Raw genomic sequence first — 70,842 nt, forward strand, 5'->3', positions numbered from 1 at the left:
CACGTGGCCTGCTAACTCGGACCAAAACGCGTTTCGGTGGAAAGAAATCGTATTTAATGCCTTATTTAACTTTAGTCCCTGGTTTTTGTATTTAAGATGGCTCTCCTCCTTCACTTCTATCTTCGTCCCTAGCCTCAGTGGCGGATTTAGCTCAGGACTGGGGGGTCTATAGACCCCCCCTCAACTTTTATAAATAAACACATACTATTTAATTTTTCTAAAAAAAGAAAAATTAATTGTACAAAATAGTATAAGTAATCTTGCGTTCCCACATTATTGCTTGTTTTCATTGGCTCAATCGGTAAGGCGTATGGATTGTTATAATGAGGTCAGGGGATCGAAACTTGTGTTTTACGTCTAATTTTGTAATTGCCTTGACAACAACTATAGATAAGATGTCTCTCTACATACTTTTTTTTTTGACATTTTGACTTAATTTTCCTGATACATTTCTAACTTCACAAAAACTATTTGATAAACTCAATGAGCGGGTTATAATATGCTTGTATACATAGAAAGTGATATATCTAGGGAGACTGATAATGAGACAATTACGAAAAACTTCCGAGGAATGAAAGTGATGTAATCTATGAAGATTGATGATGAGATAATTATGAAAAACTTTCAACTGATGAAAACTCGTAAAGGTCAATTATGAATGTATAGATTATAAAAATGTAAAATTTATTTAAAACATTGAGTTTTTGAATGTCTTAGTATCAATTATCGGTGGCAATTAATTTTATCGATATCTTTTTTTATTACTTACTTAAGTTTGGTTGAAAATTTCCTGATATAATAATTTTTTAGACCCGCCTAAAAGTATTTTCTGGATATGTCACTGCTTAGCCTCTCTCTCTATCGATATGATAAAAGAAATTGTCAACCCAATTATCTTTTTGATCTTTTCTGTTCAGGATGATCAAGATCTGAACAATACAGACATGGGTTTTATGACCAAGCCCTTGATTGATATGGTACTGAACTAATTAATGAGAGAAATCATGATTAAATTGGGAAGAATTGACTAATAAAGACTGAACTTTATGGCTAGGGTGTTTTCTTAGAGAATATGAAGAACAGAGAGGCAAAGCTCATCTAGTAGACGACTTACTAATGTAATCTAGCCTAGTGTCACGGCCTTTTTGTCCCGTTAGGTCGACCCGGCATATTATGCTCAAAGACACGGGTCGATAGTGCGGAATATCAAATCCTAACGTACCGTGCGGCGCTATGTATTCCCTCCTAACACATAGCCAGCCTTCCCGAACATATTCGGAGCATCTCGACTAGCAAGTCATCTTGGTTCCCAACCAATAATGCGGCATGACACCAACGTGTCCCAACCTACGAGCATAGCTCGAGCCGTCCCGTATAACGCTTCCTTGAGTCATAGACTCTCGCCCACTATAAAGGATACCAACATATGTGCGGAGCACACCAAGCCGCATATGCAGATCTTGCCATCTAGTCTCAAGCATCCGGCACCTTATCATCTCGGCTTACCATCCGGCATTGGGCATAGGAGCATCCATCTCTAATAAGCTACCTCATGCCCAACATAGCACATCAAGGCTTGGCCCCTTGAATAGCTCAATCCTCCTTATGGAATATGCTAGCACGACGCACGCCTCGCCATGGCATGAGAACATGCAACACCTTTCCCAAAGGAACCCGCAGTAACCTATCTCCAGGTACTGTCCCGAGCCATTTCCTATGACAAGGGAACCCGTGCAATATGCTTCTCTCGCATACGCTAGGCCGGCCTCATGGGTTGCGCCACGAGGATGCTCACTTTCGTGCATACCATGCTAAGGATGGGCGAGCTCCCATCCACGAGGTCTTGGCATATGCTGGATGCATATGAGGAAGGGAGACCACCCCCTCCTAAGGTGCAAACTTCTTGTTTTGCCTATTTCCACAAGGAAACATCAATCCTTTTAACCAGGCATACTCTCGTCCAAATGACCCTTCGTATCCTTGACAAAGTCTTGAATGCCACGGGCGTCCCGTGCATGGCCTAAGGAAGCTTGCTTGGCACTCTTGCCCTATCTCGACCTCGTATTCGGCCCTACGGCCTATATGCTCGTACGTGCTCCTAGCACTCGTCACGTCATATGCGTGCTCAACAATATGCACGTGACATACTCCCCCACTTGTAATGTCGACGTCCTCGTCGACTAAGTTTGGAGTAACTCTTCAATCTTCTGCCTCAACTCCGATGCTACCACTGCACCTTCATGTCTTCGGCATACCGCACCTCCGTGCGAACTACACAGTCTCATCGTGTAGGCATCCCGCAGGATTACTTCAGTCTTCTGCTTTGCATCCACTGATGCGTTAGGATAATGGACTTCCCTACCATTCATCCATGCTCCATGTCGCTTCTCCGTTGCAGCCTCCGCCGCTCCTCGAACTCAGGTACCTCACCTCCTCGGCTTCACCTCGAGTTGGCATCTCGATTGTCACCTTCCATCTCTGCTTTTGTGACCAATCTTGCCATGCGTATCGCAGTAAACTGCGACACAACTCGTCACCCTGGTACCTCAGCAACCGTTGCCTTCACCCGAGTTAGCATCTCGACGCCACTGCGTCTTGCCATGTGCCTGCAATGTTGCCATCGCAAAGCAACTCGTCTTCAATGTCACTCACCTCTGGATCAGACCCTACGTACCCATGTACTCCACGTTCTGACTCCTTGGTTTGCTTGTTCATTGAGACCCTCGTTTTGACCTCTGTCCCCAACATCAAGTGCACTCTAGTACCTACGTATCCACTACTTGTACCCTTGAGTGTTTAGCACTTGAATCTCTTCGCAATGTCGCCCCTTCTCTTGACGACCCTTGCATCACTTGCGCCCTTGCGCCTGCACCTTTGTGCACATCTCAAACCCGCGCCTCCGCGCTTGCGCCCCATGCGCCCGGCATCATCCGTGCCATCCCTTCCTCGGGAAATTGTCGTGTTGCCTTCGATGTCCACTGAAACGAGCAAGGTAGCTTCCCTCCACGAGAACTACATGGTACCAAACCATCCACTACTGGCATGCTCTTGGGAACGTCCTCTCTGACTACATCTAGACACACACTTGCCATTTAATCATTGGCGATGCTCCTTAACCCGAGCATCTTGGTAGGCTCGTGTCCCTCTTGAACACATCCGAACGTACCACCGCATAAGTTCCAACACATCTTATGCAGCACCATACGGCTTACTATTCCACTGCAAACTCGACGTTATCATATGTATCTGACGATATGAACTTAGTTCCAACTATCACCAGAATTGGACGATGCTTAATGTCACCACGACACACCATCCTGAAATCCCAAACGTGAGCTGACTCTTCTCAGTCACCACGTACTCATTGCACACTGTAGGCTTGAACTCGGTTCCAACTTACCTCCAATGCATAACTCAAACATGGGCCGATCTACTTCAGATACAACGACCCTCGTATTACTCGACGGCTTGAACTCGGTTCCAACTACCATCAGTACTTCACTTGGTCTCGTGAATCTGTCATCTAGACTTCACACCAATATGTCCATAAGCTTCAATGTTGGTTTCGGCTTATAGCACTCATGCGACATACCTTACACAACTGTGTTAGCATATCCATGTCTCATCTCAAGTGAGTCCATTCTCTTTGGAACTCAAATGCACTTATACTACATAAGCACAACTTGATCTAGCACCAACTTGCCCAACGATGTACTCTGTCCATCTATCTTACTCTTTGACCACTGACTTCTGTAAGTAGCTTGAACTCACAACATCACAAGTCACTCGATGCTACCTTCGGCTTAAGCATAAGAGAGTATCCTTCAACACCTTGTTGCCATACCCTGCTCTAACGCTCAAGTATCACTCGGATCAACATAGCTCCACTCTCGGATGCCAATCCAACAAGCTTACTCAGACTAGCTTACCACAAGCTCTCAGCCTGACTCTACTTGCCATCTTGGTACACTTCATACCAAGCCTGTTGTCCACCCAAAGGACTCTAACATATGATGTACTCAATGTGCACCAAATCGTACTGAGCATTACTGCACTAAGCTCGCACACGACTCACCGTGCCATTCTCGGTTCATCCCATTTCTGCACTTGTCCTTACCTCTAAAGGACTCAAGTATATATGGTACCTTCTCGTACACCAAGTCACACTGAACTCTTACAGCTTGCACATGACTCCTTGTGTCAATACGGTTCCATCTCATATCTCGCATATGTCCTTCATCTCAAAGGAACATAGACCCAAGTATAGCTACCACCGTAGCATCCGTGCACACGGCCTATTCCTTCCATCGGAACTCTCGTCGCCTTATGCACCATGCATCCCTCGACAAAGGTCCCATCTTGCACTATAGCTTCAGAGACCATACCATCTTGAATGCATCTCACTCTGAAAGCCATCTCTTGGAATCATGCTCTCAACGCAGCTCTTCATACACACTCCAGTATACCATATACCATAGTGGGAGAATCACTAAGCCCTTCGTCACACTCTTCGAGCATAGATACCATCTCTCTGAACCTGCCATCCAGGCTCTCGAAGTATGCTCCCAAACATACCACATGTTCTTAGGCATAACTTCATGCTTGTCTCATCAAGCTCCCAAAACACATCCATTTGCCACTATAACTAGGCTCTTGGAACATATCTTGTAGCTATCAAGCTCATGATCCATCTATCACAAGGACCAGAGCAATATACTCGTTTGCCTATCCACTAGGCTACCATATCAACTGTCAAATGGGTATCAGGATGCAATACATCTTCACTCGTGCATCTTCATCCTGCTGCTCAAGCTCTGACATCCATTTCTCATCTAGGATCAGAGCGCAATACTCTAGCTTGTCATCCAAGCTCTGATCACAATTCTCGTATGGGATCAGAACACAATCCATTAGCTTGCTCTTTAAGCTCTGATACCAATTGTCAAATAGGTATCAGAGGGTAATATATCTTTAGCCTTTCGTCTAGGCTCTGATACCAATTGTCACGGCCTTTTTGTCCCGTTAGGTCGACCCGGCATATTATGCTCAAAGACACGGGTCGATAGTGCGGAATATCAAATCCTAACGTACCGTGCGGCGCTATGTATTCCCTCCTAACACATAGCCAGCCTTCCCGAACATATTCGGAGCATCTCGACTAGCAAGTCATCTTGGTTCCCAACCAATAATGCGGCATGACACCAACGTGTCCCAACCTACGAGCATAGCTCGAGCCGTCCCGTATAACGCTTCCTTGAGTCATAGACTCTCGCCCACTATAAAGGATACCAACATATGTGCGGAGCACACCAAGCCGCATATGCAGATCTTGCCATCTAGTCTCAAGCATCCGGCACCTTATCATCTCGGCTTACCATCCGGACATTGGGCATAGGAGCATCCATCTCTAATAAGCTACCTCATGCCCAACATAGCACATCAAGGCTTGGCCCCTTGAATAGCTCAATCCTCCTTATGGAATATGCTAGCACGACGCACGCCTCGCCATGGCATGAGAACATGCAACACCTTTCCCAAAGGAACCCGCAGTAACCTATCTCCAGGTACTGTCCCGAGCCATTTCCTATGACAAGGGAACCCGTGCAATATGCTTCTCTCGCATACGCTAGGCCGGCCTCATGGGTTGCGCCACGAGGATGCTCACTTTCGTGCATACCATGCTAAGGATGGGCGAGCTCCCATCCACGAGGTCTTGGCATATGCTGGATGCATATGAGGAAGGGAGACCACCCCCTCCTAAGGTGCAAACTTCTTGTTTTGCCTATTTCCACAAGGAAACATCAATCCTTTTAACCAGGCATACTCTCGTCCAAATGACCCTTCGTATCCTTGACAAAGTCTTGAATGCCACGGGCGTCCCGTGCATGGCCTAAGGAAGCTTGCTTGGCACTCTTGCCCTATCTCGACCTCGTATTCGGCCCTACGGCCTATATGCTCGTACGTGCTCCTAGCACTCGTCACGTCATATGCGTGCTCAACAATATGCACGTGACACTAGGCCCTAGGGGGTTACTTATATCTCTGCTTATTTCCCGCGTTTTTTTACTAATTGGAAAGAAAAAGGCCAAATCTGTAATGGCTTATGTGGCTTAATAAAAACCATTGGATCATCTGGTTAAGAAGTATCTCCAAGTCACCTATTTTATCATCTCAAATTTAATAAGTATAAATCAGCATATCTAACGGCTATAATAGCACTTGGGGACTTGGGGTTTTTTTTCATACTCATAGGCCAAAGCTAATGCACTCATGAGTAGTCCAAGAATGGTTGAAGGCAAATCAACCCAAACTTGGTCAAAAGGAGCTGACCAAGTATGGTTGAAGCCTTGAAGGCAAATAGGCAATCTATGACTTCAACTTTTTGGGTGTCGTCAACACTCGGTTGCCCAAGTGGTTTCAGTATTTGACATATACTCCAAAGGTCCCTCAAGGTCTCGGGTTTGATCCCCAGAAGAGGTGGAATCTCTGGATTGCCCTTGAATTTGGGGTTATTAAGGCATAAATAATGTAGATGGGCTTTAGGCCATAGTTAGTTGGGCTTTAAGCCATAGTTTAGTTGGACTATAGGCCTGTTCTTGTTTGATTAGGCAGTTACCGAGCTTATCACATTTTTGATGTATCAACGCAATTCTAATGACTATCGCTAATTTCTCCTGTTTATCTCGAAACCATTTCAAACCATAGATCTCCCAAACCCAAATCGCTAAACATTATCTTCGTCTCACTGGAATCATCAAGGTTTATTTGTAAACCACCATCGATGAAGAGAGACCTAAAACAGTTAGAGAAACTCATTTTTTTTTAACAACTAGAGTTGCATCAAATTCTTCTAACAAATCGTTATTTTGACATGATTCAGACTCCAACTAGTTATATTAACTTTTTTCCAACACATTGTTACATGTCTCATAGAATATACTATAGGGTATTTGAAGGAAAAAAAACCTTGCGCACAAACTTGAATTCGGTCTAGTTCCACCAACTTTGGTAGCAAATTTTGATCGCAGCGGACTGAATGTCTTGGAGAAAATCGGTTCTTGCCCATCGATTTCAGCTTCAGGAAGCTGAATAATTTGGGGAAGTTGAAACTAGTGAGTTCGAACCGAAAATAAGAGGAAAAAATGGGTTCTTGCCCATTGATTTCAACTATACTCATGGCACACCAAAATCATCAAGCCATGATTATCTCAAATCAAAATCATCCATATTAACCAGTTTTAACTTTTAAGCATCATTAACAAACTTTTATTTAACTAACACTTAATCTGATATCATCCGAACTTACATATAAAACAAATGATCCTCTCACAAACAAAATATATAATACAAATGTAGTATTAACTAATATTCATATATACAAATCTAAGTATCTAACTCATGACATTTTTTTTTTTCGTTTTTCAAATCTAACATATGACCTTATACAAGCTACAAAAACATATTATATATACACACATTGAGATAAACTAACACTCGGAGGAGATGGTTCTCATGAGGTTCAAACTTCGGATTCTATGCTTCTGCTCCGTATGTCCCAATATCTCATCACTACTTCTCTTGTAAACAATATTCCATCTCCCCTCGCAGAGAAAACTCACAAAATCACGCAAAAATGGTAAAATTATTGAACGAATGCAAACCATATATGGATTATGTGTGCAGAAGGAGCAAATGTTTGGTACGTTGGCTCATGTCGTTTTCTCTCATAGGTCAAAGTGAGAAGCAGAACTGCTCATAGCAAATGGTAACTGAAGCGACAGTAATATTGGGGGGAGGAGTAAGTTTGACATCACACTTGCACTTCTTCAAGAAATCAACAAGCTTGTATAGAAGGTCAAGTATTTTCTTCTGAAAAAAAAATATCCCCAAACAGAGTTATATATAGAGAAAGAAACTCAAAAGTCTGTAATCACAAAAGCTATGACTTAAAGAGACCAAAAGGCTAGAACAACTCACCTTTATAACATCTCCCATCGTACAACTTTTACTTCCAACAGCAACAATTGGCTCGAAATGAGGCTTTTTATGCTCATTGTAGACAGGGTTGGGAATCTCCTTAGCCTTCCACGTGCCGTTGTAGTTTGGGTTGTCGATCGGAGGCAAATGGCATTTTCCTCTGTGAACCGGATTCCATACGTTGCTTGGATTTTCCCGCTCGCACCAACCAAAAACTGACTTGCGTATGGGGCTCTTGCACTTTGGTGTCTCAGAATAGCCAGGTTTTACTACTTCTGGGTCTAAGACTTTTGCTCGTTCATCCCTATCCACGGGCTTCTCATTGTTAGGATATGAAATTGTCTTGGCAGGTATGAGAAGTGGTGGCTCAAAGTCATCTCCGTTCAGAAAATTAGCATGTTTCTTCTGCTTCCCATCAATAAGAATCACCAAGTCATTGTTAGGCTTCAAAATGGCAGTACAGACATGGCACATTTCGTCAGAGGGGATAGTCAGAGGCGACTTAAGGTGGTGCTCGATGTACTCCCCACTCGTTGGGTTCTTGTGCTTCAAAACAAAGTGAAATTTATTCTTCGATCCACATTTATCAAGTCCAAACATGAATGAGTACGAAGAGTTATCAAATTCTTTAGGTTTCAGTTCACCCATTTGAGGTGGAAGGTAGTCTAGGTATGCACCATTATATTCAAGTCCCTTTTCGAGACGAATCTCAAACAGTAACTCAACAAATCTTCCTTTAGCACCAAGCTCTTTCATATCCAAGTCACTTTTGGCATGCTTGGGTACACCTGAAATAAAATATCACCTATTCATTCACTTAACATTTGTAAAGTGGATTAGAGGATTCACGAAAAGTTGGGCCGGACGAGCCTTACATTACATTTTCATTATCAAACTCAAGCAAATCAAGAAAAGCAATAATGGAAGTAAACAATCACACAAACACAAAAGATGTATGTGGTTTGGTTGTTGAGACCTATTCCACGGCGAGCAATGCTCCGATGATTATCACTACAAATGAAGATTTTTCAAGGGTTTTTATATTTATAGCTCACTAAAAAACCTTAGCACTCAGACGCCTCTAACTCGCTCCTCGAAACAAAATTAGGATATACCCTTTACATTGATAACAACCCCTTATAGGATTAGGCCAAACTATAATCATAGAGCTCAAACTGATAACAATCCAATCATAAAATCTATCTTTTACTAATATCCAGATTAAGAAATTTAATAATCACATATTAAATCAAATTAATGAAAACAGAGAGTTAGAATTTGAATGATTATGAGTAAAGAATAACCAACAAATTATTACCTTCATATCCATCATACTCTAAAACAATCAATCTCCCCCCAAATGATTCTTTATTGGACTCATTAGACACCTGATTCAATCAATCCAAATTTTTAGTTTTTTTTCATGAACATTGATGAAATTATGGGGGGGGGGGAGGGGATTGAGTTCTTACCAGATTTGAATCGGATAATTGGAAAATAGTAGGAACCAAAGCAATCAAACAGAAAACAACTCGAAAAGGAAACAACTTGTATTTCTTCCCCATAACCTTGCAGAAATTCAACCTCAAAAATCCTGTAATTTTGAAAAACAATGGATACCCAGAATCAAAATCAGAAGTATTAATCAACAAAAGTTAAAAGAAAAGCGAAAACGTACCCAATTTCTCTCTTCTTCTTCTTCTTCTTCTTCTTCATGGACTGTCGTTGTGCTTCTTGTGAGGTGTGATAAAGAATATGGAGGCTGTGCTTCAAATAGCCGTCAAGGGTTCGAGGCACACGCTTAACAATTAAAAAAAAAAAGTAAGTGATTAGGGAGGTTAATTTGACGGCTATTTGTATTTTATTTAGCCAAACAGAGGTGATATGGTAGGTGGTGGGTAACTCAATTTTTAGATAGAGAGAGAGAGAGAGAAAATAAAATACCCATTAAATTTAACTGAATCCCCAAGTCAACTCAAGAACATTTCTACCATACCACCAATGGAAATACATCTTCTTCTTCTTCTTCCTCTTCATGGATGATCGATCTCTTTGAGGGTGGGTATATTTTCAATAGTACGTAAAAAACAGAGCAACCCCAAATTGATTAGGCCATTTGGCCCATGATTAAGGGATTGGATTAATCATAGGGACCATAGATATTGATTAAGGTATCATTCTCCATGATCCCATCATACCATGTATTAATCAAATATCATGATTAAATTTAAAGAAGATAGACTGAAGAAACTTAATGGGTGGGTTTTTTTTTTTTGTTCTTGAATATGAACAGAGATCATCTACTTGTACATACCCATGAATCTGAAATGAGTAATCTGAGAGAAATCAAACAAGAAATAAGAAGGAAAAATAAGAGAGTAGAAGGGAAGGAGGAAGGGGATGAAAGAATTGGTGATATTAGGTCTTTGTTGTGGTAGTAGGTAAGACAAACACGACCACCTACTCACATCTAGGCGGATAACTCACTTCCCGCGTTTTTTAATTGGTAAAAGACTTATGTGGATCAACAACAACAACCGTCCGATCATCATTTGATTGATCCTTTACTATCTCGAGGTTGCTTATTTATTATCTAAAAATATTTATTTATTTAATTACTTGTAAAAATCATCACACCTAATGATCTACATAGGGCAAACGAAACATATGATATGTCCAAATGACCATATTACTTTTTTTGACCATATTATCTCCTATTGTCTTATACTAGTAATTTAGACCGTCAAAATATGTCTAGTTTATTTATATATACACATATCAGCATAGACATGATATCATCAAAGTCGGTTCCCTTTGCGAAAGGACGCCAAAGGGAAATGCAGAAAAACGATGAGGAGGAAGAACGAGAATTAAAAAAAATCAAACCACAATAGAAAATAATCACAAAAGCAAATTTGAATGACAGGACCATCTTCCAAAGGATTAGAATAAGGAAAGCCTACTTTCATTACGTTTGAACCACATGTATTAAGAAGTTTAAGTGCTTCTGGCGCAATTGTTGATAAATCAGGGAGTGTTATGGAAAAGTGATTCCTGAAAATCGCATTTCATTTCCGTACGTCAAACATGTCCTAACAATTCTATATCACACTCTATTTTTTTCGAGTTTGAGTGTCTCATTGTAAGTCCTAGTTGCGCATATGTTAGCAACGTTCTCTAATCTAAACTTGAATCAAACTTTGGAGATCTATAAGACTCCTAGTTGCATTGTAAGTTCATTGGCGACAGATTTAAGCAACATTCATTATTGCTCTAGTAGCTAATGAAGCAGGCAATGGCCTATTTTCGTCAAAAAAAAAAAGTCTCATTGGAGATGTTTTTGAATAGAAAGTATCCTTGTCAAATAGAATTTGGATAGATTGGTAAATACTTAATTATTTCGATCCAAGTATGCTCACAATGAAACTTCTGAACTCTGAGCAGAGTTATATTTCAAGGGTGATGAACATGAACTCTACTCATGGTACACCAAAATCATCAAACAATGAATATCTCAACTCAAAATCATTCACATCAACCACTTTAAATATCATTAACAAACTTTGATTAATAAAAACTTACTCCGACATATCGTCTAAATTTACATAAATGATACCCTCAAAACCAAAAAAAACATATGATACAAAGGTAATACCAAATATTCACACTTCCGATCTAACTTATGACATTATTTTTTCTTTTTTCCAAATCTGACCTGTGATGTTATACAAGCTACAAAACGCATATTATATATAGCACACTGAGATAAACTAATACTCCGAAAGAGATAGTCCTCCAAGAGTGTTGACCTCAAATCTGCAAATGATGTGAAGTAGCCTCTCGTGTATGTAGAATTCACACATTCTTGCGCTTTTCTTTTACTTGATGCTTCCTTGGCCTTTTCGATTTCATTCTCGTGAGCTTCAAACGTCTGATTCCATGCCTCTGCTCGGTAGGTTTCAGGATCTCCTCACTAGCTTCTGTCACGATGTTGCAAACAAGGTTCCATCTCCCTGGCCTCAAAGAGAAAACTCACAAAAATCACCTCACAAACAGGTAGATGAACGAACAAAAGCAAACCATATATGGATTATGTATGCAGAATGAGCATATTTTTGGTACTTAGGCTCACCTCATGATCTAGATCTCATAGGTCCAACTGAAAAAGCAGAAGTGACTGGAAAATGGTAACTGAAATTATAGTAGTCTGGGGGCGGACAAGTTAGTTTGACTTTCATAGTTGCACATCTTCAAGAAATAGACAAGGTTGGGTAGAAGGTCAAGTATCTTCTTCACAAAAAGCATTTTTCCCCAGATTCATTCTTAGAGTATATATAGGAGTCTATAATCACAAAAAACAATGAGTTAAAAGAAACGAAAAGGTTAGAGCAACTCACCTTGATATCATCTCTGGTCATACAACTTGTAGTTCCAATGGCAGCATTGCCTCGAAATCAGGGCTTTAAGCTCATCGTAGTCAGGATTGGGAATATCCTTAGCCTTCCGAGCACTGTTGTAGTTTGCGACTTTGCGTTATCGGAGGTGAATGTCATTTTCCTCTGTGAACCGAATTCCTTACCTAACTTGGATTTATCCGCTCGCACCAGCCAAGTAATGACTCACGGATAGTGCTCTTGATCTTTGGTGTCTTAGAATCACCATTCCCACAATTATCATGCTCTACCGCTTCTGGGTCTGGGATTTTTTTCTCATTCATCCCAATCCTCGGGCTTCTTCTCATTAGGATCCGAGACAGTCTTGGAAGATATCAGAGGTGGCTCAAAGTGATCTCGGTTCACAAAATTAGCATGTTTCTTCTGCTTCCCATCAATCAGAATAGCCAAGTCATTGTTAGGCTCCAAAATAGCAGTATAGACATGGGAGAGTTTGTCAGAGGAGACAGTCGGAGGAAACTTAAGATGGTGCTCGATGTAGTCCCCACTCGTTGCGTCCTTGTGCTGCAAAACAAGGTGAACCTTATTCTTCGATCTACATTTATCAAGTCAACACTTGATTGAGTACGAAAAGTATCCAATTCCTTAGGTTTCCACTCACCCTCTTGAGGTGTTAAGGTATTTTAGGTATGCACCACCACATTCAAGTGCCTTCTCGAGACGAATATCAAACTGCAGCACAACAATTCTGCCATTAGGACTGAGCTCTCTTGCTATGGCATATTTTGGCTCCAGCACTCACAAGAAGTCCATAATCATCATTTCCCTCACTTTTGGCATGTCTGAGAACACCTGAAATACGACATCACCTACGCACTTAACATTTGTAGAGTAGATAAGCGGATTCAAGAAGAGTTGGGGTGAACGAGCCTTAAGTTACAATTTCATTACAAACTCAAACAATCTATCTAGAAACGGGAAGGAAAATGATTCAATGAGCTTGAGCTACTAGTAATATGAGCCCTACTTAACAATTGATGATCTTAACATGATACGGTGAACTAAGAAATACTCTACCATGTTATGATGAAGTACAAGCAAACCAAGAAAAACAACAATGGAAGTAAACAATCACACAAACACAAGAGAATTATGTGGTTCGGTTGGTGAGACATATTACACGGCGAGCAATGGCGTGATGATTTTCACTATGAATGAAGAACAAGATTACAAAGATTTTTCAAGGGCTTTAGTATATGTAGCTAACTAGAAAACCCTAGCACTCGGTCGCCTCGAACTCTCTCCTCAAAAGCAAACTTAGGATACACCCTTTACATTGATAACAACCCTCGTAAGATTGCAATCAGGTAGACAGCGATCCATATTCAAGGCACTTTCGACATACCATATGCTGTTTAAATCTAGGGTGTACTCGTAGATCTCCAACTGTATCATGTGAGCTCAACTCAATCGTGGCTCAGATAGAAGATTTAAATGAATCGCCTATTCCGAAAATCCCAATTTCTAACTCAAAACACATTTAGAAACTAAATACTACAAGCATTTAACACAAAAAAAGATCAACATCTCCATCAACTGATATCAATCCAATCATAAAATCTGTTTGATCAGACTCAATTTGTTCTCATTTATATAGAGAAGGCTTTTTTCATTCCATTGTGTGGAGAAGATAAGAATTACTTTTGGGTAAAATACCGTAAAAACATATTAGCATTGTCAACAATCCTTGGTTGGAGTGGTTACTAAGTTGGTTTCTACCTTCTATATATATATATATATATATATATATATATATATATAACAGCATTCCACTTTGAGGATTCAAGTTCAAGTCCAACAATTACGGAAACGATTACAACTTCTTGTGCATTTGTAACTACTCATGGCACACCAAAATCATCGAGCGAGGAATATCTCGTCTCAAAATCATCCACATTAACTAGTCTAACCATCATTAACAAACTTCAATTAAAATAGGAGTAACACTGATTCTGATATCATCCAAACTTACATATGAAACAAATGTAGTACCTAATACTCACACGTAAAAATCTAACTTATGCCATTCTTTTCTCTTTTTCTCTTTTTTTTTTCATTTTTTTCAAATCTAACATGTAATGTTATACAAGCTACAAACACATTATATATGGCACACTGAGATAAACTAATACTCCAGAAGAGATAGTCCCCAAAAAAACATCAGAATAAACGGTAAATGGGGTAATAATAGTACCGACTGCTGGCCTTAAGTTACATCCATCTTGTAGTTGCACCTGCAAATGACTCGTGTACGAAGAATGCGTGTAGTTCCTCATCAGCAGTTGATGCTTCCTTAGCCTTTTCTTTTCTTTCTCAGCTTCAAATTTCGACATCCATGTACGGTTATGCATTCTCCTTGGTAGTTGTTATCAAGATGTTATCAAACAAGATGTCCCGTCGAAGAGAAAACTCACAAAAATCACGCAAAAAATGGTAAAATGAACAAACCAAGGCAAACCATATATGGATTATGTGTGCAGAAGGAGCAAATCTTTGGCAGTTTGGCTCATGTCATTATCTTGCTCTCATGGCTCCAAGTGAAAAAGCAGAACTGACTATAGCAAATGGTAACTGAAACAATAGTAGTCTGGTAATAAATAAATGAACCCCTCTTCTTCTTCTTCATGGGATTTTTTACAGGAAAAAGGAAAAACAGAGTACCTTCAAATTGATGAGGGTATTTGCCAGAAGAAAAAAAAAAACCCAAGAAGGAAGATGGTATGATAAAAGAAATTGTCAACCCAAGAATTTTTTTGATCTTTTCGATTCAGGATGATCAAGATCTGAACAATACAGACATGGGTTAATTATATGATCAAGCCCTTGATTGATATGGTGAACTAATGAGAAAAATCATGACTGAAATTTAAGACTAGGGTTTTTTTTTCCTTTGGAATATGAGCAGAGCTCATCTAGTAGTACATACACATGAATCAAGATATGAAATGACATATACGACTTATTGTAATTTAGGCGGGTAGATCTCTCCGTATTTCCCGCGTTTTTTAATTGGAGAAAGAAAAAGTCTAGATCTGCTTATGTGGCTTAATAGAATCCGTTGGATCATTTGATCACCAATCCGCTGGCTTAACATTCCCAACACATTGTAACATGTTTAATGAAGTATATTGTGGATTATTTGAAGAGGAAAAAAGTTTTGGAACACTAAGTTTGAATTCGGTCTAGTTCCACCGATTTTTTGCAAGATTGATTCGGTCGCAACTAAAGGAATTTTTGGAGAATCGGTTTGAGCCCACTGATTTCTAACTCCAGGAAACTGAACAATACGAGGAAGTTGAAATCGGTGCGGTCGACCTCAATTTCTAACTACTTATTTGGAACCATGTATGCTCACAATCAAAGTTATGAAGTACTACTCTAAGCAGAATGTTATATTTCAAGGGTAATGAAATTTAATTAAAATTTCATCAAAAAAAAAAACTCAACTCAAAATCATCCACATTATCAAATTTTAATTAAATTAACGCTTATTCTGATATATCATCTAAATTTACGTATGAAACAAATAATCACCTCACAAACGAAATATATGAAACAAATCTAGTACCTAACATTCACACACAAATCTAACTAAAGACATTCACTTCTTTTTTCTCGAAACCAACTCGTGATGATATACAAGCAACAAACACACATTATATATAACACATTGAGATAAACTAATACTCGGAGCCGGAGGAGATAGTCACCAAAACAAAGGATAGACGGTAAATGAGGTAGTAGTAGTAGTACCAACCGTTGGCCTCAAACCTGCAAATGACGTCAAGTAGCCTCTCGTCTATGTACTATGTAGAATTCACACAGATACATTCGCATTTTCTTTTAGTTGATGCCTCCTTATCCTTCTCATTTTCGTCCTCATGAGCTTTAAATTTCAGATTCCATGCTTCAGGATCTCCTCACTACTTGCAGTCACGGTGTGGTAAACAATTTTCCATCTCCTCTTGAAGAGAAAATTCACAAAAATCACCCCAAAAATGGTAAAAATGAACGAACGAAGGCAAATCATATAAGAATTATGTATGTAGAAGTAGTATATGTTTGGTGTTCGGCAGTTTGGGTTATGTCATCATCTAGATCTCATAGCTCCAGGTGAAAAAGCAGACTTGACCATAGCAAATGCTAACTGAAATAATAGTAGTTTGGGAGTGACGATTTAGTTTGACGTCATACTTGAACATCTTCAAGAAATCGACAAGCTTGGGTAGAAAGTCAAATATCTTCTTCTGAAAAAAGAAATTTATCCCCAAACTCAGATTTATAACTAGAGAAAGAAACTCGTAAGTCTATAATCACAAAAACAATCATTGAAGAAACGAAAAGGCTAGAGCAACTCACCTTGATAACATTTGCGGTGGTACAACTTTTAGTTTCAATGGAAGCAATTGGCTCGAAATCAGGTCTTTCAAGCTCATAGTAGTCAGGGTTAGCCTTCAGCGTGCCGTTGTAGTTTGGGTTGTCGATTGGAGACGAATGGCATTTTGCTATGTGAACCAGAATCCTTACCTTCCTTGAATTTTTCGGCTTGCACCAGCCATATACTGACTCGCTGATGGGGCTGTTGCTCTTTGGTGTCTCACAGTCATCGGGTTTTACTGCTTCTAGGTCTGGGATTTTTGCTTGTTCGTCCCAAACCTCAGCCTTCTTATCATCAGGATCCATAATTGTCTTGGCAGGTAAGAGAGATGGTGGCTCAAAGCCATCAAACAGAATCATCGAAGCATCATAAGGCTTCAAAATCGTAGTATAGACATGGGAGAGTTTGTCCATGGGGACAGTAGGGGGTGATGACTTAAGGTGGTGCTCGACATATTCCCCGCTCCTTGGGTTCTTGTGCTTCAAAAGAAAGTGAACCTTATTCTTTGGTCCGCATTTATCTAGTCCAAACATGATTGAGTAAGAAGAATTATGAAATTCTTTAGGCTTCCATTTAGGTGTAAAGTATTTTAGGTATGCACCAGTACATTCAAATCCCTTTTCGAGGCAAATCTCTAACTGAAGCACAAAAAATCTGCTTTTAGCACCAAGCTCTCTCACATCCAAGTCACTTTTAGCATGCTTGGGTACACCTGAAATAAGCATAGATTCAAATCCATTAATCGAGGAAATGAAAACAGAGAATTAGAATGATATGTGAACCAGAATAACCAACAACTTACCTTCACATCCATCATTCCATCTCTTCCCAAATGGTTCTTGTAAGAAGGACTCATTAAACACCACCTGTATTTTAAATCAAAAGAACCCATCGTTAATTAGTCCAATTTGTTTGTTTTCTATGATGAAATTAGGGGGGGGGGGGGGGGGGGGGGGATTGAGTTCTTACCACATCCGGATCGCATAACCGAAAAATAGTAGATAAAGCAATCAAACCCAGAAAAGCTCGTAAAGGAAATCGGTATTTCACCATGATTGCAGTGTAACATTCATGAAACTTATCTTCATTACATTCATTTCCCTCATATATTTCAGCATTATTGCATTCTAGTAATGGTTCTTCATCATAAAGATAAGTTTCATCATTTGGATCCTCAACTGTTTGATCTTGGTGTTCCTTTGGACTTTGGGATTCAGTGTGATATCCAGCAGGGTTCATGGGTCTGTTTGGTTTGTACCTAAAGAAGCAAACTCCTGCTGAGTGTCCCCATCTCTTGCATATACCACAAGGTACTGTGGTAAAGTCAAAATCTTCTGCCTTCTGGTTCTTGGTTTGTGAATTGTTTGCTGGCACATTGGTGTATGACCCTTCTCTTTTTTGGGGAGGTTGAGTTCTATAGTAAGTGGGTGATGGTCTACCATTTCCTCTCTGGTATGACTTTTGGATTGTTCTTTTAGTATAATATGCTTCTGCATCTTGTTCTTTGGTATGCAGCCACTGCTCATGTTGAATTAGCCTAGACTTGAGTTGTGCTAATGTTAGTTGTTCATTGTTGGCTCGAATTGCTATTATGAACTGATCATAGTCTGAATCAAGGCCTTGTAAGGCCATCCTGACCAGTTCTGAGTCACTGACTCTATCATTCACTGACATCAATGAGTCTGATGTCTGTTTCAACTCTCTTAGATAATCTGCAACAGAATTGTTTCCTTTCTTGATATTTTGCAGTTTCTTTCTTAATTGGTCTTTTCTTGATTCAAAACCCTCATTGTTGGTAATCTCAAGGTAATCCCAAATTTCTTTTGCAGTCTTTAATCCATATGTATCATAGTAAATGGATTTAGATAGTGTACTTTTGAGATAAGACCTCACAAAACTCTCTTTTGATCTCCAAGCTTGAAATTCTGGATTTACTTGTTCTACTCCTTGTATGAATTTCAATTGTGATGGTTCCTCAATAGAACCAGTAACAAAACCTAGTAACTCATAGGTACTTAACATATTCTCTATTTGGTCTCTCCACATGAGATAATTGGTGTCATCCAATTTCTCAGTAATGAAATTTGTGACTGAAGAAATGGGTGGAAGAGTACCTGTGTTTGTATTTGCGGAAGCCATGAAATGATGATGATGATTGCTGGTGTCAAGTCTGAAAAAACAGTAAGTGATACTGTTCTTTTTCCTTTCTTTGAATCTTTCCTTTTAATCTTGATGATTCTTTTCCTTTTCTTGAATCTTTTTCTTTTTTTAATCTTGATAATTCTTTCTTTAACTTTTGATATAATCCTTCTTTGTGTTAATCTTGATCTTCTTTGTTTGTTGATTTTGATTTTATGAGATGTTGATGTTGATTTTGGGCGATTGCTTTTCAAGTTTCAAGAGGAGAAAACCCTAATGATCTAACACAGGCTCTGGTACCATGTAAGATTTTCTCACTTGTGAAACTTCAATTTTATTCAATCACTTGTAATCTTTCTTTAGTTACAATCTTATATATACTAAGTACAATTAGAGAGAGAGAGAAACAGAATTAGGTATTAGTGCAACTAACTAATTCTGAGTCTGTTATTGACACAGGTGGAGTGCCTATAGACATGGTGCAGTCTGCCTTGACTTCTGACTTCTGTTGACTTCTCAGTCTGCCTTGACCTACGACTTCTGTTGACCTCTTTGACTCTTAATAAACCGAAACCCTAAATGTATCCCTTATTCTTCTTTCCTCTTTGTACTTCTTCTCTGCCGAGAAACCCTAGCCACCGAGTGTGTTCCAACACGGGTAGGGCTGCAACAACCTGGACTCCCCATAAGGCGGTATGGCCTAGCTAGTGCCAGGCTTGATTTAGGAAGGTTGGCCGTAGCCGGCATATGACTTGAGATATGTAACTAGAGGTGCCAACCAAACGGAGCCACGCCAGTCTTGACGTGCCGAAATGGTGGCCTGGGCTAGGTATAACAAAAAAAACTTGTAATAGAATTCCGAAAAGTTTACATGTAAAGAGTCAAACTACACATCTTTCATCGTAACAACAACAGAAGAATGGAAAGATTGGAGTACCGAATCAATAGACTGACCCATAGAGATTAATAGATCGGCGGCCTATACAAGATTTGATTACTTGTGTTATTGTAAAAGGAATAATATACTTGTATAATACAAGTTTCTAAAGTCTGAGTGTTTCTACCGTCCAAAGGACGAGCCCATGACGATGATGCTATCAAGAAGATGTTGAATGATATTTCCCTGATTAAGAAATTTGAGTGAAGGCCTCTCAGCAGTGTCTTCAGATTTCCAAGTGTTCTTTTTATCTTATATTCGGTCCAGGCCAGATTAAATAATATACTTGTATCATTATATTATTAAGAAATATTTAAAAATTAAATTAAAATAATATAAAATTATTAATTTTTCATAAACACATAAAAAACAAGATTTGAGAAATTTGAACTTTATGTAACAGTGATGGTGGTAGTAATATATTAAAAAGTATGTTGCGTTGGTGATGAGGAGGCGGTTGTGGTGCTTAATGGTGGCGGACATGTGGTAGTGGTTGTGGTGGTGGAGTTGGCGCGAAACTGGAGTGCTAGTGATGGACTTGCATTGGAGGTAGAGTTGCGCTGGAGGTGGAATTGAACATGAGGTCGTGGAGTTGCAGGGGAAGTGGTGACGGCAAATGTGGTGGAATGGTTGTAAAATGTTTTTGATGGTTATAGAATAGTTGTGGTGGTGATGGAGTTGCGGCAAAAGTGGTGGAGTGATGGTGATGAAGTTGCGCTGGATGTAGTAGAGTTGCAGGGAAATGGTGAAGTGTTGGTGATGGTGGTGAAGTGTTGGTGATGGTGGTGGAGTGGTTGTGATAGAGGTGGTGGAGTGGGGTTCTTAGATAAAATGAGTATACATTTTTTGAATAGTCAAATTTATACCTTTCCTCATTTAAATTTGTTGTCTATCATCTACAATTGAAAGGGAATTGATAGCCGAAGACTATTTTTCAAGTTATTCGATTTACTATTCAAAAATAAATATTTCATTCAGAACAACCCTTTCCAGTCTCCTGAGGGGAGAAATACAAGTAATATACATAAACGAGTCTGGTACCAGTTGAGCGACTCGGTGCCAACCAAAACTGAGTCGATAGACTCCATAACACAAAGTATATGATCTTCTACAAACTATTACAGATTATCTGAGCTATTCACATAGACGATTACGCCCGAGTTTTTGTGATATATATATAGAGAGATATCTTTTGCTTCTATTATTTGAAGAAGATAACAGGTACCAACTTCTTAGTAGTCAATTGTTCTGAACAATGACTAGTAAAGAAAGCTGTCTGATTGAAGTTGCCCGGTGATGCCTGTAATTGAATCATCACTGAATTCCATCGATCCAGCAGAGACAATATCTTGTTCGTTGCATTTTAGATCATTGAACGTGAGATTCGCTACGATTCTGTCAATCGCATTTGTCTCCAGTTCCATAAGCTTCCTTTCTCCAAAGCTGAAAATGAATTCATATTTCGATCGTTATTTCTATGTCACCTTCAAAGACCCATTTTGAAAACTAAAATATTTTTCGAAGAACTTGTGATTTCGACAAATCTCGTCTGGTTTTTGAACTTTATATCGGACATGGGTTCTTTGTGATACAAAGTATGAACAATCGACCCAAGATAGGATCGAGTGATTGATCAAAATTACTCTAAAAAACAAAGGTGAGAGATCAAGGTTGAGAATTGATGCTTACATCGATGTTTCTTGGTGATGCTTCGATGAAGTCGAAACATTTAACGTCGATTCTTCACTTGGGCTTTGGCTTGGTAAATGTTGTTCTCTTGAGTTCTTGGCAAGACGGTAAAAGGAATCCCGAAAGAAAACCCGCATCTTTGGAGTCAACTACACAAGATAGAATAGACAAACCATAGTCAAATATAATGAAACAATGACTAAAATGGACTATTTTATACGTCAATATTTATACGTTATTCACCTGTGTCATCACCATTTCGAGATCCTGTAATACTGTTGTTCTAAGTGATGTTTCCTCGTCCGCGTGCTCGACTTCCATTGGATATGTGTTTACGTCATCTGGACTCGAGATCTTAAACATCGGTGCCTGAATATTTCGAACAATTCTATTGTTAGTTAATTTCATTTTTCATGAGTAACCCGTCCACTTAGGGCAAATTAAGCTCCATTCTCGTCCTAGATGTTAGATTACAAACGTCTAATGTTCTTGACAAACAATGAAACTCACCCTAGTTTCTGCAACTTGTTTTTGGTTCTTTCTGGGAACGATGAAATGGGATGAAGTATCATCATCCAGTTTGTTCCAGTCCATTGATTGAGGAGAATCATATTTCATATACTTTGAGCTTCCAAAATCACATTGATTGCTTGAAATTGTCTGAGTATCTGTAACATTGTCTGTCGAGATATAATTGACGGGCACAGTTCTGCTGTCCTCTGGGTACATGCCAATGGGTTGATATCGGCTTTTTGTGTCAGGTTGGTTATCCTCAAGCAACGAACTCCTGCATATACGAGAGTCATGAAAGTGAATATTAGCTTCTATAAGAACTTTCGATTAAAATTAACCATAAGATATTAGATTCAAGTAAGAAATGGTTTCATACATGAACATGTCATTTTCCCAGTCTCTCTCACTTTGCCCGTCAAATTGATATCCGGACCAATCACCGAAAACTTGATTTCCTTGTAAGAACATTTCTGAATTCCCTTTTGTGTTGTTAGCTAATGACGACATAGTCATACTATTAGAGGCTTCGTTCCATTGGTACCAATCGTTTTGTGAATTTGATCGATCCATTTGATTTGAATTTTGAATATCTACCTTGCGGTGTATCTATAAAATATAACCAAGACGATGTTAGCAAACATACAAATTTTTATACAAGTTTCTCAAAATGAAGGATTTCAACAACAGATATGGTCGATTTTCAATCATCTTCTCAACGTATAAAACATATAATGCTAACATGTCAAGTATGGGTCTAACTTTAAACGATTTCTTTTTTTTTTTGGCTAAATTAAGGCGAAAGTACCAAAGAGGGAAAAAAATCGAAGACACCATGCTCTTGCTAGGTGGGTTATAGAAATTCCATAGCCTCAATTGGTCATATTCAGCGTCATTAGCGCATTAAATTTAAAATTTAAAGCAAGAAACTAACTTAGAGGTGGAAATCAGGTTGGGCCAGACACCCATGGGCAACCAAAGACCAGCGCTGTCCGGGCTTTAGGTGCCCATCACCCGCAACAAACCCGGACAAATGGGCCGAGTCGGGCTGGGATTCGCCGAGTCAGATCCTACCCCAAACCCAACTACCCAAGTAGTTCTTCTAAGAACTTGTAGGGAGTAACCAAGTATATACACATACTTGACTTGCAAACTTATTAGGGAAAAAGATTCATCAATTCACCCATACCCAAACCCTAATTCATGATTAAACAAGACACTATTCAGGGAACACAATTGAAGTAATTATATCCACAAATTTGAAGTCTTTAACCAATCAAGCCCCTAAAAAGCAAGAAATAATGATTTTTGCAGGTAAACATACACAACAAAGTGAGCTACAACCAAGGAAACCCTAATTCTTTCAAAATCCCCTCTTTTAATACAACCTTTACTTAAAAATATGAGATTTTGTGATAACCCATCAATAAAACAAGCAGATCTAGACAACCCAAGTTGAGAAATCACTTCAATTTAACCTAGATACAAAGAAAACCTAGATATAAACATAAATTAAAAATACCCATTTCTCATTCATTTAAACCCAAAAACCCCTTATAAACAAAACCCATATCTCTAAATCTTAAACTAAGAACAAATTGATAAAGAAAACACACCTTTAAATCTGAAATCTTTGGTGGGTTCTTCAGAAAATTCAAGTGGGTAAAGAGAAAATTGAGAAATGAGTTAAAGAAGAAGAAGGTGATAGATAGAGTTTCTTTCTTTCTTTCTTTTTCTCTCTCTAAGAACAGAAACAAGGGAATAGACAGATAAAACTTTTTAGAGGTTTTGAGTGTTTGAGATTTGTTATTTAATATATTGTGATGAAAGGTATTTGTGGCTGAGAGAAGCTTGAAAGTAGTGGTTGTGGAAAAGGCTCACTATCTGAATCTTTTTTCTCATTGGTACATGTGGCTAGAGACTATCTCAACCATGAATTAGATTTCCTTGCTGTCACTATAACTTTATATGGATATTACTAAAATTCCACCCACCTTTCTTCTTTAACTAAAAATAATGATTTTCCCTTACTTCCTTCAAACAACTCCAAATTATTAGTATTTTTTCAAACTAGATAATGTAGATAGGGATGGTCTACAGGTGCTCTACTTACTCTTGGTCCCTCTTCATTCTTACAGTCTCTACCGACTGAACAATTTGAAGACACATGTACTGAGCCTAATTTATACTATATATTTGTATAAAATAGACTTACACCAATCCAAAACTCACATAGACGGGTAATCGAGAAGGAATTCAAGAGCAAAAGGAGAGAGTACCTAAAGAGTCACACATGTAGACAATATAATATTAATATTTAAGATAAAAAAAATCTAATATAATAGTCGGGTTTTTTTACGAGAAGTATTTATTAAGAAATGTGTTTAAGAATCATAAAAAAATTATGTTATAGTTTAATGTTGTTAACATTTCTCTAACATTTGTGGTTATATGATTTTGTAATGTAGAGTCCTTCTTTTTAAGTGAGCAAGGGCAAAATTTATGGTTGAAAACATGTGTAGGTGTTGGGGTTCGTTATTTTTATTTTTATACGGACTCGCAAGCCATTACGTTGCACGGGTACACCATGAACACAATACATCATAAATGAAATAAACTAAATAACTACCATCCCAAATACATATTGGGTCCTAAGTGTGATATAAAAACGCTTAAACTATCCAATAGAGCAAAGCGGGAGAGCACATTTATTTCTACTTCAATCTTATGCGTAATTTAATCCAATAAAATATGATTTTTTTTCCTTATATAGATCAAACTTGGGAGATCCATGTACAGAGTAGTTGTCTAACCACTAACCCAAATGGCGGTGAACGTCAAATTCATTAATTATATTTCCTCTCTCCCAAATTAAGAGTCATGTATCCTTTTTTCGTCCGTCCCAAATTAAGCGTCCAATTTCTTCTCTTATCGTATTAAATTTCTGATTTTTCTAATTATACCCTTGTATTGGTGTTGACAATATATAATATATTTATTACTTATAAAACCATTCTTATTTTGGTAATATTTTAGTGAGAGATAAGAATAATTTGTGTCTTCGGAAACTAGTCTTATATATAGTGTTACTAATTCTTTTGAATTCCAAACAAAAATGCTAAATATTGATATAGGTAAAAATAAAAAAGTAAAATTTATGATAAAAAATTATATTTTCAAAATGGTACTCTTATTTCGGGACGGAAAGAAAATTATAAAATATTCACTAATGAAATGCATTATCGCCCTATTTACAATTCAAATTGTAATATGTGTTCGAGGTTTTCTTTAAGTCAAATCATAACATCAACTCTTCTTTGTTGTCAGACATAATATCAACTCAACTTCAGAAATTTTGAAGGCCTTTCCTACTTTAGTTTCACAAGGCCCTCTTAGGTAAAGGTTTTTGGTACGGGAAGAGTAATTTTTAGTAAAGGTAATGCATTAGATAGAGGGAGCATTTCTTTTTGGATGGGGAGAGATAAACATTGTTTTCCAAAATATATCCAAATTAAACTTTGGTCTCTACCCTAAAACTTTTTTTGGTCAAAGAGAGAGAAACCCCTAAAACTCTTTCGATCAAAGGGAGAGAAGCACCTAAAATGATGTTCGATCAAAAAGAGAGATAGAGACGTTGTTCGATCAAAGAGAGAAATAGAGATGATGTTCGATAAAAAAAAGAGATAGAGTTGCTTGATTTCTCCATAGAAGGGTTCATACCACTTGTTATTGCTTGATATCTCCATAGATTTTTTATGGTTTTAACATTGATTACAGTAATTTTTTTTTGTTATAATTTCAGTTGGAACCTTTGTAAAATCTTTATAATTTCGTCCATTGCACCAAAAAATCTCTGCATTTTTTGTTCCAAGATCACAATTCCATTTTGTCTATTTCTTTTGTTTATCTTCTTATATAACTGATTGACTTTTTTTGTTAAAAATTTCCATTATAACTCATGTTGGAAGGAATTAAAATTTTTGTTCATTAGTATAACAGAATTGCAATTTTGTTTCTACTAACAAAATTTATGTTTATTTGTATAACATACCGATCTCTATTTTGTGCGACCTTGATCGTTTAATATATTTGCTAGGAAATGACCCAAAAACATTGGCCTAGAAAGACATAGTAATTAATTAATCATACATGATGTAACTCCCAAAGTATATAAACAAAATTAAAATAAAATAAGTTTCGCTTAACATAAATAAAAACTCATGAATGAAACTAGTGAAAAAATTTCATCCAGAACCACTAAAAAGTTAAACAAATTTCGTCTAGGGCGGATGAAAAAATGGACCAATTTCAGTCGAGGCGGGCAAAATTTATTGTCTTTTTCACCCAACCCATCGAAAATCCTTTACTGGAACAAAACTGACCTAAGAATGTCTTTTCAACCATAGAGGGAGACAAAAAAAAAGATTTTTCTTTTCCTGAGACATATTATCTTCATTATATATGTCTTAGGTTAAGTCGATATATTCGTTTAAGTCGATGCCTTTATTTAAGTCAATGTTTTTGTTTAAGTCGATGTCTTCGTTTAAGTCAAAGGACTCTTCTTTCTTGATGTAGGTTGCCTCCTTCTTCATTAATGGTGGTTCTTCGTCCTAAAGATCATGACGCATCATTAAAAGTTTGTAACTAAGACAAGAGTGATAGTAAACTTATGTATTTCGCAAGTTTTTTAATATTAATGGTGATGTTGATAATAGTGATCGATATTAGAGTTGGGTTGCTTATTTAAGACAAAACTATAAGTGAAGAGAATATTAAATTTATTGTTAATTTTTATTCAAGTCCTTGTATTTTAACATTTTTTATTAAATGATCCTTATAACGTTCTCCTTAAATTAATTTAGTAAAGGAAGAGCAAATAGGTAAATAGACCAACCTTTCTAACGCACTGCCTATACCAGTTATCCTTCTTCCTATACCAAAGACCTAGGTGAAATGTAGTTGAAAATCTTGAAGTCCTCATCATATCCATCATAGTTTACATGTCAATTTATGGTGTTTTTGTGATGGTATTACATATATCCTTGAAGAAAAGAAAAAAAAGATAACATTTTCTTTCCGTCACATAAAATCGAAATGGAGGAATAATTTTGAAGGCGTGTGTATCTCTTTAGTGTTAAAAGGCTCCTCTTTTCTTCACCGATTTATTTTCATATTTGTTTTGAGGGAGGTGCCATTAACACTTACACGAGACGTCTTTAAAATCATTTTCAATGGATATGCGAATATTTGTATGTGACATCACACTTTCAGCTGAGGTGGGGACTCAAGGGAGAGTGCTGTTATCAACCCTAAATTGGTTAGACACCACTTAAAACCAGTGCCCGCCTATAATATTTTTTTATGTCTGCTTATATAATTTTCTAATTTCCATATCAACCATCTTGAGGAGTTCTCTGGAAAAACTAGGGCTAGGTTTTATTTCCATCTGCAGGAAACACCATCCATCCCAAAATTTGAGCAAGCTAGGGTTCTTATATAGTGATCTCTTTGAAATATTCACAGACAGATTCAACGAGGTATCAAAACCACAAATTAAAGGGTAATTATTTGTTCCCTCAATTCTGGTTTTCTTGTTATAGTATACTTTTTATCTATTTGACCTAGAAAATATTAATTTTTCAGTGGTTTCATCAAGTTTTTAGGTTATCTGTCAGGGGAGATGTTTAAGAACACATTTCAATCTGGGTTTTTATCCATTTTGTACAGTCTTGGGTATGTAATCTTTTCTGGGTAATTCAAATTTTTCTGTTTTTGCGTAAATTTTGTTAATGTTAGAAGAATTATCATACAAAAATTGGAAATTTTGAACTATAATTATGTGTTTTTTGATTCTTAATAGGAGCAAGCCTTTACAGATTTGGGATAAAGAAGGTGTGTAAATTCTTCTGCTTCTTAATGTCTTTGATGATGAATAAAAAGCTATGTCAATTTCTTTATATAATTAGATGTCTTGATATAGTCATTGCTTACCTGATTAAATGGATGCATATTTTGGATTGTGTTCGAATAATGAAAACGTTCTTCTCCGAATGAGTAGAGTCGGGCAACAACTGCTTGGCCAGTTGATTGTTCATCTACTCCGGAATACCCGGAGGTCACATGTTCGATTCTGGGTGGAGGTAGAATCCATCATTTGTCTACTTGTGTTGTATATAAGGGTCCTTATGACTTTTAGGGCTCAAGTTGTTTTTGATGATGCTATTTATCAGGCTTGTCCAATTTCATGTATTTATTCACGATATATCCATACCACATAGAATGTAATGACTCTTGGAGTCAATGACTCAATGTCAAAAAAATGAGCAAAGCCGAAAAAGTATATCTTCGCAGATATTTGTTAGGCTTTTCGTTTAATGGGTTTAATATGTTTTGTTTGCAAGCTTGTATTTTTCTTTCTTATCCGGATTTAAATTATAGGTGGTGGTTCACCTTGGATTCGATATATCAGATCGTTGATAGGACGTTGTAATTGTGATTTTGTTTCTCGATCATCTAAACGTCATCGTACTGATTTATTTGCCTTGTCCATAATCCATATACACCATTTATACATAAATTTTAGACATTCCGGCCCTTCTCAAACCTTGTTCGTACTTATTGTCTGGGTGAATGAGTTCTAGTCGGTTCACCTATATCCTGTCAATCTCTTTCCATAGTTGCGTAAAGCTTCTTACGTGATTTAGGTTAAAGTTTGAAGTGTTTACCTGTCAAAATCTTACATGCTTAAGTAGTTCCGCTTCTTTTTTCCTTAAAATACATTATAGTTGTTTTGGCTTGCTATATGTGAAAAGTTGGTAGGAAGTATTAAGTCTCTGATAATCTTCAACTTTTTCAGTTGTCGACGGCCATATAAAAAGGACACAAGATGAAGATATTCAGTCGAATGTGCTTGAAATAGTTGGAGCAAACGTCCAATCGACATACATTACATGTCCAGCAGATCCTGCTGCAACACTTGGTATAAAGCTCCCATTTTTGGTGATTATCGTGAAGAATTTAAAGAAATATTTCACGTTTGAGATTCAAGTTTTGGATGATAAGAATGTCAGGCGACGATTCCGAGCTTCTAATTTTCAAGTCTGTAAGTCTTACCCATAGTTCAGTCTACATTGTTAATTTGAACATAAAATTATACAAAAACTTTCTTTTGAGTGCTGTTTCCGGATATCAATTATATTATCTAAAGCATTTATGTGAAGGTGTACAGTACAGCCGTACAGGTCATAATTGATAAATTTATTTTTGTGTTTTGGCAGGCGATGACTCGTGTTAAGCCATTTATATGCACCATGCCGTTGAGGTTGGACGAAGGGTGGAATCAGATCCAGTTTAATCTAGCTGACTTTACTAGGCGAGCTTATGGGACTAACTATGTTGAGACACTACGGGTCCAAGTTCACGCTAATTGCCGTTTGAGAAGGATATATTTTTCTGACCGCCTTTATTCAGAAGAGGAGCTCCCACCCGAATTCAAACTTTACCTCCCGATGCAGCAGGTATATTCTCCTTAATCTATCAACTTTCTGGTTCATTCTGGGTCTGCTCACATCGTTTTGTGCACTTGTCTGTGTGTCTGTGTTTGTGTGCGCCTCTCCCTCTCTCTCTCTCTCTCTCTATCTATCTATCTATATATATGTTATATTATTTGTCTGGGTATATAATCCTGTTGTGATTTTGAAACCGCTTTGGTTGCAGAAGGCGTAGAACTTCGGAGGAAAGACTAAGAAAACTAGCTTACGAAAGGTTTGAAATTGGAAAATCAGTGCTGAAGCAGCTGAATATGATGTCTATGAATTTTCTTTCGAGTAAACTAATACGAGTGTTGCCTCTGAACTTGTACGTAGTCTACTGCATTTTATCTAAGTACAGAGATGTGAGATCATATCACTGGGAGTTTGTTTACTCTTGTATAAGCTTTAGTTTCAACTTTTCAGTGAGCAACTGATACTTGTAGACTGTTTTGTTCTTTCTTATGCTTACAAAATCATGCAGAAAACTGGGTTGAATATTGATCTCTGTACTAACTTTGTTTAAGTGGCCAACAACCCTTGGCTGGGGTGGTAAGAGGTATAATCTTCCACCTTAGAGGTCAAGGGTTCGAGGCACGCGCTGAAAAATTCAAAAGAAAACTTGTTTTAAGTGAGTAAAATTATTGAGGCGCCTCATTCTACATGTGTTGTAACATGACTTCCTGTTTATGTTCATATCCTAAACTCATTCATTTCATCTCGAAGACGGAAACAACAAAAATTTTCAAGGGTACAAAATATTGAGCAAAAATGTTTCGATTCACCTTCTTGATGCAACCGTTATGCGTCTCTACTTACTTGGTTCATTCTTCTCCAGTAAGTATAATAACGTTCACGACCTTTAGGGTGTCTTTCGTAATCTTTAATTTGTAACCTTTACAGTATTTTTATTTTATTTTTGCAACATTGAACTCTTTTCTCTTCATGTTGTCTTTACTTTTGTAAGTTTCATGTTGTTATTTACTTTAGTAAATCCATGTTCTACTCAAAGGAGTCACACTCTCAAAACCATGTAACTTGTTGGATTGTATTCCTTCGTATGAATGAAATTCTGGTTTCAACTCAAAAAAAAAATTATTCTACTGCCAATGATCCTAAAAAAGTTCGGCTTTCCCTCTTCTTGGCTTAATCTCTCTCCAAAATTTTCGTTCTCTTGTTCCTGTCCTTACTCTGCCTTCGTCCCTCTCTCCTCACTCTGTCTGGTCCTCCTTCGTCTTACTTTGTCCTCATCCCTCTCCTTTCCTCACTGTCTGATGAAGGGGAGTGGAACACCTTCACCATCTTTCTGTCTGACCAGAGTGAAAAGAGAGAAAGTAAGAAATGGTGGTGGCAGTGGTTTCACAATTTCCATTTCCTCTCTCTCTCTCTCTCTCTCTCTGTTACCTTTTGGCTTTCCTTCCCAATAGCAATCATTTTGACAGAAAAAAGGACTAACATTTTGGTACCATTACACAAACATTGATTCAAAGAAGAGTTTTGTGTTCTAGAGCACCATTCCAAATTATGGGCCATGAAAAATCAATACACGCGAAATTACTAATCTGTCGGAAATCACCAACGACTTTGGTTCTAAAATAGTCTTTCAACTATTCTTCTTATTTCTCACATCACCCAAAAGATCAAAATAAAAACAAGATTTGTGCCGAAGCTGCTCAAGTACTTGAAATTCGAACAAACCCCACAGTATAATTGGAGTAGTAAAATTCAACTTGACAAACTATTGGAAACTTCTTTACCACTTCCCGCAGACTGCATTCTGGCAAAGAAACCTTCTAATCCTCATCTTCACCTGCAGGCCAAACAAGTACATCGAACGTTAAGACAGTACTGTATATATATACCCGCAAAAACCCCCAGTGCACTTTTCTTATCCTCTAATACATGAAAACTAAATAGTTGATATCGTATTCAGACGCACATCCCCACAGGGTGATACCCTAATATCGACAGTATAAAGAAATATGAGTTGCATAGGTTTATATTTGGTTCCGAGTTAGCATACATTAAAAATAAAACAGACGAACAAGATAGACATCTGGAACTTCCAGCCCCCTTATTGATATCTAGTGAAAAGATCGAGTAAAACAACAAGAAGAGTAACTAGTACTAAAATCAACGAAGGACAGATTAAGTATCCCCATTAAGGTCAGAGAATATAGGTCTAAAGAAGGAATACTAATGAATCGCCCAAGTCTTTCGCCTTTTGATCCTAAATCAGTGGCTCCCCCCATTAGTACAATCTACTAGGATTATAACATATGAGACAACAAAGGACATATTGGGGATCTAGCACCTGATTGCTCTTCGGGGACTTCGATAGTTGGATGTTCCTTCATCGTTTCGAACAGTTGGCGACCATGCTAGGGCGAACTAGGTGCTCGCTTAAGCGCTCATAACAGAAAATTCAACTAAACGAGTTGAACCCTTCTCAAACTACAGCCTTGGTGCTTAAGTGCGTGTTTCATATCACAGCTCCTACCCTACCAAGTTGCTAAATGTAGGACTAGTTAGTATCCCAGCAGTTCACATCTTTCTTTGCTGGATTGGCATGAAAGTCAACAGACAAACCAATCAACTATTTAAAGTTAGTAAGGATGTTTTCCTTTCTTCATAATAGAATGCTTCATCCTAATTCTAGGGGACCTACTGGTCTACTGAAAACCAGGGATACTGAGTTTGAGTTGTAGTATCTCTTCGCATGAAACCAAAGGTGGTTGCCTTAGGTAGCACTACCCGTATTTGAACAATTTCCACTTTTCTATAAACATCAAAAGCCGCAACACCAAAAACCTAGCTCCAGTCTTCGCTTTGAATAGATTCCACACATCCCAACAAATTGTACTTTAGTACCATTTGGCTTCTGGTCTTCGATTTACATCAAAAAGGTATTCACACCAACGAACTTTTGCAGGGGAGACCTTATACTTGTGGTTCGACGATTTAACTAGCCTTCAACCATGTCAACAATAAACCTTCTTCTACACGGAAGTCATCATCAACCTCTAACAGGTTGAATTTTGTATTGGTTCCTCAATATAGAGAGCATTATTTCAAACCCATCCTTCGATTTACAACAAGTATACTACCCTTAAAGAAAATCCTAGGTAAGTCCAGAAATTGTAGTACCCTAATATAGTAATATAATATAAACTTGACACTCAAACTACACCCCATGATCAAATAATCCCTAATAAGGACCCCAAGAATTCAGATAACTCCTTATATAGTCAGGACTAAATGCATTGGTTTTGGAGCATAAATGAGCAAACTTTAGGGTTTATCCAAGTAAAAAAACATCAATTTAACATGAAACCCTAGAAATGAAAATCAAATGAAATAAAGAAAAAGATGGTAAATTTATTGGTCTTCCCCCAAATCATTAGGGTTTTACTACTTACCCATGTAACGGCGTTCATTAGCAACCTTAGCTTTTTCAAGCATTTTATCAAGATCCACTTTTAGTTGTTCATCCCATTTCACCAATTGATTAGTGAAGATTGCTCCTAAACCCATCCCTAAGACGTGCTCCCATGGATCTGTTCAATCAGATTGTTCATAATAAAAATCACCCAATTAACAAATCTAGAGTGAGAAAGTAGTAATCAATTATGAGAGAAAGGAACGTACGCCTCATGTAAGGAAGTTTACGAAGGGCGTTGGAGTACATCTGGGTTCCTAACCCTAGTAGAGCTCCGAGCATCGTCGCAGTCGCCGGCATCTTTTCTCTCTCTAGATGTTCGTCTCCGTCTTCTCTTTCTCTCTCTAGAAATCTTGTGGTTTTCTGCTTTCAATGAAATATACCAGCTCTCTCGCCTCGTCTATCCGGCAGTCACGTTTGGGTATTTAACATTTGACCCCTTCAATTTTCCAAGTTTAAGTTCACACTTTAAGTTTGTATAACTTGCTAGTTTGGACCTATTTTTGCAGATGAGAAGCTACGTTTAGGAACGTAACAAGATATATACAATCACAACGGGGTGTCAACGGGTCGGTTCCGGTATTTAACTACCCAGAGTCGGAACCTGTAAGTTGTAGCGGTTTTGGTTTTGACGATTCTGGTACCTCAAAGAAGGATCCAAAACTGGAACGTTTAAATTTCTCCAGTATCCATTAGATATCGGGTACCCATTCGGTCTTTACAAAACTATATCAAACATTTCTTGAAATAGAAGAATTTGCGTGAATCTAATGGAAATAAATATCATACACGACATAAATTCTTAAATAACCAAATATTCTGGTACAATAGTTGACGAGTATAAGAGATAAAAGATTAGGGAAATCAAGAAAGAAGAATTAAACCTTTAACCCATTCAGTCACATTTGGGGTTTATAAATTCGCGTTCATCCAAGGAAAAGAGGATTTGAGACATTTCACAACTTTGAGTAACTTTTACGTTTTAACTTTTGGAGGCTTGGTGAGTTGGTAACTTGGTGGGCAAAACCCAGACTTAAAAGAACCCTATATAATACAGGGTAGCTTTTCGTATTATATCGGGTACCCATTACCTGTTGGGTACCCGACGGATATACCCAATTAGGACCCGCCTCTTGATCGGGTCCTATCGAGTATATCCATTTAACACTTGATTTCTTTAATGGATCTAAAACCTATATCCATAACTTACCCATTAAGACTCGGGTCGGTTCGGTAGTCAGGTCCTATCGAGTATATCCATTTAACACCCGATTTCTTTAATGGATCTGAAACTATACCCAGAACCAACCCATTAAGACTCGGGGCAGTTCGGTACTCGGGTAAAGGGTACCCATTGTCACCCCTACTCACAACTTTACATGAACAAATGGAAGCCCTACTTTCTCAATCATTGAGGGGAAAAAATTCAAGGTTTTTGGTATAGGAAGAGCATTTTTTAGCAAAGGGAGTGCATTAGATAGGGAGAGCACTCTTTTTAGAATAGGGAGGGATAAACATTTTTTTTCAAATATCTCAAATTTATACTTTGGTCCCTTCCATCAAACTATTTTGGACCAAAAGAGAGAGAAGATACTATCCTCCTGTTCGACTAAAAATCTTCGAGAGAGAAGAGAAAATCATATTCGACCTAAAACCTTCGATCAAATCAAAGAGAGAAGAGAGATGAACATCCTGAAAAGGAGAAAAGGCCTAAATCTGTTTGATTCTATCAAAAAGAGAGATATAGAAATAGAAACCTAAACCCTAGATGACTAATACAACACCCATCTCCATAGAGAGTTTGTAATTCTTGTTATTGCTTGATTTCTCCATAGATTTTTAGGGTTTTAATACTAATTAAAGTAACTTTTGAAGATTTCACGTATAAATATTGCAATGAAGAATACAAACAAGGATGTAACTCGAAAAATATATAATCAACATTTACATAAAAGAAATTTCGCTTCACATAAATAAAATTCATGAATACCAATTGAAAATTTTAAACATTCGGCCAGAGTGGTTGAAAAAACAGACTAATTTCAGCCATCTCAGCCGAAATTTATTACTATTTTCAGCGGGACCGGACGAAATTTGTTATCTTTTTCAATCGACCCAACCGAAATTTGTCATCTTTTTCAGCCGTTACGACCGAAATTTGTTGTATTTTTCAGCTGACCCTACCGAAATTTGTTGTTTTTTTCTGTCGATCCAACCTAAAATTCTTTACGAAAAAAAAACGACTTAAAACCCTAAAGCGTTTGTTCAACCATAGAGGAAGACAAGAAAAAGATATTTCTTTACATGAGACATATTATCTTCATTATAAATATTTTTGTTTAAGTCGATAACTTCGTTTAAGTCGATGGTTTCATTTAAGGTGATGTCTACATTTAAGTCAAAGGAATCTTCTTTCTTGATGTAGGTTGGCTCCTTCATTAACAGTGGTTCCTCATCCATGAGTTCTTGAGGCACCATTAAAAGCTCGAAACTAAGACTATAATGATGGTAAACTTTGCAAGTTTTTTTTAATACTAATGGTGATGTTGATAGTAGTGACGATATTAGGGTTTTGATTGTTTATGTCAGAGAAATACAAGTGAATAAAATATTAGATTTATTATTAATTTTTATCTAAGTCCTTCTATTTTGGCACTATTTATTAAATGATCCTTATAACGCCCTCCTTAAACTAATTTGATAAAGGAAGAGCAAATACATAAATTGACCTTTCTAACGCACTGCCTTTACTAAATAGTGCTCTTCCTATACCAAAAGCCAAATTCAACCCAAAAAACATCTTAATTATGTATTTAGATATACAATGTTTAAGTATGTGCATCTCCTATTCTTTTTTACGGTTTATTTTCTGTCCAAAAATATGATATTTACCCAAACCAATATTATACTTAGTATTTTTTTCAGGAGCAGGAATTGGGGTGCCTTTCGAACTTTTCTAAACAAATGGTGTAGATTTTGTGGCGCCTTTAAAGTATTTTGACCATTTTAGGCACCCCATAATAAATACCTCAACTCCAGTATTTAATGGGAATTAATACATCACTATCATTTTTCTCGATTTTTTTTTTGTTCTTTCTAATTTAACGTAAATAATAAGACATTCAAATAATTTTCAACATGTTTATTATTTCTTCATTCAAATCTTTTCTTAATTACAGTATATTTTTAGTAATGAGTAACTTCTTAATAGTTACTTGTTTCTAAGTTTACTTAAATAAAGGAATTATTATTTATTATTTTTAGAACTTGGTAATTTTGGTAATTAACTACATATGTTTGGGTAGTTTTTAATTAACTTAATTGTTTTTAGCTTTAAAATAGATAATATAATATTCTACCAATAGGAAACTCAAGTTCACAAAGAGAAATATTAAAAAAAAATCCCCAAAACCCTAAATTGATTTTTCCAAAAATTCTGTAGTAATAAATCTTTATTTATTTATTTATTTATTTTTTTCTATTTCACATTCTCACTCTTTATAAGAAAGTAAAGGAACATAGAAGCATTACCAAACTTCATCCACTGGTAAAGAAGAGAGTGCTCAAAAAGACATTCACAATGAGTGGTGAATTTTTTTCAAATTTGCTTCAAGATTATCTTAATGGTCATAAGCCACGTGTTTCGAAAGCTGATAAATCGCGAAAGATTAATTCTGACAAAGGCGGTGTTATTACAACTGGTTGTGGTACTGTTTCTACGAGTCGCAGTGTTCCAACTAGTCGTACTACTTCATTAAAGCCTTCGACTTCGATGCCTCCGACTACTCCATTAAAGCCGTTAACTTCTAAGCCTTCAACTACTCCCGTGAAGATTTTGTCTTCTCCTTTGAAGCCTAACACTTCTAAGTCTTTGACTACTTTATTGAAACCTTCAACTTCTAAGCGTCCGACTACGCCATCGATGCCTCCGACTTCTCCATGGGAGCCTACAACTTTTAGGGCTCCGACTACACCATCGATGTCTCCGACTTCTGCATTGGGGCCTACGACTTCTAGGTCTCCGACTACTCCATCGAAGTTTCGGGTTCATAAAGTCAGATTTCGCGAGTACTCGACTAGGCGTGTTATGAATAAATCGTTTGATTACGAGGTAATAGAATATTAGTGGTATTTCCATACGATATTGTTCTTTTGGTTGATAAAGTCTTTTTTTTGGTTAATAAACTTGGGTTAATAATAAAATTAAGTTATCGTTATTAGGTGTGTATTTTGTGGCGCCTTTAAAGTATTTTGACCAAACGATGTTCTTGGGCACCCCATAATAAGTTCATGTTGTTGATGGAATGTCAATTACAAGAAGATCGCGGATTAGACTATCTTCGTAAAGTAGTAAGCTAACAATTCAAGACTTATTGAAGCAACTAAGATAAACAAGCAGATAAAGCAGGAAATCAATGAAAATTTGGAACTTTCATGTGGAATTCTAGGTTACTTTTCTATAATCACAATACCAACATCACTTTTTTTTTTACATTTTACAACATCATCAAAGAACTGTTTCCATCTAAAGCGTGACAATATTTTGCCGATGATCATTCTCTGCTACACCATAAGCTTCGAAGAATAAGCCAAACCCATAAGACATGCAAAAAAAATCGACCCGTCGGGAAAACTTCTAAGGAAAAAAATAAGAACAAGAAAACCCGAAAAAGACTGCAAAGAGAGAAAAAAAAATGAAAAAGAGAAGAGAGAAAGGAGCTTGCTTCCTTATCTGTCTGCTGTATAGACGGGTATTTGCCAGATTTTGGTGTTCTTCTTTGGATCATCAGTTAGACTGAGATCTGTATCATCTTCTTTAAATGTTCTAATGAATGTCTTTGCTCCCATCATGATTATCCTCTCTACCATGAACAATTCGTAATTGTTACCGATCACAGGATCCAAGATCTCGCTAAAGTTTGACGAATACGCCAATTTGTACCTGCAGATATCAGTTTTCAAGACTTAAGCTATCAATCAAATAGAACCGATCAAACGGAAACAATGAAATCAACGAAAAATAGGAGAAAAGTACAAACAAGGGAGATATAGAACGATTTAACTTTTCATCGCCGGATTGTTACTATGAAAATTTGTGGATCTTCTTTACATGATTAGTCGACATGGAAAAGTTTCTGTCAAGAGACTATACCTAGAAGAGAGTGGTGCAAAGAAACCAGGTGTCCTTTCATTTGAAGCAATAAAAATGGTTCGACCAGGTTCAACCCACTTGGCTATTCTGGTGAGCATAAATTCTGGGCGAGTATCCCTATCCAAATGAGGATGAAGACTCCTTGCTACTCCAAACCTGTCATTTCGAGTCTTTATCTTGTCACCTCGCCGAACATGAATAGCATCATAATCACGCAGTACCCACTTAATCTGTACAGATAGAATGGTATGAGAGTTTAGAGGTTGAGACTTGAGACCATGCTTTAATTTACCGGAGTACTTAAAAACTTAAAGTCGAATCCTAGCATATGCAGAAAAACAAGCAAAGAGCATAAAAGAAAAATTGGGGTATTCCTTTTTTCGAACGCTTAGCATCCTTATCAGTCAACATCGACAGAGTCACGTTAAATATCTCAAGAATCACGTAACAGTAGCTTCATCTGTGGAAAGAATTTACTAAAAAGAACTTCGGACAGAAAACATCTAGCATTTGCAAACAAGCATGAACAAAATGCAGGACCAGGGAAAAGTCATCAATGTATAATACGATATGTTCATGTTACCGGACCCACCTCCCAGTATATGGCACCCATGCAAGTGGACAGTGCAGAAGTTCGAGGAGTCCTCGGAATTTGACGAGGAGTGGTAAAGAGGTCACCACAGATCCAACCTGTTCTTGGACGAGGCTACTCAAACCTAGCTTTAACACTAGTAACTGTGACTACTAACTGTTGATTAAGTACTTTCAAATTATTATACAACAAACCAACATATTTTTTATGTCGGGGTATGAGGCTGTGATGGAGGACGAAGTTAAGACTTGCTAGGTTTAGATCGATGGGTTTAGACAGTTCGTTCAACTTGTAAATCTGTTCAAGATAATGTACCTAGATTTTTATCTACTTAATAAAAAAATCGAAATATTAGATTTAAGGTTTTTGCTATTATTTCCAATGTAGTAATGTGTAACTAATAGTTGTTAGATGCTACCATTCAAGTGTAAGCATTATTTATCGTCTTGGCAACAGTAAAAATAAGAAGCTGAAAATTTTAGGAGTCATTTTTCTCCAGAAAGTATTGTTCGTGTCTAACCAAAATGCTTTTCGTTTTAAGTCAAGGATATCACTATAGTTGGAAAAGATACACCAACATAACACATTAAACTTGTTCTCCATTTACAAAATATACCCCCAAGGCCAAACACTACAATTTTACGCAAAAGGAATTTGGTTGTGTGGTTTCTATTCCCTACATGTTGCATCTGTGGGAACTGTTTTATGTGGGTGCTCTCTCCCTAACTTTTGATTTGCAAATAATGGAAGAAGCCCATAAATATGGATGATAATTGAAAATATTACGAGCAAGGTTATAACAAGACGATACTACCATAGTTAAGGAGAAGTAATCACAGTTACCACACCTGTTCTGCTGCTTTTCTGAGTTTCTTATTTGCCATTGAAGGGAGAAATGAATATGGAAGTGCTATAGCACTGCGATTGTTTCGATCCTTGCACTCCATAAACCTGGATGAAAACCATTGTCAAGATATCTCCAAGAACTGTCAAGGTTTATGATTTTACACTAGTACTGTGCATTCAAATAGGGACGAGTAAAACTATAGGCAATGAAGTTCTGCCACGAATCAGACTTCTCCATAAAAGTTGTGCAATTAACAAGTCTAACTTTATCCCGTCCAACTAAATCCCAGTTGAATGATTTATAACAACTTGGACACGCTGCCATTTCTTAACTAGGTTCATCTAAATAGCTAGACACTAACTTTAAATATAAAAAGGAAGAAGATAAAATTGATAAAAGTATGAAATTTGAGTTACCAATCGGGATATATATGAAGGGAAATTACCAAGAAAGCGGGCTTGCAGTACGATTTATCAGTAAGAGATTCGAGTAGCTTTTATCTTCTTTGAGATCATTCCGACTGATTCCTTCTACATGGGCAACACCTCTAGCTCCCAACTTCATACTAGTCGATAGCACCTTATACCAAAATTTTGAATTATCAAGGATTACAGGCACAGTTTCGGACATGAGTTCCAAATCATACAAAGAGTCCATAGTACACGAGCTCTCTGTCCATCTACCAGATAAAACGCACCGAATTCAATTTACAGAAAATAATCTAAACCTTCCAACTTTTTTCGAACTCAATCTATTTAAAACTCCCATTTAATCGAAAAAATAGTCAAATTTGAATGAAGGGTAAAAAAAGAAATCCAAACTAAAAGAAACAAAACCTACCTTTCCTCTGAACTTGAGTTGCTTGGTTGATGGAGAATTCCCTTCTTATTATGTATGGGATTAATGCACATCCTTGAAGGCATCACAAAAGTTCTGCGAAAAAGGATGAAATCCTAGAATTGATTAGGGTTTCAAAAGGAAGATACAACAACATCACAAAAGTTCTACAAAAAGATTGCAAAAGAATCAAAATTCCACTCAGATCAAGCTCATGAAGAAATAACCACTAACAAGAATTGGACAAACAAATTAGCACATTGGAGTTTCAAAGTTTAGAAATGGGAAACTAGGGTTCATCTACAAACCCATTACAAGCATCAAAAACAACTTCAAATATCAAATTTCAAATAAAGTTGAAAACCCTAATAATAACAGATCAAAATCAAGAGAGAAAACGAGTGATAGATTAGAAGAAAGTACCTCTTAAGAAAGATAGCTTCTTCAAGTGCACATCTAAGACTAGACTCTTGGTGACCTAAACCCTCACAAGAATCACAATGTTTACCAGGACAATCAATTCGATTTCCCCAATACAAATACTTATTATCCAAATTGTGATCAAATTTACGATTATTAGTCCTTGAAAACACTAAATTTTCTAGGGTTTTCACATTGGGGAAAGAGTAATTAGAGGTAGAATTCCAACATGAAATGATGAAGAGAATTGCCACAATTGATAACGAGATTGATAGTAATACAATTCCAGATCTGGGTTTTTTATTATTCTTTTGAGTAGCTCTGTGAAGAATCGCCATTAGAATTCTAGAGAGATAGAGAGTGAGAGTGATTGATTAGTATAATCTTAAATTCCAAATTTACTAGTACTAAACTAGTTAACTAGTAAACTTAACCCTCCCTAATTAGAATATAAGATGGTCCAATTGTCTTTGGTGCAACCGTTGGACATCCCTCTTAAATCTATGAGGTCGTGGAATCGAATCAGTCTCGGTGGAAGCAATTTGTCATCAAGATTTATCTCATGTAATTTAGTCTATAAATATAAATATAGTAGTAAATTTGTCGGACTTTAAGCATCTTTCATGTTGTTGAGCTTTATACCCCTTTCATTGACACAATTTGGGAAGTGCCTTAGAGTAACAGTAGATCTTTCAATTGACTAGTTATGGCCTTTTATAGAGAAGGCTGGCCCAATAGTTTGGGAGCATTTGATTCGAATTCCATTTGCCATGCAAAGCCATGGAACTACCTCGAAGGACCAAAGTCTTAGTAGTTATCGATATTGTTTCTGATTTTTTAAACTTTGGAGCAAGTCCAACGTGTAACAAGAGGTTTTATTCTTTGTGACGGCTCAATAAACTTACCCAAAAAGGTAAACAAAAAGAAAAGTAGAAATCACTGGATATTGTTTTGTTGGTTGTGAAAATTTTCTTCATTCACGTGGCACCGTCTAACATTAATGAGAATTTCATGTCTCAAAATTGTAAGCTAAGGTTGTGATCTTTAAGGTGTTAACATAAACTCCAAGATAAACATTCCTTTTGGGCAGACCTTTCCAATAGAGTCTGGTCCACCACCAACCTCCTATGTTGTATTGTAGACTTTAATACTATTAAATCACACTGTGACAAATGAGGAGGCTCTACCAACACTCCTTACGGGCCTTTTAGATTTGGGATTCCATGGACCTGGTTTTACTTGGACTAATAATAGATCCATCCATCACCTGACTAGAGAGCGCCTAGATCGGGTCATTTGCAATGCTGACTGGCTATTAAATTTTCCTAATGCATACCTATTTCACTTGCCTAGGTACAATAGTGACCAAGCCCCGATCCTACTTAAACTTTACTCTCAGACTAGAATCCAGGACCAGATACGAGATCTTTTGGTCCTCTCATCCTGCTTTCAAAGACTCTTTCAAGTCTTCTTGGGAAACCCGCACTAGAACCTTTTATAATAGAGTTACCCAAGTCAAAACCTCTTTAAAAGGGTGGATTCATCACACCTTTGGGGTCATAAGAAACAGACTTAAAATTTTACAGAATAGACTCCTTCATATCCAAACTAGATTACCTAAACAAATCCTTTATCTTGAAGAACTCCAGAGAACCAAAGTTGAACAAAGATATAAATTGGGCCAGGAACGGAGATCGGATCACAAAGGCTTTCCATATCTCGATGTCTCAACGACGTAACAAAAACTGGATCACTCATATACACAACTCTACTGGGGAACTCTTATCTTCAGAAAGTGAAATTGCAACGGAAATGGTAGCTCATTTTCAGAACTTATTTGAATCTGAACCGGTTGTTCAGATCCCTCAAGACCTATTACCTGCCCACAAAGTCATTTCGGCAGAAGACCTGGTCTCTATATCTAGCATACCAACTGAGGAGGAAATTAAGCAAGTGGTAATGAATATGAATGCCTCGAATAGCCCTGGTCCTGATGGACTACCATGCCACTTCTACCAACGTAATTGAGACATATTGGGAGCAGCATTGGTAAGCCACATTCAAGACATCTTTACGACAGGTACTTTTAATCCTTCTCTTAGTAACACCACTATAGTCCTCATTCCGAAGATATCCCCTTCTAGAGCAACAGACTTCCGTCCGATTGCTTTATGTAACATGATATATAAGTTCATCACAAAAATCATAACTAACCGCATTGGTCCATTCTTAGAGAATTACATTAGTTGGACTCAAAACGCTTTTATCCCTGATCGTCAAATTATTGATAACATCATAATTACTCAGGAACTTTTACATTCCATGCGTATTTCTCATGCAAAAAAAGGGCTTTGCTTTAAAAGTTGACATGACAAAGGCTTTGACAGAGTCAATTGGTCCTTTTTAGAAACCATTCTCTTTGCCACTGGCATCCAAGGCCCTATATTAGGCCTCGTCATGCACTGTGTGACCTCGGTCAACTTTAATATTCAAGAGGAATGCCTTCCCCATCTTTCTATCTGAAGGAGAATGAACACCTTTGTGAGAGAGAAGAAAAGAGGGAGAGAGTTCTCTTTGTGACTCTGTCTAACGAAGGAGAGGGAAACACCTTCACCATCTCATCACTAGAGTGGAAAGAGTGGGAGGAGAGAGAAAGTAAGAACTAAGAAATGATGGTTGTTGTCGGTCACAACTGATAGTGGTACTTGGATGTAAATCAAAATTTCACCAAGTAACCTCACCTGTTGTGTTTTCTGTGATTCATCGTTCACATGCAAGGTAGGTATTGATTTTGGCATCTACATGCATGTTTCTCTGTTTAGAATTAACTTGTTTGGAACTAGTTCGAATTATTAGCTCGTAACCCAGATCGGGTAGGATAATTATGAGCTCTTCAGCTTTTCTAACACTCCAAATCTCTCTCCCTCTCTCTTCAAAACTCTCTATAAATAAAACCCCTTCTATCTCTCTCTCTTAAACCTATCCCTCCCTCTCTCTCTCTCTCTTAAACCTATCCCTCCCTTAAACCTATGGACTACACTGGTTATTCAAGCTACCCACCACCACCACCACCTTTCTCACCACCACCACCAACACCTTTCAACCTCCCAATATCTAGTGGTGGCCAACGGGTCGTGTCGGCACGGAAACGGACCGGCACAACTCGTTTATAAGGCAACACAACACGGCACGGAACGTCGCGTGTCGTGTCGTGCTGACCCGTGGCGGGTCTGAGATTTTAAGCTCTCAGACCCGTCAACCACGGCACATTAGGAACGGAAACACGACACGCCACGGCCCTTGACGTTCCTAACCCGCCACGACACGCTAACCCGTTAAAAACGAGTACTTAATTTATAAAACATTATTGTTATTTTGTTAAAAGTAGTTGTTAATTGATAAAATTAATAGTTAATAAAATTATTAAGTAATAAAATAAATTAATATAGATTCTAAAGTTTAAACAAATAGCACAACATTTGACTTGAAAATTATTTAGTGCTTTCTTTTGTTACGTTTGGCAACAGCTGGCCCATTAGCCACGACTCGACACGGAAACGACTAGGGTCGCCAAGGAAACGGCACGGCAACGGCTGGGTCGTTGCTATGGGGCGTTTTTGTGCCAAGACCTTGTAGTTTAGGCACGACACGGCTCAAAGTCGTGCCTGGCGTGGTTGTGGCGTGTCTAACACGCCACGACTGTCAAACGTGTCGTGTTCGCCACGACACGACCCGTTGGCCACCACTACCAATATCCAAACCCCTTATGGCAGTGATGGTATTTGTGTTTGTTATAATCCTCATTGTCATCATCATCATGTCAAAAATCTACGGGAAAAATGATCAGAGGCAAGTAGGTTGTAAGATGAATATAGGAGATATATTGTAGGATGAATATGAGTCGTTAAAATGGGTTTTGTGGTGATGTTTTTTTTTTTAATGTGTGTTATGTGTTTTTATGTTTTTTTTTTTTTTGAAAATGTGTGTTATGTGTTTTTTTAGTTGTTTTTATGTTTAAATCAAAGAATGTGGGTGTTTAAACCTATCCCTCCTCTCTTTAACACTCCAAATCTCTAACACTCTAAATCTCTCTCTCTCTCTCTTCAAAACTCTCTATAAATACATCCCCTTCTATTTCTCTCTCTTAAACCTATCCCTCCATCTCTCTCTCTTGAACCTACCCCTTCTGTGATTCATCGTTCACATGCAAGGTAGGTATTGATTTTGGCATCTACATGCATGTTTCTCTGTTTACAATTAACTTGTTTGGGACTAGTTTGAATTATGAGCTCATAACCCAGATCGGGTAGGATAATTATGAGCTCTTTAGCTTTTCTAACACTCCAAATCTCTCTCTCTCTTCAAAACTCTCTATAAATACAACCCCTTCTATCTCTCTCTCTTAAACCTATCCCTCCCTCTCTCTCTCTCTTAAACCTATCCCTCCCTTAAACCTATGGACTACACTAGTTATTCAAGCTACCCACCACCACCACCACCACCTTTCTCACAACCACCACCAACACCTTTCAACCTCCCAATATCCAAACCCCTTATGGCAGTGATGGTATTTGTGTTTGTTATAATCCTCATTTTCATTATCATCATGTCAAAAATCTGCGGAAAAAATGATCAGAGGCAAGTAGGTTGTAAGATGAATATAGAAGATACATTGTAGGATGAATATGAGTCGTTAAAATGAGTTTTGTGGTGATGTTTTTTTTTTTGAAAATGTGTGTTATGTGTTTTTATGTTTTTTTTTTTTTGAAAATGTGTGTTATGTGTTTTTTTAGTTGTTTTTATGTTTAAATCGAAGAATGTGAGTGTTTAAATCAAAGAATGTGGGTGTTTAAATCAAGATTTTGTGTTTGTAATGAAACTTAATGTAAGGAATATCCTATTCTTCTTCTTTTTAGTCAAATTGATAAGGTACTCTGTTTAGTGAGCCATACTTATTTCAGAAAACTCACAAAAAAAATGATAAACAAAAATTAGGATATATAAGATTAGGCCAAACTACACTAGTAGAACTCAAACTGTATTATGACTTTACGAGAGCTCAACTTAATCATGGCTCAAAAAGAAGACCTAATTGAATTACCTATTCTGTAAATCCCAACCCTCTTTACGAGAGCTCAACTTAATCATGGCTCAAAAAGAAGACCTAACTGAATTACCTATTCTGTAAATCCCAACCCTCATGGAAATCTCGCCGTTGATGTCTCGAGCTCATACCCAGAGGTATGAGCTCGAGCTCATCCAATCGCCCCTCATACTGAAAGCAACTTATTTCAATCAAATCATACAACTTATCTTCTACTAATTCCCGATTAAGAAATACAATAATCATATATTAAATCCATTAATTGAGGAAATCGACAAGCTTGTATAGAAGGTCAAGTATTTTCTTCTAAAAAAAAAAATATATCCCCAAACACAGTTATATATAGAGAAAGAAACTCACAAGTCGCTATGACATAAAGAGCCAAAAGGCTAGAACAACTCACCTTGATAGCATCTCCCATCGTACAATTTTACTTCCAACAGCAACAATTGGCTCGAAACGAGGCTTTTTATGCTCATTGTAGTTAGGGTTGGGAAATTCCTTAGCCTTCCGCGTGCCGTTGTTTGGGTTGTCGATCGGAGGCGAATGGCATTTTCCTCTGCGAACCGGATTCCTTACCTTGCTTGGATTTTCCGCTCGCACCAGCCAAAAACTGATTTGCGTATGGGGCTTTTGCACTTTGGTGTCTCAGAATCACCAGGCTTTACCGCTTCTGGCCGCTCTGAGACTTTTGCTCGTTCATCCCCATCCACAGGCTTCTCGCTGTTAGGATCCGAAATTGTCTTGGCAGGTATGAGAAGTTGTGGCTCAACGTCATCTTCGTTCAGAAAATTAGCATGTTTCTTCTGCTTCCCATCAATAACAATCACCAAGTCATTGTTAGGTTTCAAAATGGCAGTACAGACATGGCAGAGTTCGTCCGAGGTGACAGTCGGAGGCGACTTAAGGTGGTGCTCGATGTACTCCCCACTCGTTGGGTTCTTGTGCTTCAAAACAAAGTGAACTTTATTCTTCGATCCACATTTATCAAGTCCAAACATGATTGAGTACGAAGAGTTATCAAATTTTTTCAGTTTCCGGTCACCCATTTTAGATGGAAGGTATTTTTTTTTTTTTGAATTGTTCAGCTTGTGCCTCGAACCCTTGACCTCTAGGTGGAAGATTATACCTCTTACCACTCCAACCAAGGGTTGTTGGCGGTGGAAGGTATTTTAGGTATGCACTACCACATTCAAGTGAAATTTCAGACATCACAAGTCAGTAAGAGACAAACATCCTGATATAACTCGAACCAATATTGACCTCAAATTAAATTTCCCATCTCACTTAGAAAACAACAAATAGAAATATATCCAATTAGGAACCAAATTAGCACTGAAAACTTTATTACAAAGAAGGAAAGCAAATAAAACAAGAGTGAGATGGGGCGCACAAGATGATGAACCCACAAAACTTAACCTAAACCTAAGATACCATTTCACTTCTCCTCATCTGTACATTCCTCTAACAACTAAAATACACATCAAATACCCCAAATAAAAAAAGAAAAAAAAAACGGCGTACAAATTTTACTCTTCTATAAGCTCTACTCTTCACTTTCGTGTTCTTGGTTGTGTGGCTTAAAAGTGAGATGTGTCGTATTAGAATTTTCTCACCTTCGCGAGCGAGATATAATGACGAATTACTTGTATTGGGTAGAGTTATGTCTCATGATTTCTGCAACGTTCGTGAAGATAAACCGTGCAAGAGTCTAACAAATCCCAAGAAACTGAGTTTCCCATCTGAGTGTCGTATCCAGTCTTGTAGAACTACATGAATAGGGACTGATGGGCTAAGCCCAAGTTCCTGATGAAAACAAATCATGGCCGAAAGATCAACATTAGAGTTTACGGGCCTCCTTTTGGAAAGTTTAAATGTAAATAGAATCGATAAGGTTCAAATAGTGAGGATGATTATGAGATCACTCTAACCGAAAGCCCACAGGCTTTATCTCATCTTAGTGGGTCCCTTAGGTTAGGGATGAACCCGCATACTTGTTTGATTCTCTGATACATTTGAAAAAAATATTATCTTGTGGTTGTTGAGATGTCGCAATTGTAGCTTGTGCTTGAGGTAAAATTGTTAAAGTTTCTTCGGACGAACTTTTCTATTTCCACATTCCATATTTTGGAAGAGACTGTCTTCTCTAAATTCGGGATTCATAATGTACGGCCAAATATAAGTATGATTTGAAGTTTCAAAAAACGAAGTTGTGCAAGAAAAACATACCGAAGCAAGTTCCTCTATCATGATAGCGCGATTTCCATCCTTTTCGAACAACTCATATGCACGAAGTGCATGTTGCTCCCAACAATCCATCCCTTCCATCTGATGAACACTTAAAGCAGCAGCACAAAATTCTTCAAAATCGAACTTTCTATATTGAAAAGAATTCACCTACAAACACACACATCACGATTAATTATCCACTCTTTGTAAGCAGTACTTCTATATAAACGAAAAGATAATGGAATTAAGTCCGATCGGGCTACTACCATATTGACGTAATCAAGAACCCTCGATTCTTTCATTGCATCAGTCGAGTTCTTCATCAATGCCTACCAATTCATGCCAGTATAAGCTCGAATTAGTAAAAAGAAGAGGAAAGGGAAAAACGAACAAATGAAAGGGCTAAAACAGAACATACCGTTTTAAAATTTTGTCCGGAAATAAATCCGCTTTTATTTGGGCTCAATAATGTGAACTGCTCGCGGAAATAATTAAGCTGAGGGACTGTTAATGTCTTTGCAACAGCCTGCCACGATAACCAAATTAGCAACTAATCATCCAAAAGCATGAAGGTGTGGGTGGAAAGAGCAAATGTTGCAAGAAAACATACCACCAAAGCTGCTTTTCGGAGCGAAGAAGAGCAAATATAAGCTTTTACGAGCTTGTATGCTAGGATATCAAGTTGAACCTTGCTACCTCGATGACCAAACAGCCATGGATGACCTAATACCAAAATGACGTTTAGACTGTTATTTTGCCCTACCAATTCTCACATCTATGTCCATGTTCGTTTAATAGGTGAAATTAATGAAAACTCGAACTAGAGATAGAGTAACATACTGAGAGCCTGGGCAGCAGTAAGTCTCTTTCGGTAATCTTTGTTCAACAATCTCTTCACGAAGTCCTTGGCATCAGAAGATAAAGAAGGCCAAGGGGCTTCCTCAAAGCTGGGATCGGCCTTTAGAACTGCTCGGAAGATGCCTGATTCGCTGCGGGCCCAAAAGGGGCGGCTTCCAGAGAGAAGAATATAAGCAATCACACCTATACTCCACATATCTGCCTCAGTGCCATATGATCGATGTAGAACCTCCGGAGCAACATAATATGCGCTTCCAACTATGTCATTCAACCTTTCATCTGCACAAATTTGTACGAGTCTAAGTGCAATTCACAAGATTAAAAGTAAGAAAGTTAAGAGGTTAAAATTGTCATTAACCTGGCTTGACAAAGTCGGATAATCCGAAATCAATAGCCTTTAGAGGAGATGCTTCGTCTTTTGTACTAAAAAGAAAATTCTAAAGCAGAAAGAAGAAAAACACATTCAGAATCAAAATAAGTTGGATAATCCGAAATCAATAGCCTTTAGAGGAGATGTTTCAGGACAAAGATTACTCAATTTCAATAAATAAAAAAACGTCGAAGAATATAAAGAGGTTGACACATTCAGATACATAATTAAGCTTTAGAGTTATTACCTCTGGCTTGAGGTCACGATGAACAACACCTTGGAGATGACAGAAGGCAACAACATTAAGAATCTGAACCATGACATCTTTTGCATCTTCTTCCGGGTACTTCCCACCTCTAAAAACTCGAGAAATATAAATCAACTTACTACTCATCTATGAAATATAAAACAGTAAGAAAGTTGAATTCGAGCATATAACAAGTGAAGTACCTTGAGAGTATTCTATCCAAAAGTTCACCTCCTTTGCACAACCTGAGAAAGCATAAAAAAACACATATGGTTATATTTCGACATTTAATTGACCAGGAAACGAAATGATTAACCTCCATCAAATACCACAAAAAAGAAAGGTTCTGTACTTCTATAAAAGTTCCATCAAGTATCATGAAAACTCGAAGCAACTCAAAGGCAGAAAATATTTCATGTGATTCATGCCGAGATGGGGACGACTATGCAACTCAGACTACTGAAATTTTTATTGCCAACAAAACCTATCTTGTAGACCAGTAGGAAAAGATTCAGTATATGGGTATGTTCAAATTTTTACACAGACGTACAATAACTGCACCAGGATTAAAGGACTAGCCAAATATACTTACTCCATCACTATATATACGCTCTCTTCATCTTCGTAAGCATCATAGAACTTCACCAAGTTCTTATGTCCAGCAAGAGCGCATAAAATTTTCACTTCTCTTCTCACATCCTCAATAGCAATAGCTGTTGTCATCTGCCAAAACAAAACCCAAGTATTCAATGAACATCGAAAACAGAAAATAAATGAAACTCCTACCCATATATAGCATAAAAAAATTGAAAAGTAGTGGATGAGGAAGCTAAGATTAAAAACATGGATAAACAAAAATGACCCAAATCATCAATTGTTTGGAAACCCAAGTCATCTGTCAAAACAAAACCCAAGTATTGAAAGCCAATGAACATCAAAATCGGAAAATAAGCGAAGCTCTTTTTCATATTTTGCACCAAAAAAAGTCGAAAAGGAGTCCATAATGAAGCTAAAATTAAGTACATGGATAATCAAAAATGACCTAAATCATGAATTGTATGGAAAACCTAAAGACCTTAGTAAGGGGTTAAAATTCATGTAAAATAAGAGTTCACCCATATCATCAATTATGAAAAATTCAGATTCTAATTGGGTATATATGATGAATTAAGGATCAAATTGAATTGAAAACAAACAAATAATATCAATTGAGTTGAGAGAAAAAAATTAAACCTTTGATTTTGAAATAACTTTGACAGCTACTTCTTGCCCTTTCAATTCACCTTTCTTCACAATTGCAGAACAAGTATACCCAAAATGACCTCGACCCACTTCATCTCCAAGTTCATACTTAAAGATCAACTGTTTAGAAAACCCAAAATTCTTATCTAAACTCAATTCAATTTCATTTCCTTCAGGAATTGAAACTTCATTAGGTTTAACAGACCCATGTCTTCTAGCAAGAAAAGCTTTGATGTGTTTAGCTGGTGAAGGAGGAGGAAAAGGGCGTTTGAAAAATCTTAATGGAGTTGAACTCACACTTGAATTAGCTGGTGAGTTCTTAAATCCACTTGGTAATGGACTTGGACTTGGAAAAGGGTAATTTGATGATGATTTTTCTGGTTCTGAATTTAGTGGGTTTTGAAGATCTTCAGGAATTGTTGTTTTTTCAAATTGGGTTTGTGGGTTATTGATGTTTTTTCCATGACAAAGTCCCATGATGATCAAAAGAAAGAACAAACAGGGGAAAGAGAGAGAGAGAGAGAGAGAGAAACAGGGGAATTGAAAACCTAAGAAGAATAATTGAAGTTACAGAGAGAAAATGAAGAAGAATTGATGAATTGAATGAAAACCCAGAATCAAGAAAGAGAAGAAGAAGAAGAAGAGAAACAAAGTTCCAATTTCAAGAAAGAACATATAGGGAGAGAGATGCAATATGCTAAGAAGAAACAACAAGGAAAGGAAAGTAAGAAAGAAGAAAAAGGAGGGGAAACTCCTTTTTCCCTTTCATTTCCTTTTCTCTTCTCTTTCTTTATGAATTTCTAGAGAGAGAAAGTATAAGCAAACTGAGAGAGAGAGAGAGAGAGAGAGAAAACATTAACAGCCTGTCTCTTCTCTTTCTTTAATTCCCAAACTTTTGCTTAATTAAACATGATTTTGAAACTGGGTTAATTCCATTTTGGCCCCCTAAAGATGACCAACTCACCAAAATGGCTCCTTTACAAACTTTAAATTAGTCAACTTTAACAGTCAACATAAATTTTACTTCTTTACCCTTCATTCTAAAAAACATTCCTTCATGTCCTTTTATTTACTTTCTTCATCGAAATGAGGTCGTAGGCGACGGTAGACTGACCCTCGCCAACGCTTTATCACCTAGAAAAAAAAAATCGTCTTCTTATTCCTCTTCCACCGCCATCATATCTCTTACGTCCCTCTTTTCCCTTCTTCCTCTCTCTCCCTTCTCTCATTCGCTTCACTATTCGTCTAAGAGCAGCATCCTTATTGAAAGACCTTTTGATTCATCCCTTTGTGATACAACATCTTAAAGAAAAAACCAGATCGAATTTCATCACCATCGTATTTCTAGTAATGATCTCGTTCACAATATAATCAGTCACTAGAGAGAAAACTAGACGAATTATGACCAATAAAATCTAGAGAGAGAGCATACTAGTTGCTCGAGAAATCTAGATTAAGAATACTCAGTATGATCTCCAACTTTTTATCCATATCGGTGTCGATTTGAGTTCTAATATGTCGCCCATGATCTTGATGTTTCCTTATCCATATCAGTGAAATCGATCTCTGTCATTTCTGGTATTCATCCCTTTGTGATACAACATCTTAGAGAGAAAACCAAATCGAATTTCATCACCATCGTATTTCTAGTAATGATCTCGTTCACAATATAATCAGTCACTAGAGAGAAAACTAGATCGAATTATGACCAATAAAATCTAGAGAGAGAGCTTACTAGTTGCTCGAGAAATCTTGATTAAGAATACTCAGTATGATCTCCAACTTTTTATCCATATCGGTGTCGATTTGAGTTCCAATATGTCGCCCATGATCTTGATGTTTCCTTATCCATATCGGTGAAATCGATCTCTGTCATTCTGCGAATTTCTGCCATTCCATATCAGTGAAACCGATATCGGCCATTCCATATCAATAAAACTGATTTCTGCCATTCCACAATTAGATCGAATTATGACCATTAAAATCAAGAGAAAGCTTTCTCATTGCTCGGGTTATCTAAAAAGAGACCATTCAGTATGACCTCCAACTTCTTATCCATATAGGTGTCGATTTGAGTTCTAATATGTTCCCCATGATCATGATGCTTCCTTATCCATATCGGTGAAATCGATCTCTGTCACTCCACGAATTTGTGTCATTCCATATCAGTGAAATCGATATCTGCCATTCCACAATTAATTAGAGATCCAATATGTTCTCCCATGATCTTGATGCTTCCCCCATGTAATGGATCTCTACCATTCCTTGAATTTCGTCTGGGAGAGGGACTTCCTCCCAATCCCGTATCTAGGATTTCGGCGAAAGGAGAACTCCCTTTCATCGGAAAGATAAAGGGAATGAGGGAAGAAAAACGAGAAAGATATGAGAGGGATAAAGACATGAAGAAAAAAAAAATGAAGAAGGGGTATGATGGAGGTGGCAGTTGTTTGGTTGTGGAAGGGGAATAAGAAGAAAAAAAACAAGTGATAAAGTCGTCGGCGATGACTGACTGACCGACCGTCGCCAACAACCTCATTTTCGATGAAGAATACAAATAAAAGGACAAGAATGAATGTTTTTTAAATTAAACTGTAAAGAAGTAAAAGGTAAGTTGATTGTTAAATTGACTAACAGAAAACTTGAAAAGATGACAAAATTTAAGTTTGTCACTTTTAAGGATTCATTTTGGTGAATTTATCATCTTAGGGGGTCAAAATGGAATTAAGCCTTTAAAAAAACAAAATTTTCTTTTTGTTTTAAAGTTAATTACATTATCATTCATGAATCATATAACTAACGGCAAACTCACATAAAAAGTGGTCAATATGTGATGGAATAAACATACTATAATGTTTGTGCTTAGGTAATAGGATACCAATATCTTCATCACTTGCGTCACCGTATTTATTAGGTCATCAGCTTATAATAATTGATGTCGAAAAAGAATAACTGATCGGGTTTTCTTGCAGATTATTAACTGAATTTCAGTATCTAATATTGCATAAGAGATGAGGTAGTTTTCAGAAAAGAGAAAAAGAATTTTATGACAAGAAGATATCACATTCATAATATGTGAAAGATATACAAGAAAAAAAAAATTGTTGAAAAATGACAAAGATTGTCAAATAGGTGAATATAAAATAGCTTTTTTTGTTGTTGAAATATAAAACAGTTGCATAGCCGTAACAACAACTACAAAGAAAATTACAACTAACACAAACTTAATATACAAGCTTCAATTATTTTTTTATGACGTCTAATTTCTTAATGTTGTACTTGCACATTCATTTATTGGGTTTATCTTCAGACATATTTACGTAATGTCATCATACATTTTTGTTACCTAATGTTATCTTTTCATTCTTTCTAGTAGAACATGCATCAATTACATATGCATGTGTTTTGTGTACTGTTACGAAAAAGATTAAAAATAACAAAACATATTATTTCTCTTGAAAATATAGGTCGGCCAACGAAATTGGCTACAGCCTACATGAGTCTTCAACCTCTGGTCGTCCTAATTTCTTTGGGCCAAATAGGAGTTCTCTCGAATTAAACATGACATGTTAAACTTTAAACCTTAAACATAGAAAGATGGCACGGGTGAGAATTTATAAACCAAATAAAGCAATAAGACATAAGTATACACCAAAAAGGCCAAATCTCTTTCTAATAATCTTTGATGGATTTCAATTCTAGATTTATTGCAAGACAAATGAGCTGAAAAGAAAAAAAGAATCAGATTCAGTGGGCTTAAAAGGTTCTTTTCTGTCTAAAATACATGGTACAGGAAGCTATGATTTACATTTTACAAAATTACCCATCCCTAGTTTCGACTTAGAAATTTTGCGTTTACTTTAATCCCCATTTCGAATAGAAAAATGCAATTAACATTTATGTCATTCAGACATGTACATCTATGCCAACAACCTTTGGTTGGAGCGTTAAGAGATTCAATCTTCTATTTTAGAGATCAAGAGTTCGAGACACAGACAATTAAAAAAAACAAAGGGAGATGTACGTCTACATTACAATATTTTATGATTACAAAAATGTTTCAATGAAAACGGAAATTCACACAACATATATTATATAGAAAAAGATAATGTGATTGTCAAAATGTCTCTGTTAAGTGGATTACTCGTTATTTGTGGGTCTTATAATTGAATGATGTTTTCGGTCTCATATGTTATCCTACGAAATTTCCAATTGAATTAGAAATACTATTTTCATCCCATAATTTTCAGAAATGTTTAATTATTCTTATAGTAATTATTGTTTGTGAAGTTCGTACAAATGTTTAATTGTCTTGTTGTGAAGTTCATACAAATGTTTAATAGTCCGGTTAAAAACGAATCAATATCGTCTCAAAACTGGAGAAAGAAGTGGCATTGAAATAGACTACTTATCGGCCAAGAGGAGAAGAGTAATTGTCATTATATACTTAAGCACAGAGTTAAGATATAAACTTATTTTATTGTCTAACTTTCTCCATCTTTAACCTTTAGCTTCTTTTATTATCTTACTGATTAGGTACTATCTGATATTCAATATTTTGTAAATGCCGATAACAAATTCAGTTTAATATTACATACTTATCAAATGTATCTAAATATTTTCGAATAAAATTAAGTGTCACGTCAACAAAACATTCATTTAAACCCCTAGCCCTCACCTCTTAACATTTTGTAATCTAGATGGGGTAGTTTAGCTACCTATACATAACTAACCAGACCTAATCTTGCTGGTTTATGTTCAAACAAGAAATATTGTAAATACATGGAAGTGATAGTGTAGTTGCTCCTATGGTTCTCTTTATATATATACGTGAACTAGAGACATGAACTAGATTATGATTTAATGAACATTATTAGTGTGGATCTTGAGGTGGGTTACCAACAAACCACCTCTGACCCAACCCTAATTAATGGTCTATAGTATTGATTTTGTAGTTGGTACATAAGCTGGCAAAGTAGTTGGTAAGTAAGGTGTATATAAAAAATCCACATTTTTTTTCTTCATTATTATTTCCTTCATGATTTTTTTAAAAAATTATTTTCATTACCTAAGACACTTGTTGTATTATTTGGATTCTTCTACTCTTGTTTCTTTTAGTTTTTCCTTGTGCCCTATATATTAAGCAATTTTCAAATTTGGTTTTACCATTTTCAATATTTTTCGAATGAGTCCATCTTTTGTACATATATGTTATTTTTCACTATTTATAAATTAAATTAGTGTCCTCGTTATTTTTTTGTATAAGAGCCATATTTGGTTGGTATTATATTAAATTTTCAACTCGTTCTCCTATTTTCCCCTATCGCATATAGAAAATTGATTGGGCTAAGGACCTATATTTCACCTCATCAAGTATTCAAGTGAATGAAACACCGTTCTCAGTTTACCAGTACAACATTGATTATTATTATTACGTTTTTTCCTTTAATAATTAAATTATAAATCAGTATCACGACTCCACTATCACCGTGAACAAACTATTAGGAACTTGAAGTACTTTTAGTACTTATTCCAATGCGAAATGAAGGCCAGAATAGCTATTGCATATAAAAATGAATCTATTCAATTATTACACATTGCTTGTACACATAAAATTGGATGTAGACAACTCTTTCTATGTAAACCAATTTCTAACAAAAGTGACCTCAATGGATCCAATTGTCTAATATGTCCATCTTTACCTCATTTGGTGTTATACTCAATGATCCCAATTGCAGCATATTTGTCTCTATAATTGTTCGACTATATAAGACCAACCGACATAAGATCGATATCGTTTTCATGTGTTCCTTTTAGCATATTTGTTTCGAATTCTTTAAGCTCAAACTTAACTATTATTTCATCTTTTCCTTTTATTTCTTTCTAAGAGATTAAAAATAAAAATCCAAAGAGAGTTTTAAGGGACTAGACATTCCTAAATGAAAAGTTAGTGGATGTATAGTTATGGACTTAAAAACTCCTTTTTAGGGAGGGAACCTTGTAAAAGACAAGAAATATAGATAGAAAGACCTTCAAGAATGTTGTGTGAATATGATTCCTTTGAGATAAGCATATCTTTCAAGTTAAGTCATTTTGGGGCCACCCCAAAAGAAATAGATGCTTCTAACTTATAAGTTGAGGGTTCTAAAATCACAATAGAAAGTAGATAAAACAAAGGGGCTAAAAATGATGCCTCTTTTAAGAGAACCATAGCTTTGTGTAAGACAGAATTCTTTTGATTCTCCCATCAATTCTGCACATATATAAAGGTTCCTCTGAATGATATGTATAACCCTAATTTGATAAAAGTAGAATAATATATATTCTTCACTACCAAGCAAAGAATTTTTTTTTTTTTTTTTTTTGTTGAAATAAGCAAAGAAGTTGTTACATTAAAATATTGGTCATCCAACATGTAAGTACATGGGAATAGTTGTGTTTATAATTGTTAGTTGTCATATACGGAGTGTAGAAAAATATCTCCCAAGGAATCACTCGAATTAAGATTGTTTTTTAATGGGTTATTTCCCTAATGGCCCCCTACTTTGTGACCAGCTTCCCGCCTGGCCCCCTACTTTACGAAAAATATCCATATGGCCCCCTAAAACCGTTAACTTTAACTTTCCGTCACTCTCTCTCCTCCATCTCTTTTTCTCTCTCTGCCATGTCACGCCAACTCATCTGTTAGGCCACCTCATCACCTTCTCTGGCAGAGGTCGCCGGCCGGCCAAATTTTCGGCCGGCGACCTTCAAACTAAAAAAAATTTTTTTTTTTTTTAGTTCGTCTCCTCTCAAATTTTTTTAGTTCGTCTATCTCTCTCCTTTCTCTCTCTCTAAGAACTCCGGCGAAGGGTTGTCTGTTCGTGAGAACAGATCCGTCTGTTCGTGAGAACAGATCCGTCTGTTCGTGAGAACAGCTCCGTCTGTTCGTGAGAACAGCTCCGTCTGTTCGTGAGAACAGCTCCGTCTGTTCTCACGAACAGACCTCTGTTCGTGAGAGCAGACGAACTCCGACGAAGGGTTCCTTCGCCGGAGTTCTTAGAGAGAAAGAGAGGAGAGAGATAAAAAAAATAAAAAATAAATTTTTTTTTTTTTTAGTTTGAAGGTCGCCGGCCGGAAATTTGGCCGGCCGGCGACCTCAGCCGGAGAAGGTGATGAGGTGGCCTAACAGATGAGTTGGCGTGACATGGAAGAGAGAGAAAAAGAGATGGAGGAGAGAGAGTGACGGAAAGTTAAAGTTAACGGTTTTAGGGGGCCATATAGGTATTTCTCGTAAAGTAGGGGGCCAGGCGGGAAGCTGGTCACAAAGTAGGGGGCCATTAGGGAAATAACCCTTTTTTTAATTTGTTTTCAGACTCTATAATGTTTATATTGACATTTTGATTATCATCTTCGTATATTCTTTTTCTTATTTGAATAACTACTAAGAAAAACGTCGTCTTTGTGAATATATATTCTGAATATATATTCTAAATATGTTGAACATACGATGAGTTTCTTTGACATGTTGCTTATCAATTTCGTGTATTCTTGTTCTTACTTGAATAGTTACTAAGAAAAACAAATGTTAGAGTTGATTATTTTGATACATGTTCTGAGCTTGTCGAACAAACTTTATTTCTCAACTGAGAATCAAATTCGAGATCTCGAGGATTTCAGAAGTACATGTACTACCAACTGAATTAACAGTTGTTGACCTGATAAATTTCAACTAAAACCATGTTATATTCACAAAGACGACTCTCAAATGGGTAGATATAATATTATATTGTACAAGTAAAATTTATTACTTTCATACACTAAAATGGTTATATGATTAATTTGCGAAAAATGCGTCAACATTATTAAGTTAATGTGTAGAATATATGATTGATTGTATAATTGTCGGCTATAATCAAATTGTTTTTCCTTATTTTAATGTATAGTTTGAAAAAAAGAATAAGATGCTAATTTGGTAAGGGTTTACAGAGCATGTACAGAAATCATTGACTCCAATTAAGGAGACTCTCTAACAATTCAATCATACAATTCGTATAAAATATTGGATGAATCTTGAGTGATCATATTTTATTTTTATTATTAATTAATATTAATATATAGTTGTATCTCTCTCTGTAAGTGAAAGTGCCCACATAACTTCCCTAATAAGGCCTTAGTTTCTTGGACATAGTTGGGCTTTGTACGCTCTGGCTTCTGGCCCTATTATCAAATCTCTGGACTGGGGCCTGGCTCCTCGGCTACCGCTATAGGTGTCCACCCTATAGCTACATTTAGAGAGAGAGAGGGAAGAAAAATTACTTCCATTTGGATGAAAAAAAACATTTGGATTACTAATTTGAAGAAATTTTGGTTTTTTATCAAATTTTACGGCTTTAGACAACTTTTTAGAGCATCTCCAATCCCAACCTGTCTTAGGCCGAAAAAAACACTTTTTCACCTAAAATTTTTGGCCTCAGCTCAGCCTCTAAAATGCAGCTCCAACGCCAGCCTCTCTTGAGGCTGAAAATTTGTTTATGTGTGAAATGAGTGTGTGGCGTTTTTGTTTATGTGCGAGAAACATGTGTGGTTTTGTGTATATACAAAACACGTGTTTGAACTATTTTTGAAATAATTTTTTTTTCCGAGATTGAAAAATTATTCGGGGACCGACACTTTCATGGGATGTATTTTAATTATTAATGTGTAAGTTTTTATTGTTAATGTTGGTTTTAATTTTTTAGTTATTTTTATTTCTTAAGGCATTTTTAATTTTTTAGTTTTTTTTATTATACAAAAAAAAATTTAAGGAAGATCTGGCCGTTGGATAATCCAACGGCCAAGATCAGCCGCCCCTAATGTTAGGGGCGACTGAAGCACCGACTCCAGCCTCCGCCCCAAGCGACTGGCCCTGGAGTTCCGGGCGGAGGCCATAAATTTGAATTTATGATCTCCGCCGGCTGGGGTTGGAGATGCTCTTATGTCTCCTACTCGCACATCTCGAATCACTACCAATATTTTCTCTCGTCGCACTCTCCTCTCCTCTCTTTCCCTTTCTTTTTATTTCTTTCCCTCACTTTCTCTTTGTCAAATCTTATTTGTCTAAAATTTTGGTTATCTTTATACTTATTGTTTCTGCGAAAAGAAGGGTTCCAGATAAAACGCTCGTAGACAGATAAGAGAACAAATTTTGAGAAAGAAAAAATAAGGATCGTCGACAATGATAATGTACCGAGAATCCTTACTAGCGTAGAAAATAAACAATATTAGAGAGTTTGGAAGAAACAAAATGAAGCTCCACTCGAATTCGAAAATTAGTACCAAAAAGTATATTTATTTATTTTTTTTGGAAAAGGACAAAATTTTATTCGCAAAATGTCTAAATGTTTGTCTAGTTGGACATTATAACCCAATCACGTTAAAGTTTTAGCACACAATCGCTGTTAAGATTCCGAATATATTAGAAAATACCCCCCGTTTCTCTTCATTCATACTTTTGCCCTAATAATTCCCCCAATTTCTACTCCTAATTTCTCACTCTATCTCAACGAAATCGACCAATTTCTTCCCTACCCTCATCCTGTTTCAATCTATAGAATTGGCACTCAAACAGGTAACCCTTAAATTTTCCCTATCGATTAACTTCTCATTTGTTTTTCTTGGAGAAATGATTAAAATCAAGATTAGGTTTTGCTCTATCAATTTGAATTTTTGACTTATTAATTTGAAATAACGTTTCGTATCTAAATTACTGTAGTTCTTGACCTCATCAAGTGAATTTGGTAGTAGTTCATGATTTACTGTTGTTATAATTTAAGAATGGAACTTTTTTCAGCTTGGTTTTTTCAATTTGATCAATTTGTGATCTTGGTCAATTTGAAATGTCTAACACACATTTAGTTCATCTTGAATTCAACAACAAAATGAAGTGGTAGGGCTAGTAGTGATTGTGTAGTTAGAAAGAGAAATATCAGCAGGTATATCATAATGTATTGGACTTGAATACACGGGTTCGTCGAGAGTTCTTCATGCTCTAGCGGATAGGACCAAACTACTTATCAGAGAGGATCTTCTCCTTTGTAGAGGAGATTTTCGTTTATTCAATCTAGGACCCTCTATAGCAATCATATCAATTTTACTAAGTTACGCAGTTTCCTTTTGGAGTTTGCCTTGTCCTAGCCTATCTAAGTACATGTGCTTGTTTTTCTTGCTTATGGATTCAAGTATTCCTTTTTAGGTGGTTTATGATTTGTTGCTCAATCCATTAGTTATGAAATAGCATTAACTGTGTTTGCTATCGATATCTCCACGTGTGATTTGTTGGGATATGCACTTTTACCTTTGTCTTTCTAAGAAAGAAGTTGATTTGTGGAAACTAAAACCTCCAAGAATTTTTGGAAAGAAACTACCCATTCTCGCCTTACTTTCTCGTGGTATTAGTTGGAGTTAATCCCACATTAATTGTGGGAGGGAGTGTTGATCACTTTAGAAGGCCTCACCTCTTGAGCTTGCTTTTGGGGTGAGAGAGGCCCAAGACCTATCAGAGCCCGTATTTGCCAAAATCTTAGGTCCTTTTTGGAGGGATAGAGAGTTTTCCAGGCGTAATGGGTGAAGAGAAAGTTTTATAGAGTTAGTCCCGCACTGGGTTTGGGAGAGAGTGGTGATCACTTTATATGTGTGAAGAAAACCTCACCTCTTGAGATAGCTTTTGGGTGAGAGAGGCCCCACTCCCGCAGTATATGAAAACTATGAGGTTACTCATACATCATTTAGTATCTCCTTGACTGAGTATTTTTAGTTGAACATGCATTGCGTCGAATTTTTTGTGTTATATACTGTTGATTGTCAAACTTGAACTGTTGTAATGAGTTTGTGCCTTCGTTTTGTTGGTGCAGTTTAGATATCAAGAAACTTCTCAAGTACTTGGCTCTTTCGTAATACGCAAGAGCCAAGTATATAATACTTGTATTTTATGCTGAATGGCCAAAAAGCAGCAGATTGCAATATTCACTACAGCAAGTCTTCCATGGATGACTGGAACAGCTGTTAACCCTTTATTTCGTGCTGCATATCTTGCAAAAGACGGCGAGAGGAAGGTCACTTTAGTGATTCCATGGTTATCCTTGAAAGATCAAGAACTAGTTTATCCTAACAAAATCACGTTTCAGTCACCTTTAGAACAAGAAGCTTATGTCCGTAAGTGGCTTGAGTCGAGGACTGGGTTCATATCTGGATTCAACATAAGTTTTTATCCTGGAAAGGTTAGTACTCGTACGATCCTTCCGTGTAGGATTTGAAATTACGGAATGTTTGTTTTAAGTTTAAGAGATCATTCTGTGATTTTCAGTTCTCTAGAGATAAAGGGAGCATTCTGGCTGTTGGTGATATTACAGAATTCATCCCTGACGAAGAAGCAGATATTGCTGTCCTTGAGGAGCCTGAACATCTAACATGGTTTCATCACGGGCGAAGATGGAAAACCAAATTTCGGCTAGTGATAGGGATAGTCCACACCAATTATCTTGAATATGTTAAGAGAGAGAAGAATGGACGGTTCCATGCCTTTCTCTTGAAATACCTCAATAGTTGGGTTATACAAATTTACTGCCACAAGGTAGATATCAACTTGCCTGCTCACCCCTTGTCTTGCCATTACTTATTTTTAGTAACATCGACGAAGGATCGTAAACATAGAAGCAAATAACGTACTTTTATGTTATTAATCTTAGATATCGAACTTCCTGTGATGCCACTTATTTTTTTTGTAATCTTTGACAATCATCCGCTCCAAAAATTGATGATCTCATACATTCACTTCTAACAATATTGCAGGTTATACGATTGTCGGCCGCAACACAAGATCTTCCAAGGTCCATTATTTGTAATGTCCATGGTGTGAATCCCAAATTCCTCGAGATTGGTAAGAAGAAGCAAGATCAACAACTACAAGGAAACCAGGCATTCGCCAAAGGTGCTTACTTTATAGGAAAGATGGTATGGAGCAAAGGATACAAAGAGCTCCTCCAGCTTCTCTCCGTTCACCAGAATGAGCTCATTGAACTTCGGGTTGATTTATTTGGAAATGGAGAAGACTCTGAGAAAGTTCGTGAAGCTGCTGAAAAGTTGGATCTTCCAGTGGAAGTCTTCCCAGGCCGTGACCATGTGGATCCTTTGTTTCACGAGTAAGCTCTCAAACCTGTCCCCACTTCTTTTTCTTGCTGCTTACCTGCTCTTAGTTTTCTGCTGTTAGTCGCCAAATCACTTGTTAAAAATGTGTGGCTCTCGGCTAGAAATCAGCCTGTGAAGTTGGCACCTGGTGATTTAGTCTCTATACATAGCGAGTTTATATCTATTTATACGGGTAACATAATCATATATATGATAAGAAGATGATTTTCACTAAGAAAAGAGTGTTCATTGGCCAGAATGAAGTTTTGAAAGACTTACTATTGGTTCCCTTTTTTCGCCCTTTTTGTCGTGCCAGATACAAGGTGTTCCTGAATCCGAGCACAACAGACGTAGTTTGCACTACGACAGCAGAAGCACTGGCTATGGGAAAAATCGTAATTTGTGCGGATCATCCCTCAAATGACTTCTTTAAGCAATTCCCCAATTGCCGAACTTTTGAGAATGGTGATCAATTTGTGAAAGAAATTCATAGAGCAATGGCAGAACAACCTGAACCATTAACAGATGAACATAGGCATGAACTATCATGGGAATCTGCTACAGAGAGATTTCTAAAGGTATCTGATCTTGATCATGGTTCTGACATAAAACAAGAACCCGTGACGAAAAACTATATGTCAACTTCATTGAAGTTGCCGGATTTGAAAAGGAATATAGAAGATGCATCTGCATATCTGCATTTTGCAGCATCTGGGATAGAAGGAGCTCGAAAAGCATTTGGTGCTATACCGGGAAGCTTAGAACCAGATGAACAACAATGCAAGGAGCTAGGATTGGCTTTTCCGACTGAAAAACGAAGTTCAAGTTCATGGTATTGATGATCCGATTAAGGTACTTCCTGACGTTACCGAAACATGATTTTCCTCGCCGATTAGGTCAAGATGTTAACAATGAACATAAAAAAATTCGAAAATCTTTAGTTGCATGTATAATGTTCATATTCATTTAGGTCATTAGTAGAGACACCAAGTTTCTTTGTTTGTGCTATTATTTTCCATATTCATCCTTTCAATCTTATTAGAATGTTGTTGTTGTTGTACTAGTGGTGAGATGATTCATCTTTTTTTTTTAAGCTCTGACTCCGTTGTTATTCTATTGAATTCAGTGTTAACATAACGTGTATATCTGAATAGACATAGTGATAGGTCAAAATAAAGAGAATATATTGGGCTTGGGCATGTGCCTAGTTAACTTTAGTACCCGAGCCCGTCTTATAGAATTTAGTGGGTTGGGCGGGTTTTACCCATCATCAGATTCAGACGTCCACGGAATTCATCGGACTCAGGTGAATGTGTGAAATAATGGTTGGGTCAAGTCAAGGTGACATGGGAGTGGAATTTTATTTTATTTTATTTTACAGGATTAATTCTGATTTGGCTCCCAATATGTGAATTGATTTTCTTTTGTCTCCTTAAATGTCTGCCCATTTGTTTTGGCTTTAAATGTCCAATTTCATGGTGTATTGTAATTCAAAAAATTTATTCATTCTCCATTTCGGTCCCCTCTCCAGCCTTCCGCTGATGTGACGACATATCACCGGACTATACTTTCTCACCATTCTCTCGCCATTTGCTCCACACTCAAGTGATATGTCGCCACATCAGCGGAGTGCTGGGAGAAAGACCAAAATGGAGGGTTGAATAGAATTTTTCAGTGTAATTTTGATGGCCTAAAATATATTTTCACCTTTTTTTTGTCATTCACAATGTCAAATCTTCCTTCTCACCTCTTCTTGTTTATGATAGCATGCAGAAGGTCAACAATCCGCAATTTTCTCCGACGACTTAAAAGAATAAAATGTTTCTTCACAGGTACCACCACCATCTTTTAATATAACCAAAGCATATCTTTTTTATGAGAGTTGAATCAATCAGAAAAAAGAATTAGGCCCTTCCTGGTTTCTCTTTCGCTCTCGATTTCACTTTGGCGACTTGAACTTTTGTAGAGAGGAATCTTTGCCTTTACGTAGGGCTTTAAAATCTACTCACATATAAAATCTAGTCAGTTCTGTGGGCACCCTTATTATTAAAATTACGCGTTCCGTCTATCATTTATCGTTGTAGTGATTGGACACCCACTTAACAACACCTCGGATTGAACGATGTCACCGTTCCGTGTAGATCTTTTTTCCTTTTTCTTTTGTTGTTTCAGTGGGATTATTGGTTGGGCATAGGATGACAGGGAAATAGAATTTTATTGTATTTTATTAGTGTTGTGTGGTAGAACAAATAAAATGAGGTAAGAAGGGGGTGAGGTGGTTTCAGATCTGACAAAGAAAGATATTCAGTTTTCAAGATTAATGTCTGTGGTGGTGGAGTGGGACCTACTGATTCAGATTCTGTCGGGCTTCCCTTTTTTGTCATTCATTTTATTAGGTTCGGCTTTTTCTTAAAGACCGGCGCCGCCTGAACCAAAATCACCACGCAACCCATTTATTGCACATCTTATTATGTGACGCAACTACCATCATCATTCCCATTCCTTGCCCTTAAAATATCTAGGTCTTCATCCGCCACTAACACCATTCTCCGCCACCATCCAGTGTCGCCCGACCACCACCACCTCCACAACTTTCCACCACTACTCACTACGATTTAAGAATGTGATCCACACCCATTTCACAAGATGACAACAAAAAATTGTAGGAGTATATCATAATTCTCTATATTTTTCGTACCCCTATTGTAAGGTTTGACACATGAAAATTGTGTTCATAAATGTGAAGTTTGAATCGAGCTATTTGATTGAGATAGAGTCTTGTCAGTCTTTATTTAAACTTCCGATTAAATGGTTTAGCGAGTTCGAAACTCGGCGAGTCAGTAGCTTGTTCAATTTCCTTCTCTCTTTTTTAACCGCAAAAAACAGATACTAGGAATGATTCTTCCAAATAAATATTTTCAGTCTTTTTTGTGGTCGTGGGATAATGTTAGTTGTGGTTTGATGGTGGTTGTAGTGGTGGAGGTTTAGTATGGAGGTGGTTAAGATTTATTGATGGTAGACTGGTGATGGTCGTGATGGAGATTTAGTAATCGTTGGGGTGGTAAGAGATTGATCTTGGGTTGTTTGGGTGTCTAACATGCTTTCTACCAATTGAGCTGAGGAAGAATACTTGTTACCTTTGATAATTTATATCGGACCCCCGTAATTCTTTCTTTGTAGACCTCCCATGAGGCCCTTTAGATCTGAGGTTGGAAACGAGACTTTGTCGGCTTGTCCCAGGACCGACCCTATATTTGACTACCACCACAACTTTCCACCACTACTCGCCACCACCAGCAACCACCTTTACGGTTGTGATAACATGGACTATTCTACAAAATAAAATTAAAAATATTAAAATTATCATCATTTCTATATACTACGTCATATTTAGAGCGTCTAGTTTATGTCTCTGTAATCAAGTAATAGCTTAGGATGATTGTATTTTCTTGAATCTAAGTTTACACAATTCTATTATGATTCTGAACAGCGAATGAAGATAGTTACTTTCATTTTATTTTTTTTATAATGGTAAACGGGAGAGGCCCAAATCGAATACAAAGAATTGAAACTTGTGCAAGAAATTATTTTCCAATTTACAAGTGGATGTCTCCTCTAAATAGTTCTTCGACGAAACATGAATAATACTACAATTGAAGCACAAGCTATGTTTGAAGGATTTTGGACGACAATGGACACGAAGCACACACCTGAGAGTAAATGAGGGACTTCCAAACGGTGGTCAATGTTTCAAACAAGAAGATTAATCAGTGTTAATGGAGAACTCATTCAATAGCGCAACTTTGTTATTTATGTTAAACTTCAAGACATTAAACGAGTAAATATATTAGCAAAAATCTTGTCGGAATCTAAAGAATTGCTAGAATGATATTACAAATTCTCTGTCTCGTTTGTACAATAACTCAATCTCTCATGTGTTTTAGTAATATATTAAACTCTTAAACAAAAAGAAATTGGTGTTATGGGAAATTAGAAAATAACAAAAATTGACAAGAAAACACAAAAACATTCGAGATTCTCGAATTATTAGGGATTAAAGACAAGCCTTAATTTCATTATTTTATTCTGTCACGCGTGTCTTCTCTAGTCTCGTGTCCACTCCATCACGTGTAATCATTTTTCTATCTTAACGAAGTAACTTAAATTAACTCTAAAGTTGATTGATTTAGTACAACTAATCTCACTTTAATTCAGATAAAGCGAGCTTAACCGACATTGATTAAAAATCAGTGATTCTAGTTAGGATTCGAAGTTGGGTTGAAAATTCGACAAATTTATTATTTTGGGGAATACTAAGGGCACAAAGAATTTTTGACAAAATCTTTGACTCGATGAGTCACACGGTTAAAAGAACAGTTCAGATCAAAGTCAAACTTTGAAAATCTTTTATTTTTTAGTGAAAATGAGTCATTAAAACGAAAAATTCAAATTAAAAAACTATTGGTTCCACTTCATTCTGGGTTCGAATCTGAGACCTCTACGAGTTATAGAGTTTATTTCGACAGTGTCAACTACTTGGACAACCAAGTGTCGACAAAGCCAAATGTAATTGACATCGCTCAAAAAAATACTATGTATTAAGGCTAAAAACCAACATACATGAAAAGGAGGGAGTGAGAATAGGCCTACGTGAGACAAGAAAAATATATAACAAAAAATATCATGCCTAAGTCCGTTTCACTAATTAACAATTAATTAGTTTCCATGATAAAAAAGCAGTAGCGAGATTTAACAAAGTAATTGTTATAGGGTTGATACCTTCAGTAAAGAAAATAGATGAAGTCACACTCTTATTACAGATGGTAATTGTTTTCATTTTAATGTTGTTTTTGTTGAAATGTGTAGTACTATAATAATCTTTCACACTACTCCGTGGTAGTGAATAATAAAAGAAAATTAATGGATATACAATTTTTACGAGTATATAAAATTGACCTAAAGAAGTAATCAAATATTAGTTGATTTGTGTAATATTTCAACCTAATAGAGTCATAATGGATGACAAAAATCTCCCCCACTAACTACCTAACCTAAGTGCTTTCTCACACTACCACTACATCCAGGATTTAAGGCTTATGACATAAAAAAAAGGTTGCTCTTCCTTGGCCCATTGCAAGTGACTAATGGACAGTTTTGGTTTTCCATTTATGCTTGGTAGTTTAATTTAGTTTTTGAAATTCGCAAAATTTTTATTTGTGCACGTTTAAGAGTCAAAATAAAATTAATTAGACAAATGTTACATGTCACATTATTCTCTTATATTCATTTTTTCACTTCATTTCATCTCTCCTCCGCTTCATTTCTCTCTTGCTCCACCTCACTCTTCTTCTTTTGACCGAATGCTACCGACAGGGTCGTCGAGCTGCAACTTCCAACCTACGACCTTTAACCCCTCGAAAAAAAATGCCTTCTTCTTGTCTTTTCTCTCTAACGAAACACTTGTGAGAACTAAAATGACCAGTCAGTCACAAACGGAGGGCTAAAACAGAATTAAGCCTACAAAAAGCCCAAGAATGGGAACACAGAGGCCCACCAAGATAAGCATGATCTAACGGTTCAAAACAACATATAAGTTTTTTTTTTTTTTTTTCGATGAAGAAAACAACACATAAGTTTTTTTTGGATGAAAAAACAACATATAAGTTGGTACTTTGATATTGAATTCTTTTGAAGAATCTTTCATATAACCTTGTCTAGTTGTCTTTCAATTTCCACATTTTTTCAGAACTTTTATGATACTGTTGGTGTTTGGGGTTTCGATTCCTTTATTCATTGGTTCAAGTGTTGATTTCTCTCTCTCTCTATACTTCTTACTTCTTTCTCTCTCTAAAACTCAACTCTTTAAAGTGAGGGATCTTTACTTCTTTTCTTTCTCCTCCTCCTCCTCTCAAAGCTTTTTCAAGAAACCTCAGCGGCTCTGCCTTTATTTCTTGTCTGCCATTAAAATTCCCATAAATATATTAACTTCCCACTCTCCCCACCCATTTCTTTCTCTCTCTAAAAACTGAAACCTTTAGCTGTAAAATGGATTGAAATCACTCACTATTCCTCTGTTTTATTCTTCCATTGGGTTTTGGGTTTGGATTTGGGCTTGTGTTTTTACTCTTAAAGCTAAATCTAGTTCGGGTAAAACAGAATCAGGGTTCTTTCATTCCTGACTTGGGAAATCCTTACTTTTCAGTAATAACCAGTGATTCTCTGTTTCCCTTTTCTTCTTTTACAAGTTTCATCTTCTTCATAAACCAGAACCAGAGACCAAAGTAATAAGAAGAACAGAGTATAGTAGCTATCAAGAGTAAATCTCTTATTCTGTTTTCTCTATTTAAATCCAAATCCCTTTCTGGGTTTTCATTATAATCTGATTTTAAAACTTGGGTATCCTTCAAAATCCATTAAAAATGATCACAGGAACTGATTTATATCATGTTCTTACTGCTGTTGTTCCTCTTTATGTAGCTATGGTTCTAGCTTATGGTTCAGTAAAATGGTGGAAAATCTTTAGTCCTGATCAATGTTCTGGTATTAACAGATTTGTTGCTCTATTTGCTGTTCCTTTACTATCTTTTCATTTCATTTCATCTAACAATCCTTACACCATGAACTTAAAGTTCATAGCTGCTGATACACTTCAAAAACTAATAGTTTTAGCTGTTCTTGCTGTTTGGTCTAGGGTTAGTGCTAGAGGTTGTCTTGAATGGAGTATAACTTTATTTTCTCTCTCTACACTTCCTAATACTCTTGTTATGGGTATCCCTCTTTTGAAAGGAATGTATGGAGATTTCTCAGGAAGTTTAATGGTTCAGATTGTTGTTCTTCAATGTATTATTTGGTATACTTTGATGTTGTTCTTGTTTGAATACAGAGGAGCTAAACTTCTTATAGTAGAACAATTTCCTGATACTGCTGGTTCTATTATCTCATTTAGGGTTGACTCTGATATTCTCTCCCTAGATGGTAAAGAACCACTTCAGACTGAAGCTGAAGTTGGTGAAGATGGTAAACTTCATGTTACTGTTAGAAAATCAACTAGTTCTAGATCTGAAGTATTTTCAAGAAGATCAAATGGTCCTCATTCAGGTCTTTCATTAACTCCTAGAGCTTCTAATCTAACTAATGCTGAGATTTACTCTTTACAATCTTCAAGAAATCCAACTCCAAGAGGTTCTAGTTTTAATCATACTGATTTTTACTCGATGGTTAATGGAAGAAATGTTAATGGTACTAGTCCCAGACAATCAAATTTTGGGAACTTAGGTTTTGATGAGGAGGCTGGAAATACTGGTGGGGTTGTGAGAAATGGAGTTCAAGGTGGTGGTGGTGGATATCCTGCACCAAATTCAGGAATGTTTTCACCAGTGGGGAAGAAGAAAAATGATGGAGGAAAAGATCTTCATATGTTTGTTTGGAGTTCTAGTGCTTCCCCTGTTTCTGAAGGTGGGATTCATGTCTTTAAAGGTGGTGATTATGGTCATGAAAATGGTGGAATAGGAACTCATCCCACTGATTCAACCACTAAAGGTATAAATCAACTTCTTAATCTCATTAAGTTTTCCTTTTTTATGTTTTGAAGTTCCCCCTGTATAGTAAGCATAGTTTGATCATTTATAAATGCTTGAATTCTTTTGATGTTGATGTTACTATAGTTCCTATTTTAGGGGTTTCATTCTTGATTCATCACATAAAGTTCTTGTCTGATTATATTGATTGTTTGTATTTATCTTGTTTCTGTT

At 36.8% G+C, this 70,842-nt stretch overlaps 7 protein-coding genes across 10 annotated transcripts in view; 3 read left to right on the forward strand and 4 right to left on the reverse strand.

Moving 5' to 3' along the window:
• Positions 1-20,832: 20,832 nt before the first annotated feature.
• Positions 20,833-24,018, reverse strand: LOC147540428 (uncharacterized). Its single transcript, XM_086643838.1, has 6 exons — positions 23,701-24,018; positions 22,464-22,693; positions 22,085-22,361; positions 21,818-21,943; positions 21,575-21,723; positions 20,833-21,328 (listed from the first exon to the last, which is right to left on the reverse strand). The coding sequence occupies exons 2-6, from the start codon at positions 22,655-22,657 to the stop codon at positions 21,145-21,147; spliced, it is 930 nt and encodes a 309-aa protein (XP_086499964.1). The 5' UTR covers positions 22,658-22,693; positions 23,701-24,018; the 3' UTR covers positions 20,833-21,144.
• A 3,432-nt stretch (positions 24,019-27,450) lies between these two features.
• On the forward strand, positions 27,451-30,101 carry BUG22 (cilia/flagella-associated protein). 3 transcript variants are annotated; one of them, XM_086640751.1, is made up of 6 exons: positions 27,451-27,644; positions 27,748-27,817; positions 27,945-27,976; positions 28,941-29,182; positions 29,362-29,601; positions 29,801-30,101. In XM_086640751.1, exons 2-6 carry the CDS (start codon positions 27,765-27,767, stop codon positions 29,807-29,809), a joined length of 576 nt encoding a protein of 191 aa, XP_086496877.1. In that variant the 5' UTR covers positions 27,451-27,644; positions 27,748-27,764; the 3' UTR covers positions 29,810-30,101. The 3 variants fall into 3 exon arrangements, with proteins under 3 accessions (XP_086496877.1, XP_086496879.1, XP_086496878.1); XM_086640753.1 differs by having other exon boundaries at positions 27,487-27,644; positions 27,728-27,817; XM_086640752.1 differs by having other exon boundaries at positions 27,489-27,644; positions 27,741-27,817.
• A 969-nt stretch (positions 30,102-31,070) lies between these two features.
• On the reverse strand, positions 31,071-33,563 carry LOC147540430 (excitatory amino acid transporter). The gene is made up of 3 exons (XM_086640754.1): positions 33,262-33,563; positions 33,033-33,170; positions 31,071-31,423 (listed from the first exon to the last, which is right to left on the reverse strand). Exons 1-3 carry the CDS (start codon positions 33,350-33,352, stop codon positions 31,407-31,409), a joined length of 246 nt encoding a protein of 81 aa, XP_086496880.1. The 5' UTR covers positions 33,353-33,563; the 3' UTR covers positions 31,071-31,406.
• A 3,924-nt stretch (positions 33,564-37,487) lies between these two features.
• On the reverse strand, positions 37,488-41,579 carry LOC147540431 (uncharacterized). The gene is made up of 6 exons (XM_086643399.1): positions 40,904-41,579; positions 40,484-40,576; positions 40,089-40,322; positions 39,645-39,747; positions 38,205-38,434; positions 37,488-37,994 (listed from the first exon to the last, which is right to left on the reverse strand). The coding sequence occupies exons 1-6, from the start codon at positions 41,236-41,238 to the stop codon at positions 37,781-37,783; spliced, it is 1,209 nt and encodes a 402-aa protein (XP_086499525.1). The 5' UTR covers positions 41,239-41,579; the 3' UTR covers positions 37,488-37,780.
• A 5,712-nt stretch (positions 41,580-47,291) lies between these two features.
• On the reverse strand, positions 47,292-51,843 carry LOC147540432 (CDPK-related kinase 1-like). Its single transcript, XM_086644897.1, has 11 exons — positions 50,942-51,843; positions 50,301-50,431; positions 49,912-49,953; positions 49,709-49,817; positions 49,450-49,528; positions 49,074-49,370; positions 48,844-48,956; positions 48,652-48,759; positions 48,500-48,562; positions 48,234-48,401; positions 47,292-47,810 (listed from the first exon to the last, which is right to left on the reverse strand). Exons 1-11 carry the CDS (start codon positions 51,425-51,427, stop codon positions 47,673-47,675), a joined length of 1,734 nt encoding a protein of 577 aa, XP_086501023.1. The 5' UTR covers positions 51,428-51,843; the 3' UTR covers positions 47,292-47,672.
• Positions 51,844-60,334: 8,491 nt separating this feature from the next.
• Positions 60,335-64,228, forward strand: LOC147540433 (digalactosyldiacylglycerol synthase 2, chloroplastic-like). 2 transcript variants are annotated; one of them, XM_086643372.1, is made up of 5 exons: positions 60,335-60,536; positions 61,819-62,184; positions 62,271-62,537; positions 62,756-63,105; positions 63,408-64,228. In XM_086643372.1, the coding sequence occupies exons 2-5, from the start codon at positions 61,903-61,905 to the stop codon at positions 63,928-63,930; spliced, it is 1,422 nt and encodes a 473-aa protein (XP_086499498.1). In that variant the 5' UTR covers positions 60,335-60,536; positions 61,819-61,902; the 3' UTR covers positions 63,931-64,228. The 2 variants fall into 2 exon arrangements, with proteins under 2 accessions (XP_086499498.1, XP_086499499.1); XM_086643373.1 differs by having other exon boundaries at positions 60,414-60,536; positions 61,824-62,184.
• Positions 64,229-68,399: 4,171 nt separating this feature from the next.
• Positions 68,400-70,842, forward strand: part of LOC147540434 (putative auxin efflux carrier component 1b) — a 4,411-nt gene continuing 1,968 nt past the window's right edge. The window contains exon 1 of the mRNA XM_086640446.1: positions 68,400-70,630. Within this exon, the coding sequence (XP_086496572.1) occupies positions 69,511-70,630 (1,120 nt within the window). The 5' untranslated portion in view covers positions 68,400-69,510. The remainder of the gene's footprint in view (positions 70,631-70,842) is intronic.

This window comes from Eschscholzia californica, unplaced genomic scaffold (genome assembly GCF_041429995.1).
Source record: "Eschscholzia californica isolate CP2 unplaced genomic scaffold, dmEscCali1.0.p SCAF_5, whole genome shotgun sequence".
Taxonomy (NCBI): domain Eukaryota; kingdom Viridiplantae; phylum Streptophyta; class Magnoliopsida; order Ranunculales; family Papaveraceae; genus Eschscholzia; species Eschscholzia californica.

Coding starts and splice junctions, on each gene's coding strand:
- BUG22 (XM_086640751.1), top strand. CDS start 27,765: ATGTTTAAGAACACATTTCAATCTGGGTTTTTATCCATTTTGTACAGT. Junction 27,818..27,944: donor TCCATTTTGTACAGTCTTGG/GTATGTAATCTT, acceptor GATTCTTAATAG/GAGCAAGCCTTTACAGATTT. Junction 27,977..28,940: donor ACAGATTTGGGATAAAGAAG/GTGTGTAAATTC, acceptor CAACTTTTTCAG/TTGTCGACGGCCATATAAAA.
- LOC147540428 (XM_086643838.1), bottom strand. CDS start 22,657: ATGGATCGATCAAATTCACAAAACGATTGGTACCAATGGAACGAAGCC. Junction 22,362..22,463: donor TGGGAAAATGACATGTTCAT/GTATGAAACCAT, acceptor TCGTATATGCAG/GAGTTCGTTGCTTGAGGATA. Junction 21,329..21,574: donor CATCACCAAGAAACATCGAT/GTAAGCATCAAT, acceptor ATTCATTTTCAG/CTTTGGAGAAAGGAAGCTTA.
- LOC147540431 (XM_086643399.1), bottom strand. CDS start 41,238: ATGGCGATTCTTCACAGAGCTACTCAAAAGAATAATAAAAAACCCAGA. Junction 40,577..40,903: donor GAAGCTATCTTTCTTAAGAG/GTACTTTCTTCT, acceptor CCTTTTTCGCAG/AACTTTTGTGATGCCTTCAA. Junction 39,748..40,088: donor ACTGCAAGCCCGCTTTCTTG/GTAATTTCCCTT, acceptor GTTTTCATCCAG/GTTTATGGAGTGCAAGGATC.
- LOC147540430 (XM_086640754.1), bottom strand. CDS start 33,352: ATGCCGGCGACTGCGACGATGCTCGGAGCTCTACTAGGGTTAGGAACC. Junction 33,171..33,261: donor TAAACTTCCTTACATGAGGC/GTACGTTCCTTT, acceptor CTGATTGAACAG/ATCCATGGGAGCACGTCTTA.
- LOC147540432 (XM_086644897.1), bottom strand. CDS start 51,427: ATGGGACTTTGTCATGGAAAAAACATCAATAACCCACAAACCCAATTT. Junction 48,957..49,073: donor TACTGCTGCCCAGGCTCTCA/GTATGTTACTCT, acceptor TTTTGGTATTAG/GTCATCCATGGCTGTTTGGT. Junction 48,402..48,499: donor TTCTTGATTACGTCAATATG/GTAGTAGCCCGA, acceptor GTGTGTTTGTAG/GTGAATTCTTTTCAATATAG.
- LOC147540433 (XM_086643372.1), top strand. CDS start 61,903: ATGGCCAAAAAGCAGCAGATTGCAATATTCACTACAGCAAGTCTTCCA. Junction 62,185..62,270: donor TAAGTTTTTATCCTGGAAAG/GTTAGTACTCGT, acceptor TGTGATTTTCAG/TTCTCTAGAGATAAAGGGAG. Junction 62,538..62,755: donor TACAAATTTACTGCCACAAG/GTAGATATCAAC, acceptor ACAATATTGCAG/GTTATACGATTGTCGGCCGC.